A 72,089-nucleotide genomic window follows, 5' to 3' on the forward strand; every position below is an offset into this window, starting at 1 on the left:
AAAATGATACTGTCAAAGAAGTGGAAGCTATTAAAGTCCCATAACTAGTTTGAAAAGAGAGGATAATAACCCATTAGTGTCTTTGATAGTGATTTTGTTAAACATTTAAAAAGGGAAACTTGATATTAAGAAACATAATTGCCTCCATGGAATACAAGGCTTCAATTATAAGTCATATAAAGATACAAAAAGTTCTCAAGGCACCAATGATAAACTGAGAAAAGTGCTTACTAATATAGCCATCTATAGTTAATATAAGAATCAGCATTCCAGTTGGGTGTGTCATGTTTGTCTCTGATGTCTGAAAGAGAGCAAATTCTCTGTATAGATAAGTTGAAATACATTTAAAATATGTAGAGAACCTTTAGAGCAATTGAATTTGTTTTTCCTTTCATACTTGGAAACTTCCAAGTACCATATGATGAGTAGAGTACTTCTTTTAAAAATGTATTGAACTGCTTTGAGTGAAATTATTTTAATTACAAAAAATATCTTCTCTCACAACATCATAACTCACTTTACTGGGGCCAGTCTACCTTCCCATGTTCTTCTGATTCTTCTTTGGTGTGTACGTATAAAGCAAGGCTAAGCTTCCTTTATCCATGGGAAATTGCAATAAGCCACTCCACCACTGAAGTCCCAGTACTCACTAAGTCCAGACACAGAGTTGATTGCATTTGCCTATCATCACCCCTTCAGTGCTACTCCTAAAAACCCATTATATCTCTTCGAAGAAAAAGACCAACATAACGAAAATGAAAAAACTGAAAATCTAAAAATCCCTGATTCAAAATTCATCACAAATTCTCTAACTCCTATTGGAGTTTTGTTTCTGCATTTACTCCTGTTTTCTACTTCTGACTCTAAGCTTGAATTCTAAATTCAGATGGAGTACTATAATGACTTGGGAACATATTCACAATAAAGACCAATTAGCTATCATTATACTCTTATAATCTTTACTTTCTTGTCTTTTTGTGTGAGAAATTTTGATATGTTGTTTTTAATTTTGAATGGCATTATCAGACACATCTAAACTAGTCAAAGAAATAATTAATCCTAGTCAAGTATGACTTGTCATTTTATCTTGAGCCTGTTTGTCATGCTTCCAGTTTCCATTTTCAATTTCTTTTCAAATTTTGTAATAAGTCCTCCTTCTCCAAATTTCTAATCATTTAGTACACCAGGAAAATCACACCATTTATAAATATAAAAGTTAGGCCAGGAGCATCAAATGTTATGACAAGTCCTTACAACATCTATATCTTGATATTATCATAGTTCAGTGCATTATGAATCTACTTACTGCACCTCTATTATACTAGAAGAAGACATCTTCGTAACTTGAGAAACTAAGCCTTGCCCAAAATTTCATTCTCTTTTTAACAAATATTTATTGAGCACAAGTATTTACCATACAGTATTCTGAAAGCTGGAAAGCAACATTAACAGACAAATATCCCAGCAACTCCAGAATGCTTTGATTTGAGCTTTGTACACGTGGGCTATATGTTTATAATGACTTGCATTATGTTATTTTTTTTTAAATGTTTTATTTCTTTATTTGAGAGAAGGAGAGAGCATGAACAGAGGGCGGGGGAGGGGAGCAGCAGACTTCCCGCTGAGCAGGGAGCCCTATGCACACAGGGCTCCATTCCAGGACCCTGGGATCATGACCTGAGCCAAAGACAGCAGGTGCTTAACTGACTAAGCTATCCAGATGCCCAATTTTCTAAGAATGAATCTAAACAGAAATGATTTTTAGAAAAATTTCTGCAGAGAACTACAAACTTTCTAACAAATATCTAATGAATAAGAATCTGAGCAAATGTCATGAGATAGTAGCAGACAAATTATACTAAATTCAAGGCAACCCAGGTTAACCAGTAAGGAAATTTTACAATGAATTTGAAGACTCTGCTACATAATTTGGTATTAAAAATATTTTAGTGTGTTTAATTTTTCAATCAGAGTTTAAAATAACTATACATTATTTTAAAATTTCAATTAAATGTTTATGAATCCTAAAGCACTTCTAAAAAACTCTGTTATAAGTAAATATTTCTTAAACCTACTCCCTATGAAATAGAGATAGATCTCATCTTTGGTCTGGTCCAGCTGGTTCTCCAGCTCACTGGCCTCCAAAGAGGGCTTATTATGAAGTGCTTCTACATTCTCTCCACTACTGGCTGTACTAGTCTCTCCACAAAGGGCATGTTTACCCATCCTTATGCACGTCTGTGACACTTGCTCTTTAACAACAAATTATTTTTTTAAATTATTTTCCAGCTTTAGAGAGATCTTTCCAAATGATTCTAAACAGTATTATAATACTGAATTCCCTTGTTTTCCTCTTCACTTTTGCGTAAGGTCTTTGTTTTTAAAGTCCTTCCATAAATATTTGCTGTTGTTGGCTTCTAATGGTATCTATTATTTATATGCTGATTAATTCAATTCCCATTTGTTTCATCAGAAATGTCCATTTAAATTTATCATATGCCTTTGGCATCAATTAAGATAAGCATATTGATTTAATCCATTAACACAAGAAGAAACAATACCAAAGTAATAGTCTGTATGTTAAAATGTACGACAAAATACATACCAAGACACTGTAATTAATTGATAAAAGGAGATACGTAAAATCCAAAATACAATTTATCACAATTTTATAAATGAATTAAAATACCCTAGATATATTAAACTCTAATACTGGGTTAAGAAAAAGCATACAGGAGTACCTGGGTGGCTCAATCGGTTGGGTGTCTGCCTTCAGCTCAGGTCATGATCTTAGAGTCTTGGGGTCCAGCCCTGAGTCAGGCTCCCTGCTCAGTGGGGGATCTGCTTCTCCCTCTCCTTCTGCCCCCACCCCCGCCCTGCTCCTTCTCTCTCCTCTCTTTCTCAAATTTTTTAAAAAAATCTTTAAGAAAAAGTGTACAAACATATTTTTGTGTGTTTATGTGTATAATATATCTTGCTAAAAGTATATTTAAAACAAAATAATTCAGAAAAAGAAAGAAAAATTATACAGGCAAAAGACATTTCCACTTGGAATGAGAGATTAACTCATTTGCCACCAAATCCCATCATATGATTCTTTGGCTTCTGGTTAGCATTTTGGAAATTGACAATAATATCTCACAAAAAAGTCATGGTTTTTTTAAAAGCCATACCGGGTAATACTTTTTTTATTTCAAATCAATTGAAATATCATCTGTTAAAATAGATGTGATTTGCTTCCACTATTGACCCAATGCAGTTATCTTTCCATCATCAGGCGAATGAGGTTATTGAGTGACTTTTAAGGAAAGTATTATTAAAGCCCACCAACCTGAAGATCTCAACCTGAGTGAGGAATTTTTTTTAAATATAAATATTCACCATTACAAATGAATGTCCCTTTCATAAAAAGTCAAATACTATTTAAAACAAATCTTTTTTCATACATAAGGTTAGACACAAAGTTAAAAGTAAAAGCCAACATGCATTTCATTCTAAAATATAACTTCATTGATAAAATATAACTGTTCTTAAATTGATAAGAAAGCTAACTATCTAGGAAAAATCCAGCTTGTGAAGGTACAGAAACAGTAACACAAGTCTAAAATTTATAATCAATGTGATCCTATGTCCTCATTTGCCTGAAACTGACCCCTTTATGCCTGTTGTTGTAATATTCCATGTAGTTTAATATTTGTGCTAGATTTTTCCATGTTAAATGAATATTATTACTGCTAGATACATTAAGCTAAGCCGTTACTGATTGGTGAACCTGCTTTGGGTGATTGACATTTCTGCTCTAGTCTTACTTGTTTGCATATGAAACACAGAAGCAGTGGATCAAGTTCTAACTTTAATATATAGTTAAATAAAAAAGGTAACCAGATATAACTTTTTATTTCTTTTTTAATGCTTTCCAGATTGTGTGTCACTAAAACCTCTTTTTCAAGACCAGTCTATGGGATACTTGGGAAAACAGAGTGAGGACACAGTTGGTAAGGTGACATAATTTCTTTAAGGCATCAGGTATGATGGAAATAACAATAAAAGTTATTTCACCTTAGTCTCTTAATGTATATTTTTGGGAAAAAAATAAAATAAAATATTGAGAATATTTTATAAGAAGTATTTTATTGGCTCACAAATATTATAAAATATTTTCAGTCAGTAAACCAAATATACATATATCTACATATATATACACACATTATATTCATACATACACACACTTAAAATTTTTAAAAACATTATACATCTATCTAAAGTTTTAATCATTTATACTGTCCTCTTTACTTTAAAAATTTTCTGGATTTGAAAATTAATTTGGAAATCTTTATAATTGAAAATGGAATTGTATTCTGTGTGATACATACTTCACTATTTTCATATATCTAAATAAAAAACTAAAGACCACCTCAACAAGACAATAAATAACAATTAGATGGTTCATTATGCAGGAAAAAAAAGTACATATTCTGTAGGCTGATTTTAGAATTGTTGAGCCCAAAGTAATTGACAATTACTTTACATTTCCATATTTTTTAATTGAAATGGATTTTTCCCTTATTCTCTATCATTCTCATTAGTAGCAATATCAGTTTACTGAATTACAATGAGAATTTGTAAATTATTAGAACAGACTTTTGATTCTAAAAATAGAGCAAGCTAAAGGAACTTTAAACTCTCCTTATTACAAATTTCACACTATGCTGAGTTTGAGGGGAAATATTAAAAAGAGTATACTTGTTTTTAAACTAAACAAAGATAAATTTAGAGATGAAATAATGAGAGGGAAAAGTAGGTATGCAGGGAAGAAGATAGGCAGAGCCAAATCAGTGGTTCTGGGAAGTAAGACCAGAGATGAGAGTAAGAAAAAACGGTGGCTAAATCTGCTATAAAAAACAAACAAAACCCCACATCCTTACTTAACCACATGCAGGTGTTGAGTCCAAACTTATACAATACTGTAGGAATATCCAAGTAAAGAAATAATTTCCTCCCAGGCTTTGGATTCTGATGAAGCACTCTGCATATGTACATTGAAAACAACTTTGGAGTGAAGGAAAAAAAACTCCATACCCACAAATAGATAAACATTTCAATATGATCAACATAAATATACAGTATATATTCAGGCTAGGTGCCATGAGGTAGAAGAAAAAGAATTATAAACTGAAATTGAAGTATCCGAGAGAAAGGATTCAAGAGTAAAAAAAGAAAATATTACATTGGATAAATGATTTATAAAAGATTCCCCCAAGCAATGAGGATACCCATTGCCCAGATCTTAGTTTCTAATACCATTTTCCAATAAAGTGAACTAGGATACCTTGGAGAAATAACTGCTTCTAAGTTTGGGAAAGAAAATTCACAACATGACTCTGGAGCATCTTATACTGTCAGAAAAAAAGAAAGTGCAAAATAAACAAAACAAATACTGCACACACACACACACACACACACAAAGGGGGTGTGTCAAAAAGACAAGAGTCAACTGAAAGAGTTCTCAATGTCCAAAGCTGGAAAAATTTGAGCAAATAATAATAGTAATAAAAAAATAGTAATTTCATTATAATCTAGATAATATTAATACTCAGGAATCCATACTGGTAAAATAAATGATTAAATAAATAAATAAATAAATAAATAAATAAATAAGGGAGAATAAACATAATTCTCATCTCAAAGATCTCTATGTAATTTATGAAGATAATCTGCCCTGGAGGAGATGGACAAAACTCCCACTTAAAGAGTTTGAGCTTTACACAGTATGAAGGGGTGTGGGATGGATAATTTTACAATGTTATAATAGAGAAATCCGACAAATAATAACTAACCCAGGTAATCAAGGTCAACATCAAAGATGGTAAGTCATGTTGATAGTATGTATCCAGGATATGACGTGATGAGAATTGTATTTTACATCTATGGGTTTGTTTTCAAAAACACATAACCTCAGTTTAATCATGAAAAAAAATCAGACATACCCATATTAGGGGACACTGTGCAAAAATACCTGACTAGTATTCCTCAAAACTGTCAAGGTTATCAAAACAAGGAAAGTCTAAGAAAAACAAGGAAGACTGAAGACTAAAAACTAAATATAATGTGTTTCACTTGATGGGATCCTAGAACAACAACGAAAGACAGAAAGAAAGATAGAAAAACAGGAAGACGGAAAGAAAGAAAAGAACATTGGGGAAAAATCTTAGAAAATATGGATTAAAAACAGAGTTGGGTTAATAATAATGTGTTAACACTGGTTTTATTTGTATTCTTTTTTTTTTTTTTAAGATTTTATTTATTTGACAGAGATAGAGACAGCCAGCGAGAGAGGGAACACAAGCAGGGGGAGTGGGAGAGGAAGAAGCAGGCTCATAACGGAGGAGCCTGATGTGGGGCTCGATCCCATAACGCCGGGATCACGCCCTGAGCTGAAGGCAGACACTTAACCGCTGTGCCACCCAGGCGCCCCTATTTGTATTCTTATTTATCACATATATACTATACTGATGTAAGATACTAAACAGAGACTACTAGGTGTGAGATAAATGAAAACTGTGTACTATCTTTTTATATTTCTATAAACCTGAAACTATTCCTAAACTTAAAAATAAATATTAAAAATTGTTTTGAACATTATGTAGAAATACATATTTTTGCACTATTTCATATATTCATTTACTCCCCCATAACTGTATGCACATGTATATATTTTTATATGCTCTCTTTAAATGTATACATGTTTATGTATATATTTATACACATATGTAAAATCAAAAATGGAATAATAGTATATGCATAGTCCTAGGTAACATTTTATTTTTGAAACAGGCACCATTCTTTCTTATATCTCAAATCATCCTTCAGAGGTATTTTTCTTTTACTTGGAATACTGCATTTTTTATACCCAGATACAACTTTCTAATACTTAAATCATAATTAGTTTTGCAATTGTTTATATGTCACAGTTTGATAGGCAGCTTTTCTCTTTCATAATGATCATGAAATACTGGTGCATATTATAATATTAAAATTAATTAAATCTTAAGTTGAATGAAACATTGTTCCTGAATTAAGAATCTATTGATACTAAATGCTAAGGTTTGTTTTGTTTCATTTTTGTCTGATAACACTTTTTTAATTTTCTTAATTCTTAATGGATTCCTTGGGTAATTGCATAATTTTAGTTTTGGAGTAATTTTTTTCATTGCCTTGAAGATATTGTTCAATATCCTGCTCTCATAGTTGCACTTGGTATTCGGTTGTCAGACTAGTTGCTATTCCTTTAAAAGCAAATTGTACAAACTGAGGGTTAGTGGAGGGAGATGGGTAGGGAATGGGCTAGATAGCATTAAGGAGGGCATTTGTTATTATGAGCACTCGGTGTTATACGTAAGTGATGAATCACTAAATTCTACTCCCGAAACCAGTATTACACTATATGTCAACTAACTAGAAGTTAAATAAAAATTTGGAAGTAAAAAACAAAAAACAAAAAATAAATAAAAGCAAATTGTATTTACTGGCTTCCCTCGTCTTTGGTGTTTGTTTCATGACACTGTGTCTACCTATGCATTTATCCTAATTGTGGTTAGGAGTGCTACTTGAATCTGAAGATTCACATCTTCCACCAATTTTGGAAAATTTCTAGGCATTATTTGAATACCCTTGCCATCTTGTCTCTTCTAGAATTCCTATCAGATTGAGTTTAAATCTTTTCCTTTTACCCTTTATTAACATTTGACTTTTCTTTCATATTTTCTATTTGCCTGCATTCATTACCAAAATTCTTCAGTTTTCTCACCCTTTCACTAATTCTCTCCTTAGGAGCTTTTGAAACCACTGAATGTTTATTTTTTTAAAGATTTTATTCATTTATTTGAGAGACAGAGAGAACGAGTAGGGAGAGGGGCACAGGGAGAAGCAGACTCCCCACTGAGCAGGGAGCCCAATGTGGGGTTTGATCCCGAGGCTCTGGGATAGTGACCTGAGCCGAAGGCAGATGCTCAACTGACTGAGCCACCCAGGCACCCTGAAATCACTGAATGTTTAAAGTCCCAGAGTTTTCACTTCTTCATGCTTCTATAAATCTGCATGAACTTTTGTCATAACATCTTTTTTTGTCTTCAAGTTTTTAATGCACTCTCCGATTTCTTCAAACATTTGAAATATAGAAGTGTTGGGGCACCTGGGTGGCTCACTTGGTTAAGTGTCTGCCTTCGGCTCAGGTCATGATCTCAGGGTCCTGGGATTGAGTCCCCTGTCTGGCTCCTTGCTCAGCGGGGAGCCTGTTTCTCCCTCTCCCTCTGCTGCTACTCTGCCTGTGCTCTCTCTCTCAAATAAATAAATAAACTCTTTAAAAAAAAAAAAAGAAATATAGAGGTCTCATACTATCTAAATCTAATCTGCTATTGAAAATATCTTGGATGGTGAATTTCCAGAGAATGAAGGACTTCCCTTCCTTATTTTATTTTATTTATTTATTTATTAAGATTTTATTTATTTATTCAACAGAGATAGAGACAGCCAGCAAGAGAGGGAACACAGCAGGGGGAGTGGGAGATGAAGAAGCAGGCTCATAGCAGAGGAGCCTGATGTAGGGCTCGATCCCGTAATGCTGGGATCATGCCCTGAGCCAAAGGCAGACACTTAACCACTGTGCCACCCAGGCGCCCCGCCTTCCTTATTTTAAAATTTTTTAATAGGATATATTTCAGGGGCACCTGGGTGAATTAGTCAGTTAAGCATCTGCCTTCAGCTCAGGTCATGATCCTGGGGTCCTACGATTAAGCCCCAAGTCTGGCACCCTACTCAGTGGGGAGTCTGTTTCTCCCTCTTCCTCTGCCCCTCCCTCCTGCTAATGCTCTCGCTTACCTTCCCTCTGTCTCTCTCAAATGAATAAAAAATCTTAAAAAAATATATCTCAAACTACTAATAGTGGTATATATTCATTACATATTTATTTCTTGAAGTTATCATTTAACACATTCCTCTCTTTCCTGTCCTTCACAATCCATTGATCTCAGTTTTCTTGTCCTGATCAATATAGATAAGTCTTCCTGAAGTGTTTCTTCAGGGTGAGATTTTGAATTTCTAGAAGGAAGTATGTTATTTTTAGATATTTCTGGATCCTCAAGTAATTTGAATCACATACTTTTTATGCCTTTGTGAATTATTAGTAACTGTGCTTTATTAGTCATCCACAGTTAGAGAAAATACAAATTTCCTTTCAGTTTTACTAATTGTTCTCAGATCTATATACCATCCCCTCCATTTTTTTTTCCTTGCCTTTGGGACCTGAATATTTGTTGGTGATTTCTGGGTTCTTCTTCCTATAGCCCATATCATTTCTTCCCTCCCCCCCTTTTCATCCTCCCATTCAGTCCAATAGTGGTAATTCACAACTGTTCAGTAGTTGTTGGTGGCTTGGCAACAACCACACATATTTTAAAGTTCCCAGACATATCTTATTATTTTGTTGGAGATGTGATCCATGTATACTTTTGTTATCTTTCCTCATTGCTTTCTACATTGTTTAGAAGATATGATGAGAGATATCTGGGAGCCTCAGTTAAGCATCTGAGTCTTGATTTCAGCTCAGGTCATGATTTCAGGGTCATGAGATGAGCCCCACGTCAGACTCGGTGATGGGCATGGAGTCTGCTTAAGATTCTCCCTCTCCTTCTGCCCCTCCCTCCCTTTCTCTCGGAAGAAAGAAAGAAAGAAAGAAAGAAAGAAAGAAAGAAAGAAAGAAAGAAAGAAAGAAAGAGAGAAAGAGAGAAAGAAAGAAAAAGAAAGATGAAGCTCAAGATCCATACTACTGCCTAAATCCTACTAAATCTGAGCTCATCCATTATTCAAAACATGTAGTTTCAAACATATACAAAAGGGGCTAGTACTGTCAAAAAACTCCCAAATACCCTTTACCTGGATTCACCTATTGGCAACCCTATGCCACAGTTGTTTCATCATTCTATTATCTATCTATCTATCTATCTATCTATCTATCTATCTATCTATCTATCTATGTATTCCTGAGCCATTTGAGAGTATGTCACATATATCATATCCTATATGCTACATTATTCAACAGTTTTGAAGAAAATTTCAAAAACAATAAAAAAAGCTCTTATTTTTTTTCAATAAAATGCCGCATGATCAACTTTCATAATAGCATAGAGACTATTTCCACAAATGATGATTCTAAGTTGAAAAGTGATTCAGCAGATCAGACTATGAATGGGAAATCATTTTAATGATATCTTACATTGACTGTGCTTATGCTTTCGATTTATGTATGCACGAAAAAGATATAAATCAAGGTTCATCAAAAGACCTCTTTCATTAAGTATAAAATTCTCTGTGAAATGTTGCACTTAATTAGCAGCAGTTTTTTTTTATCTTACTAGTTTATAAAAATTGCTATCTTAGATTTGATAAAATACAGATACTTGTAGTATTGTCTGAGACATGCGGCTCTCTTTGAGAACTTGCCCTGTCGCTGATGGTAGCATGTGAGGTTGACTGGCCTGCTCCTACCCTCTCCAGTTCCCTACAGCTACAGAAAATTGCTTTAAGTTGTTTTTGCTTGTGCTTGTTTCTTCTTAGTCTCCCGCTTGGCTTGTGACTATCTCATCTGATCACATAAATGCTACTTGGATAATACAGTGTTCATCAGGGACTTTATCATGCAGTGCCCCAAAGCCAATAAGCAGGCTACTGCCTTGGCACTCATAACTCTATATTTTCACTTCATTTTTACTTCACATCACAAACATTGAAAAAACCATTAAAGCTTTCAGTATTCTTATAACTTTAGACTTTCCGCCCGGGGGAAATTTCATTCATTCTTCTTATTTCTGCTACTACCTCTATGATAACATGCATTAAAACTGGTATCTCAGAGTTTCTGCATTTTTAACTTTCAGGAACTCTCTTTAACCTGCTAGGCTGAACGTACCTAAAGTTTATATTGTTAGGGAACATCAAATGATGAGAAAAGATAGTGGAGTTAGATTCAAACACACTGTTCTTATTTATTGGCCCTTATTGTACCTTGCATCCAAAATTTTATTTAACGGAACTTAAATTTTCTTAAAAGAAAAGAGAAATATTGATGCTTGATTTGCTTAGTCTGCTGAAACCATCACAGTTTAAATGAGATAGCATATGTGTATTTGACCTGCAAAGTTGAAACACCTACAATTAATGGTGTTAATACCTCCTGTCACCAAGGTTGAAAGCTGATTTTGCCTCCACTTACTTCTCCTCTTTGTCTCTCTATGGAATAAACAGTATCTCTAAAACATTTCTTTAAGCTGACCTATCGATTTCTTCTGGCATTGCCCTATTGTAAGCATGTATCTCTTGCCAACACTGCATTAGTATTATTCTAATTGTGTTTCTTTGTTAAATATCACAATCCTTCTGATTTATTTTGATGCACCCACCAATTACTTCTGTCTGTATTTAATTTTTCATTCATATATGGCAATGACTCATTTCAGATTATTTTAAACGGCCTAGTCTTCAATCCTCAAGTAACATTCCAAACAACACTCTATTTGATTCAGCTTGTAGTATCTATACATTTCAAATACTTCAATGCTTTTGTTTCTCTTATTTGATCTGTCTGAAACACCTTTTTTTATTTTGAAGTTTTATGCATTTTTTAAATGATATAACATGCCACCTTCTACATAAGCATTGCCTTACAAAATCAAAATTAACCCATTATTTGTCTTTCTTATATTTGAAAATAATTTGTACATCTTTTTTTTTTAAGATTTTATTTATTTATTTATTTGACAGAGAGAGAAGCCAGCGAGAGAGGGAACACAAGCCGGGGGAGTGGGAGAGGAAGAAGCAGGCTCTCAGCAGAGGAGCCTGATGTGGGGCTCGATCCCAGAACGCCGGGATCACGCCCTAAGCCAAAGGCAGACGCTTAACGACTGAGCCACCCAGGGGCCCCAATTTGTACATCTTCTATAATACGTATCACATTTTGTTCTTGTGTTCCTATTTATTGCTGATCTTTAACCAGCAAACTGTGAAATACTTGAGGGCTTGCAATTTTATCTTGCATTTTTCCTCCACAGTCCATATCAGTAATCATTTCATGAAAAAAACATTGTTCTGTGTGACATAATATACCTATATCTTACCTACTGTACCTATTAGATATGCATCACTGTTTTTCAATCTAAGACATAAATTCTTTTAAAGCATATGTTGTGTTTCTTTCAGAATATATCCCTTGGGCTGAAACCAAACATTTTACATATTTAAGCTTACTTAAATGCTATTTTTGTATGGTCTGTGAGCTGAGAATGGTTTTTACATTTTTAAATAATTTTTAAAAATCAAAATGAGACTATTTCATGATACTAGAAAATTATATGAAATTAAAATCTCTGCATCCATAAGTAAAGTTGCATTGGAACATTGCCATGCCCGTTCATTTATGTATTGTCTATGGCTGTTTTCATGCCACAATGCAGAGCTTAGTAGTTGCCAAAGAGCTGCCTGGCAGGTGTAAAATATTTACTCTCTAGACTTTAATGGAAAGTTTGCTGACCACTATTCTAGGTGATTCACATTGCTTAATCAAATTAAATACTTATACTGAACACCATAAGAGGCCCATTTGTTGATGCGCGTGAAAGGGAAAATACAGATATGGCATAAATCAATCATCCTTACTCCTCCTCTCTACATGCATACTTGGTCCTAGCATAAAATATTTTCCCAGATCTTGTCATTTTCCTCTTTGATTAAATAGACTGATATCAGATACTGTGTTAATGGCTCCCTCTGAACCCTGGCAGGGATCTGTGGGTTTTACACACAGGACTGCAGGAAAAGCTGACAAAATAGGTATTGAGGTTCAAGATATAACAAGTTAATGAATTTATGATACTATTAGTGTCAAATGTGCTATATAACCTTGACAGAACACAGATAGTGCTTTATTTCCAAATGTTACCTATTTAACATACATAAACAATTTTTCATTAGTCTTTTTCTTTTCCAGTGATCAGAGGTAGAGGTTTATCTTTCATTATATTAATACAATGGCAAAGGGAGAGAGTCTAATTACAACGCACTCACCTAATATATCATAGAGAGACAAATATAGTAAGTCATATCATCTTCTACGTCACGTTGACTGGTTCAATTTTATCTTTCGATTCACTATATCCTTGAATGAAATTCTATATACTATATAAACCCTAAACAATGAAAGCATAATTCACTCTGAAATTTTTCAGAGGGGAGAAAACTATAGCAGCATCTAATTTAAAAAAAGAAAAGAAAAGGAAAAGTGGACGGACTATTACCAATTCTACTTTTTAAATCCTAACCTCTATAATTAGACAATGAGAAATAAAAATTAAAACATAGTTTTTGCTTTATCCTATAAGATAACCTAAATGTATTAATATAGAAAATTCTTCATTATGCCAAATGAAATAAGCCAGACTCAGAAAGATGAATAATGCACAATCTCACTTACATGTGGAATCTAAAAAGTTGAACCCATAGAACCAGACAATAAAACTATAGCTGCAAAGTTGGGAGGTGGGGGAAATGAGATGTTAATAAAATGATACAAACTTTCAGTAATAACGTGAATAAATTCTGGGAATCAAATATATACCATGGTGACTGTGCTTAATAATATGGCATCGTATGTTTGAAATTTGCTTAGACGGTAGACGTTAAGTGTTATTACCATTAAAAACATGGTAACTATGTGAGGTGATGGATGTGTTAATTAGCCTGATTGTGACAATTACTTCACAATGCATACATATATTAAAATACTACATTGTGGACTTTAAAAAATCACATTACAGAACCAACAAATACACAATGTTTATTTGTCAAACATACCTCATTAAGCTGTAAAAAATCTCTATGCTATTGTATAAAAAGTCAAGTTTCAAGACTGTATATACAATTTTTCTTTTTAAAGAAAAATAAAACAAGAAAACTACATATATGTGTATGAATATTTCATGACATAGTTTTGAATTATGACAGAAATCTTATAGATAGATAGATAGATAGATAGATAGATAGATAGATAGATAGATAATAGATGATAGGTACATATACACACACAATTTCAATCAAGCAGAAATTTTGACAAAATGGGATCATATATATATGTGTATATATATATATATATGTGTATATGTGTGTGTATATATATACGTGTGTGTGTGTGTATATATACTATAGGAACATTCATAGGCTGTAAAGTAGATTCTGTGGCTATATTTTCTCACAGAACTGACTCTGATATCTGGAAGCATACTAAGAAATTTTTGGCATTACAACCTTGAAATTGTGAAGGACTTCATATAGACCACCACTCATTAAAACTGCAATGCCTATAACATCTCAGCATAACTAAAATTTAATAATGATTTGTGGACTGGGTCAACTTGAATGGAGTACAAGTCAACAGACTTGTCTTGGAAGTGTTGGATGACCATGCGTTAAAGGATGTTAAAGAGAGGACACAGCACATATCATCTGGGAGATTGTTACAAATAAAAATTTCAGGCCTCACGTCTAACCTCCCAAATCAGAATCTGTGAGATTGGGTCCAGAAAACTGGTTAAACAAGCATATATTCATCAGAGGACAGAATTTTAAAGCCTACCATTTTGCAGAGTAAATATATTTAAACATGTTTTAAAATTCATTAAAAGGAAGTAGGAGTGGTATGCTGGAAAACTCAAATACTGTTCATAGAACTACAAATTTAATTCAGCAGTTAATTAAAAGGAGGAAGTATTCCTACCATACTAAGGTGCCATCTTTAATAGTTTCAAATTACAATGCTTTTGTTTCTCTGTATTTACCTTGAGAAAGTCTTTAAAAATCATACTCGGCGCCCCAAATTTACTAGTAGGTCAGCATCACTATGTTGAAGCCACTGTGTGACCTGCAATCACTTACAGCAAATTCTCAGTAATCAGCTGTTAGAGATTTCTAGATCCTACATGAGCAGATGAAAATTCCATGTATCACACTGAAAATATGGCCATAGCTGAAGGGAAATTCATGAACAAGAAGACTAATATTACACTGGCAACTGCTGCAAATGGAATTACACTTCACATGCAGCTGAACATTAAACATTGACTACTTAACAGAGAACTTAAAGGCACAATTAATCCTGGAACTAATGGACTAATGAGAGGTGGGCAACCACATCAGTTCATATGAGAATCATACTTAATTTTCAATCCCAACTTTGGCTTAAGTGGACTCAGGATATTTCTCCTTAAATGACAATCATTTAAAAAATATAATTCCTACGCTTTCTAATACAAATATGCACTGGACTTCCCCTGCATAATAAAAGTAAGTTATTCAAGCAGTATTTTTCCCTCTTCAGAAAAATCAATGAAAAAAATGATACTATATGATATTTCTAGTCTTTCATGATCTGTTGTATCCCCAAAATGCTTCACAGGTTAGAACTGTTTAAATATGCTAGAAAGAACACAAAGAAGGCTTGTAGTTTTTTCGGTTTTTTTTTTTTTTTTTAGCATAATGGAGAGACCACATAAAAGAAGAAAATCAGCATAGGTTTAGATTGGAGACTTTCAAAATTTACTGTGCATACAAATCATGTGGAGAGCTTGTTTAAACATTTTTCTGGACCCAACCTCACAGAGTCTGATTTGGGAGGTGAGGCGTGAGGACTGAAATTCTCATTTGTAACACTCTCCCAGATGATATTGCTGCTGGCCCATGAGAAATGCTATGAGTAGCTCTGGAGATCACTGTACTTCCACTCATGTGCTTTGTAACTCTCAGGAAGTGGCTGAACCCCCTAGAGTCTTAAAGACTTGCTCATGTATGACAAAAGAGAAGCATAAACTTCACATGGTAACTGAAATGAGGTAGGCATTTAATAACCTGGTTTTTTTCTCTCTGTCTCCCTTGCCACTTCCCTTCCTATCTACCTATATATCATCTATCTATGTGATCTCTTTTTTTTTCTTTTTTCGCTTAAAGTTCTAATCATTGTGTTAGAGAACCTATGAGAAATTTGGTATGCTTATACTATCAAGATCTGAGTGGTATCAAACCCCTGATATGAAACTCACAGACCTGGACTTCCACATTTGTGCCTCTACAACTAGACATATTCAAAAAATTAATCATAGGGGTGTCAGGGTGGCTCAGTCACTTAAGCATCTGACTCTTGATTTCAGTTCAGGTCATGATCTCAGGGTCTTGAGATAAAGTCCCACAAACGGGCTTCTCTCCCTATTCCTCTGCCCCTCTCCCCACTCACATGCAGGCACTCTCTCTCTCAAAATAAATAAATAAAGTCTTCAAAAAAATGATAATTTTCATGTGTTTTTCTCAGTCTTGATGGCCAAAATTTTGCATAATATTAAAAAATGTGTTTCTACTACTTAATAAAGAGCCAGGCACATTATAAGACAGTAAACATTAGGAAAAAGAAGAGAGGGGGAGGGATCGTACACAATCTTTTAAATGCTTTCTCAAAATAGGAAGGGTTATGCCTACTTACACAGTTTCCAGCACAAAGTAGATGTGCATATGTATTTGTAGAAACAGATTTTTTTTCTAGCAAAATTGTACATGTAATCCAGTAGGTACAATATAAGAAAGCCAAACTAATCTCTGTGCATCTGGGATAGAAGGGTTGCTGAACTCCCTATTCATCTGGGGAGCTACAGATTGAAAAGCTTTGGCTCTCTTTTGGTGTTCATGTTTTTTTCCAACTTTAACATTCTGTGGAGGTGACTAGAATCCATTTTCCTAGTATGCTAGGCATGTCCTCATCCTCAAAATAATATGAGAGGTGAAATAAATGAATGAACAAGAACAATGGGTTCCACTCTGCTATAGATTCTGGGCCAAATGCAATTGCTAGATGTAGAGGACAAAATCACCTAAGAAACCAGGCCTGGCCTGGGCAGCTTAGAGAAATCTGAAGTTTTGCCTTGGCCAATACCTTGCAAACAGTGCTGGGTCACTTCAGGCCTGAAATTCCAAAATACAAATATCTTTTCTCCCAGAGTTATTGATAACAACAGGAAAATGAGGCACAACTTAGCAATTAAATAAACAAATTTTTATGGTCAGAAAGATTTGAGTGTATATCTTCTTCGTCAATTAATATTTGCTTAGCCTTGAGTGAAATGCATAAATTTGGTTTTGATTTCATAAGCAGTAGATTGTTAACTCATCCTCTCACCTTGCATCTAAATTATATCATGGTTCAGTCTTGTTTATTTATGGTCAAAATTGCCATTTTCTACTTCAATATCCCTGTGTAAACATTCTAATATATTTAATATAATTAGTTTTAGAATAGATTTTTGTAAAATGCACATTAGAGCTCTGTATACATGTATTTTTATTTTACATGAATGATATTTGCCTAAAACCCCATTCGGTTTCTTAAAAAACAAAAATTCGCACTGCTTTTAAGTCTGTTTACAATGCTATGCACCCGACTGCTGTTTAATGTTCCATAGAGTGTACCCTCCACATTTTACTTAAGCAAGCCCTAATGATCTTCTACCAAGTGCTTCCAAATACCCATTTCTACAAACTGCGATAAACATCTTTGTACTTATTCCCTTTTGAATTCTTGTGTGGGGATAGGATTATTGGGTCAGAAGAGGACCTCTATAGTTAATTTGACCCTGGACTGTCACATTCACTGGATGTGCCAGCCTCCCACCCTGAACGAGAGCTCCTCTGTGCCCACTCCCCCACCAAGTGGTGCTATGCAACTTTGCACTCAATGCCAATATGATAGGTACAGTGCGATACTTCATTATTACTTTAATTTACTTGTCTCTAATTACTAGTGAGTTTGAACACCTCTTTGTATGCTTGAAGGCCCTTTCGGTTTTCTCTCTTTTAATCATCCATTTAGTCACAGGTCACAATGCAGAAGAACACATGGGATGGGAGATATTGTTGAGGCCATTTTTGGAAAATATTCTACTAAATTATTCACCTTTCCCCCACTGATGTCCTGTTTCCCTCTCCCTTTGTCTCTCCCTTCCTCTCTCTTTCTCTTTTCTTTCTGCTCAATTATAAGCCAAAGTGTAATACAGACACTGGTCTATTAGGTTTTCTAGTCCTTTGTATTTGTTAGGCAAATTCCCCATCCTTTTTACTAAGTTCTTCATTTTAAAAGTTGGAATGAAATGGTGATTCTTAATACTGAGTCATCCCATAAAAGTATAAAATGATTCATTTTGCTTTAGATCTGATTGTTATATTCATTATCCAATGAGGTCTTCTGTATTATTTAAAAGGCTTTATAGGTTTTGTGGCTATTACCAAAAAAATTCTTATTTTAAATTTTTTGTTGTTATAGTAATTATTTTTTATAAAAATATTTTTAACTGAAACATTACTAAACACTTTCATAAGTGCCAATGATTTATTGATTCTATTACTTTTTTTTCTAGGAGATAAGCATATTAAATGTAAAAATGGCGGGGTTTTTTCTTTTCGATTCTGACATTTCTTATTTCCTTTTCTTTTCTGACAGGATTAGATAGAACTGACCATATGTTAAGTTACAGTGGTGACAGCACCATTCTCCTGTGCTAATCTTAAGGTTTACCCTCATGTACAATATTATTTAAGTAAACAGCAGTTACCAAGTTAAGAAAATTTCCCTCAAAGTAACATCAGCAACATGGCTGAATAAGATGTCTCTCATCATACCTTCCCAACAATTTGGCATCCATCCACAGTCAAAAGTATCTTTATGGGAGCTGTGGGATCCAGAAACATATACCAACGGAGAGTCTTGCCCACCTGTGCATCAGGTAATAAGCATACAGAACTTGGTCCCAGCTGTGAACCCTTCAGTGTCCCATGAATCAGCTCTAGGTCCTCCCAGCTGCAGTCTGGGAGTCCCTGGAGAACACCATCTTAGACAATCACCCAGAAACAAGAGCCTTTGTGGAAGTACAGGTTTTCAGGAGAAAAATTCGAGCACACCACGAGAGCAAAAAAAAATATGAGTTTGGATGCACTGGAGAGGGTAAGAGGAATAATTTGACTTTACCCATATCACCCTTTACCCAAGGCAGCACAGCTCAGTGCCAAATGAGACCTTAGCCCATGCTATCTCCCACAGAGGGAAATGAGAGCATGGGAGTGAGTGTCTGACCTCCCCAGTTGTGTGGGATGTTCCAAAGAGGACTATTTCTCTCTTACCTATCCAGAGTACTAAGTTGTGAGCTTCATGACTGGGAGATGGGAAGAATCTGGCAGAGCCACAGACAGGACTCTTGGAAGCCTGAAAGTGAGATGGATCCTAGTAACTGTGCTGTGGATTCCATCAAGAAACCCACTCAGGAGCCACTAGGGATGCCTCACCTGTGGATCCCCCAAATAGCATATGGACACTTCCAATGCCCCATGTGTGTCCCCCACATACACACCCTATCTGTGTCAGCCCTCTGTGGTCAGGCCTCAGTCACGCTCTTGACAGTGATGGGTCACAACACAAGACTTGACAATTTTAAGAAAGTTGAAATCATACCAAATATCATTCCTGATCATTCAGTAGTATGAAACTAGAATTCAAACAAGAGAAAAACTGGGAAAATGCACAAGGAGTGAAAATCAAACACATTCTTGAAAAACCAGTGGATCAAAGAAAAAGTCAAAAGGGAAATCAAAAAATATATTGAAACAAGTGAAAATAATAATACAACACATAAAATATGGGATGCAACAAGAGCAGTTCTATGAGGGGAGTTAATAGGGATAACAGACATTAAGAAAAAAGAAAGATCTCAAACAATCTAACTTTATATCCCCCAAAAAAGAAGAATAAATTAAGCCCAAAGGTGGCAGAAGTAAAATAACAAAGATCAGAGCAGAAATAAATGAAGAACAATAAATAATTTTTTAAATGTCAACAAAGTATGAACTGTTTTTAAAAGATAAACAAAATTAACAAACCTTTAGCTATACTAACAAAAAAAGAGCAACTCAAATAAATAACATCAACAATGAAAGACAAGACATTACAACTGATAATACAGAAACACAAATGATCATGAGACTACTTTGAACAAGTATAAGCCAATAAATTGGATAACCTAGAAGATATGGATAAATTCTAGAAACATGCAACCATCCAGAGTGAATCATGAAAAAACAGAAAATCAGAACAGACTACTAAGGAAATTGTATCAACCAAAAACTTTCCAACAAAGAAAAGTCCAAGACCAGATGGTTTCCCTGATTAATCCTATCAAACATTTAAAGAAGTAACACAAATTCTTCTCAAACTCACAAAATATTGAATAGAAGGACACACTTCCAAACTCAATTTATGAGGTCAGCATTACCCTGATACCAAAACCAGACAATGACAATCTAGAAAACCACAGGCCAATATCCTGATAAATATAAATGTAAAAATTCTCAACAAAATATTAGCAAACCTAACATAAATGCATATTAAAAGATTCATACACCATTACCAAGTAAGATACATCCGTAGGATGTAAGCATGTTATATCCATAGAATGAAAGACAAAAATCATGTGATTCTCTCAATAGATGCAGAAAAAGCATTTGACAAAATTCACCATCCTTTCATGATAACAGTTCTGAACAAATTTGGTGTAGAAGCACTGTATTCCAACATAATAAAGGCCATATATGACAAGTCCATGACTAACATCATATGCATTGGCTACAAGTTCAAGTCTTTTACTCTAGGATCAAAAACAAGATAAGAGTGCCCACTCTTACCACTCCTATTCAACGTAGTATTGGAATACCTACACAGAGAAACCAGACAAGAAAAAGAAAAAAAAAAAAAAAGGCATCTAAATTAAAAAGGAGAAAATAAAATTGTCTTTGTTTGAGGATGGCATGTTCTTAAAATCCTAAAAAGAATTTTTTTAAAATCCTAAAAATCCTAAAAAGAATTTTTTTAAAAAAGTAAATCTTAGAGACTCCATCAAAAAACTGTTACAACTAATCAACAAATCCAGTAAACTTGCAGGCCACAAAATCAACATATAAAATTCAGTTGCATTTCTACACAGTAAAAATAAATGTGAAAAAGAAAGAAAATAATCCCATTCACAATATCATCAACAGAAACAAAATAGTTAGAAATAAATTTAACCAAGTAGGTGAAAGATCTGTATACTTAAAACTGTATAACTCTGATGAAAGAAATTGAAGAGGATACCAATAAATGGAAAGATATCCAACGTTCACTGACCAGAAAAAAATTAATATTATGAAGATGTCTGTACTACCCAAAGCCATCTACAGATTCAGTGTAATCTCTATTAAAATTCCAATGGTATTTTTCTTTGAAATAGAAAAAAAAAATCCTATAATTCATATGGAACCACCAAAGACACCAAATTGTCAAAGCAATTCTGAAGAACAACTGGAGTCATCATACTTCATAATTTTCTTTTTTTTTTTTTTAAGATTTTATTTATTTATTTCACAGAGATAGAGACAGCCAGGGAGAGAGGGAACACAAGCAGGGGGAGTGGGAGAGGAAGAACCAGGCTCCCAGCAGAGGAGCCCGATGTGGGGCTCGATCCCAGAATGCCGGGATCACGCCCTGCGCTGACGGCAGACGCTTAACGACTGAGCCACCCAGGGGCCCCCACACTTCATAATTTTCAAGTATACTATAAAGCTGTAATAAAAACAGTATGGTACTGGCATAAAAACAGACACAAAGACCAATGGAACAGAATGAAGAGACCAGAAATCAACCCTCACATATGCAGTCAATGAGTCATTCACAAGAAACCCAAGGAGAAAGGATGATCTCTTAAATAAATAACATTGGCGAAAATGGACAGTCACATGCAAAAGAATAAAATCGGGCCTGTATCTTACACCATCCACAAAAAAATAACTTAAAATGGATTAAAGACAAACATAAGAACAAACTCCTAGAATGTTAAAAAAAAGTACTCCTTTACATCGATCTTGGCAATGATTTCTTGGGTGTGCACCACAACATAAGCAACAAAAGCAAAAATTACGATGCTGCAAACTAAGATGCTTCTGCACTTCGAAAGACACAACAAAATGCAAATGCAACCTACAGAATGGGAGAAGATATTTGCAAACCATATATTTGATAAGAGGCTAATACTCAAAAGTTATAAAGAACTGACACAACTCAATAGTGACCAAACAAAAAACACAATGCAATTAAAAAACGGGCAGAGGAAGCGACATTTCTTTTTCCAAAGAATACAAATGGGCAACAGGTACCTGAAAAGATGTTCAACATCAGTAACCTTCAAGGAAACAGACATCAAAGCCACAATGAAATATCACTTCACACCTGTTAGAATGGTTATCAAAAAGACAAGAGATAACAAGTGTTGGCAAGGATGTGCAGAAAAGGTAACCCTTGTGCATTATTTACCAATAATATTAATTGGTGCAGCCACTATAGAAAACAGTATGGAGGTTCCTCGATTATTAAAAATAGAACTACCACAAGATTCAGCAATCCAACTTCTGGATATATATCCAAAGGAAATGAAATAATATCTTGAAAAGCTATCTGCATTCCCATGTTCCATTCAAATAGCCAAGATATAGTAACAACGTAAGTATCTATCTATGAAAGAATAAATAAATAAAATGCAGAATACCTATGCAATGGAATATTATAAAGCCATGAGAAACAAGAAAATCCTGGTATTTGTAACATTTTGAGTGGACCTTGTGGGCACTATGCTAAGTGAAATAAGTCAGTTAGAGGAAGACAAATAGTATGATCTCACTTATATTTGGAATCTAAAAAAGCCAAAATCATAGAAACAGACGGCAGACTGTAGGTTTCCAGGAGTGGGAGGGTGGGGAAAATGGGGAGATACTGTTCAAAGGGTGAAAATTTGCAGTAATAGGATAAATAAGTTCTGGGGATTTAATGTGCAGTATAGGGATTATAGCTGACAATACTGTATTATATACTTGAAAGTGGCTAAGAGAATAAATTTGAAATGGTAATTATATGAGGTAATGGAGGTGTTAACTAACCCTACTGTAGTATTTCATAATATATGTATACCAAATTATTACACTGTATACTGTACACCTTAAACTTATACAGTATTATATGTCAACCGTATCTCAGTAAGCTAAGAAAAAAAGAAAGTTTCCTTCTATTTCTATTCTGTCAGGATTTACTTCTTAGCCTTATCTAATTATTAAACATTATGAAAAATTTCCTACAATTATAAGGGATACCGTTTAATATATTGGGGTTATTATATTAAAAATGCTAAAAATGTAGGGTTCAGTTAATTAATATTATATTTTTGCATTATTCATAAGACTTTTATGATTTATTTGCCACATTTGCAATGCTTCAAGATCTCAATAGCACGAAATTATGTATTAAAGATTAACTGACTTTATTGTTCATTTTAATTTTGGTATAGCAATTCCATATTTGAGATCTTCCTTATTTCTCTTTTAGTCGACATCACCAGAGATTTGAACTAGTTTTATACACAGGTATCTGTATATAGTTATAAAGACTACTATTTATAAGCAAGTACCAATGAACTCACATTAATATTTTATTTTTGTTCAGATTTTTCTAATTGAAGAAATTAAAAAATGACAAACTTTAAATTCATCTTTTTCTGAGTCACAACTCTGACCTTGAACTCTCCAGACACAACAAATGCCATGAATGTGGTATAAATCATTTCAGTCTCCACTACTTTATAATTATTTTGAAACAGTTTCATCTACCCTTCCACACCCTTTTTGTTGGTTCGTTTGATATTTATAATTCAATGTTCTATAATTTTGTTGGTCACCCTAAATATACAATTTTAATATTCTTACATAAATTTAGAGACTATTCTTCTGTTTCCCCTACCTAAGCCAGCTTCATGGGAGTGCATACCTGTGCCACTGCACAGAGCCTCATGCTCAGAGGGCTTTGTGCTTGATTTAATATTGTGCTTTCACTTTCTTTAACTCAGTAATTTCACCTTACAACTTGTGTTTACAAGTGAAGTCCTATGGGACAATGTAGCATGTTTATGAGCAGAGAAAGATTATCATATGGGCCCAATCTAATCACAGGAGCTCTTTAAAAGCAAAGAATTTCTCTGGCAGGGGGGTGGGGGGTGGGGGATCGGGGGAGGGGGGAGGGTACTGAGAGATTCCAAGCATGAGAAGGATTCTATGGGCTTTTGCCTCCTTTGAAAATGGAGGAAGCACAGGAGAAGGAATGTTAGCAGTTACTGAGAGCAGAGAGTAGTCCCAGATGACAGCCTGCAGGGAAACTTGAAACAAGCCTATAAAGACCTGGATTCTTACAACATCCAAATGACCCTGGAAGCTAATTATTCCCTAGAGGCTCCACATAACAGCCCAGCTCAGCCAAGACCTTGACTTCAGGCTTTGTGAGATTAGGAGCAAACAACCCAGGAAAGCCTGCCTGGATTTCTGACCTACAGAACTGTGAAATAATAATGGGTGTCGTGGTACATTTGTGGTAATAAAAAACTAATATATAGACATCAATTAATAAGATAATATCTAACAAATCTTATATCTTAAGTTAAATCTGTTCTATGGAAAATTATTTACTTTAAATGACCATGCAGGTTTCTGCATTTTTAAGAACTCCATCTTTTTTATTTCTATTAACATTTTTTCATTGTTTGCCCTAATTTTAGAAGGAGATTAGTTTGCCTGTCATTGGGAACTGAAAGACTGAAACTTTGAGGGGGCACCGGGGTGGTTCAGTTGGTTAAGCGTCTGCCTTCGGGTCAGGTCATGATCCCGGGGTCCTGGGATCCAGTCCTGCATCAGGCTCCCTGCTCAGGGGGGAGTCTGCTTCTCCCTCTCCCTCTGCTGCTCCCCCTGCTTGTACTCTCTTTCTCTCTGTCTCTGTCAAATTAATAAATAAAATATTTTAACAATAAAAAAATTAACTTTGAGAGTTAATTTTCAGACATTTTAGCCAGAAATACATGCATACCTCCATATATCCTATTTTTATTTACAATTAAATTATGCATTTTACTAAATTTGAAGGGTAAAAAGGAATCTACACCAGATGCAAGGTTTCTCTTTTATCTTGATTGTTTAAGCCTGAAGTTAGCTGAGGAAATGCCAAATATCTAGAACCAACATGGAAATACCCTGCTTTAGCCGGCCTGCGGTACATGCTATAGGATACACCTGAGTGAGCATCAAAGTTTGTCTTTTCATTGGTTGACAATTTAAATTCACTTATGGATTTTCAGTTTGACCCTCACCTTCACCAGCACTGATTACAGCACACCTGGTTCTCTCCCTCATTCCATGCACTAATGATGTAAAGAATATTACTGTCATCCTAGAGGTCTATTTCTCTGTAGAACTGTGACATCTACAGATTAGCTAGGTTGCTCTTCTCATACTTAGATGACCTCCTTAGAATTGGTGATGTTAACGTCTCTTCTTTCCTATACTTGCGAAATTATTAGCTTGTTGGGGCATGGACTGTGCATTGCAGCCTCTTGCTCTGAAATAGTTCTGTCGATAGTTCAATATTCTGACATAGTTGAGCTTCAGTAAATGTCTCTTCAAGATCAAGAGGCATAGAGTGTTTTCCAAAGGACCTTGCAACTTCCAAAAATATATATCTGTATCTGTATACCTATATCTGTATATACCTATGTCTTTTTATTAAGGATTTAAGAAAATAAAAATAAAAAAATAATCACGACTTAGTGTGTTAAAACACTTTTTTCTGAATTAAAGTATAGATTGAAATTAAATTTGCCTGAAGCCTGCATCTTATTGATATTTCAAAATGTCATTTAATATCGGGAGAAAGTAGCAAAGATTTCTTTCAGCAAAAAAGTTACTTTGAATAAAACTGACTTTCTAAACATCAACCCAAATATTAATATCAGATTATTTGGGGGGGGAGGAGGGAAAGTAGGAAGGATCTATAAATATTTTGAACATCTATCCTGATTTTTCTTAGAAGGTCTCTATTTTTACTGCATTGTCTCCATAAATGCCTGAGTTGCCCAAATTCCAACATGGCTCTTTCCCAAAAATATATCTCCAAAATGATTTATTGCCTTCTGGTTCAAATCAAAATTGTTTCTAATATTTTACATCCTAATTTCAGAATCAGACAATACTATTGGCTTGTTTAGAACTTATGCAAGACTATAAGTCATGGAGATTTGTTTTTGGCAATGCATTTTTCCTCTCATTTTCCTAAGTATAAGGTAAGAGAAAATATGTAAATATTTGGGTGAATATCAAGGTTGGAGGGATTTCAGATACCAGTGACATCTTAGGAATTAGTTGACAAAACTTTAAAAACACAAATCAATATCACAAAAATTGATTTTAAGTAATATATCAATTTCATTTCTTCTCTGACTTAAATATTAAACAACCAAAAACTTAGTCACTTATTGATGATAAAGTAGCAAGTGAAAATATCAAAATATATAAAACTTAAATTTTTGAAAGTAATTAATTTACACCTTATGCATTTGTATCACCACTTTTCATTATTATGGACACTGTATCATCTTCAGAACACTCATCTTTTTGTATTAGAGGATAAAAAATAAATAAGAACTAATGCTGTCTTCAAGAGGCTTAACTTTAGTTGGTGACATATGGAAATGAAAATGGAATGACTAACAATATGAGAAAGCACCAGAGAAGTATCAAAGGAGTGATACTGTGAAGACTTCTTGGAGAAAATATGAGAGTGATAATCTAGAAGAGACTGTAGTTCCTGAGGACTACAGGTAAGCTATTGGTAAGCTACTTTTTGCAAGGTGAAAAGAATTGAGAGTTAAGATAAATGTGGATGACTGTGTTCCTGCAAAGAGTTTCACATATGAACATGGCCAAATGAGACTGCCCTGCTATGATTAAGAAAGAGTAATTTGAATTAAAAAAAAAAAAGGTTATCTGAAGGCTTCATAATAGGGAGAAGTGGGAAGTTTACCCGGAAAGACAGTTTAGGACCTAAGTGTAGAAAGCCTTGAGATGGAAGGTAATTTTGAATTCCATCATATGAGTAACGAAGAAACAATGGCAATCTTTATAGAGCTCACTGACAGGATGAAAGTATTTTATGATAGTATGATAAACAGAATATATATATCACAAAAATTACCTACAATATAAACTACGTGGAAGTAAGTTTTTTGGTCTCTTGGTCTACTACATCCCTTAGAAGACTACCTGGCATATAGTAGTTGCTTTTGAACACTTTGAGGGCACGAATAGGGTTTTTGTTCTTGGGCATGTGATTCAACAGGCCTGATCCAGCAACGCAAATGATTCATCACTAAATGTAAACTCAATAGTGCTCAAAGTGTTGGAATGTGAAACGAACTTCTGGGGTGTACCATGAAGAGCTGCATGGACTCACTACAAGCAAAACAAGAGAAACTTACAAGCTATAAAAACATCATTCAGAGTCTCTAGAAATCATTATTAGAGCATACAGGAAATAAATATGTATTCAAGAAAGTCTACCAAAACTCAGCAGTAATAGCTAGCATCTGTGATATTTGAGTTGCAACCCACTTATTCTCTCCCATCCCCCCAGCTCAGGTGGATAGAAGTTCAAAACTGGGTGGGTATGATGAGAAATATAGCTCCCCTCAGCTTCCAAAGGAGGGTTGCCGTATGTTTCCATGCGGGGCATACCAACATGAGCATATGAAAGTATCACATAGAGGATAGGGAAAGAAAGGAACAGAAAAATTTCAAAGAATTAATGGCTAACAACTTTCCTAATTTGATGAAAAATAAAATGTTAATCTACAAATCCAAGCTCAATGAACTCTAAGACAAATACACCCAGACACATCATAATAAAAAGGTTAAAAGGCAAAGAGAATATCTTAAAATAAACAGTGATAATAACTTTTACATACAAAGAAACCAAAATAGATCAATAGTTTGACTTCTCATCAGAAACAATGGAGGCCATAAGCAAAATGATCTTTCAAACATAAAGGCAAAAAAAATTTTTTTCCAGGTAAAAATAACTGAGAGAATCCAATGTTAGCAGAGTCACCTTATAAAAAATACTAAAGGATATTCTTAAAGCCGAAAAAAGTAAACCTACATGAAAACACAAAGAGCACCAGTAAAGATAATTATAAAAGCATACATAGCAGAAAAAATTCACAAACCATATATCTGATAAGGGACTATATTTTGTAATCTCGTGTAGCTAGAATATATAAAGAAGTATTACAACTCAATAATAAAAGTACAACCCAATTAAATAATGGGAAAATTATCTGAACACACAGTTCTCCAAAGAGGATATGCAGATGACCAGTAAGAACTTGAAAAGATGCTCAATCTCATTAGCCACCAACAGTATGTATATCAAAACATATAACAATGAGATACAACTCTACACCCACTAGGATGGCCATAATAAAAATAGACAAATAATAACAATTATCAGCAGAGATATAAAGAAACCAGAACCCTCATGCACTGCTGGTGAAATTGTAAAATGATGTACTCACTGTGAAAAACATTCAGGGAGTTCTTTAAACACTTAAACATAGAGTTACCACATAACCGAGCAATTTCATCTGTAGCTACATGCCCAGGAGAAATGAAAACATATATACGTGCAAAATCTTGTACATGAATGTTCATAGCAGCATTATTTAAAAACTGGGAACAATCCAAATGTCCACAACTGTTGAATAGATAAATAAAATGCAATATATCCATGCAATGGAATATTATTTATTTATTTATTTATTTATTTTTAAGATTTTATTTATTTATTTGATGGAGAGAGAGAGACAGGCAGCGAGAGAGGGATCACAAGTAGGGGGAGCAGGAGAGGAAGAAGCAGGCTCTCAGTGGAGGAGCCTGATGTGGGGCTCGATCCCAGAATGCTGGAATAACGCCCTGAGCTGAAGGCAGACGCTTAACGACTGAGCCACCCAGGCGCCCCCATGCAATGGAATATTATTTGACAGAAAAGAAAATGAAATATAACATGGATTCACTTTGCAAACAGTTCACAATGCTAAGTAAAAGAAGCTGGTTGCAAGGACCACATATTGTATAGTTTTATTTATATGAAATATCCAGAATAGGCAATGTATAGAAACAACAAAATTGAATAGTGGCTGCCTAGGTTTAGAGGGAGGTAGGATCTAAAGGGGTGACAGCTATGGGATGTGAGGTTTCTTTTTGTCAGTGAGGTTTCTTTTTGTCATAATGAAGATTCTTTAAAGTTTATTATGGTTGAGGATGTACAACTTTGCAAAAAGCCATTGAAGTGTAGGCTGAAATGTGTGAATTGCATGGCATATGAATTACTTTCAATAAAGCTGTTAACAAATTTTAAAAAGAGAGAGAATCTAGATTTATTCACTTAAATTCGTTATGATGAGGGATTCAACACTGGAGACAATGTGGGGTCACTTAATCAAAGCTGGAAGAGGATCAATGGAAACCAGTTTATGCTCATATAAGTTCTTTCTAGGGCTCTGCCTCCTCTTGTGCATTGATAAAGCCAAGTAAACAAAATAGATGAGAGGCTAAAAATATACTGAATAACAAAATATGAAACAAAACTAAAATAAAATAATTAAAGTATAAAAAGAGTAAAACTAAAGTAATAATATGAATTAAAAGTAAAATTGTAAAAATTATGAGAAACCAAGATAAAATAAACATGACTAAGAATATCACTTAGATGAAATAAAATATAGGTAAAATAACATTAAAATAGATGCTATAGAGGTACATTTGAAGAGTCTGAATAAAAGAAGTAAAGGATAAATCAGTTAAGCCACCTTATAGATAATAATACAAGTAAAAGGCAACAGAAAAAAAGTGAAACACTTGGATATTTAAAAAAATATGTTAAATATGACTGCTATACAAATTCCAGGACACAATAGATAGTAATAGACACAGACAATCTAAGTCAATAATAAAGATACAGAACAGATGGTTTCCCTAAACATCAAGTCCCTGGGCACAGAGTCTTAAGACTGATAGAGAAATCACCAATTTCTTGCCTTCTTACCATTTGTTTAGTGGCTGTATTTTATACTCTGTAGAATAAAAGAGGAAGGCCAAAATCAAACACATGTCATACTTACCCCACACTGACAACACTCTAAACCCCTTCCCATTAGAAACTAGCAAGCATGTATCCCCAGATACATTCTGACAAATGGAACAACTAAAAATTGATCTCAGACATCACGGCATCAGTGCTCTGATTCTGATTGTCTTATTGTGCCTTGTGACTTTATATATGACTCTTAACTTCAAAGGGTCCTGTTTCCTCATCTCTAACATACAAGGATTAGACTAGATCATAAGATTTATACCTTTTTTCTAGACACGGTCCTTTATTCAAATGAAGTTTTAGTGGAAACTCATTATCAACATAGATAGAAGAATTATCAGTGGAAACATTATTTAAGCATTAAGATCATTTACATCCATCAGATGGGCAATGGTATGTGTGAGGAGAAAGGTTTCTGAGTGCATTAATAGTGGAAATATATGTTGGTACAATCATTCTAGAGGGTGAACTATCAATATGTATCAAAGATTTTATTATATTTTTAAAGATTTTATTTTTAAGTAATGTCTACACCCAGTGTGGGGCTGGAACTCACAACCCTGAGACCCTGAGATCAAAAGCAGCATGTTCTACTGACTAAGCCAGCCAGGCACCCTTGTAGCGAAGATTTTAAATAGCCCATACTGTTTAACCCATAAAATAAACTCACAGGGATTTTCACTAAGGAAATGTTTAGATTAGTACACAAAAATATTCATAGAGCATTGCTTTTAAAAATTAATGGAAAAGGGACATATGTCAAAAAAAAGAGAGAGAGAGAGAGAAGGATTAACTCCAGCTTAAGAGGAAATCATAAAAATGAAGTTACCTTATTTTTTAAAACTAAAAACTACCATGGAGAACATTTTGTATAGTGTTAGCTAATATAATTTTAAAATAGAATGACAAGAAAATTAACTAAAAAATAAAACTAGATAATTTAAATTATTCAAAGGGTAAAAAATATTGCAAAGAACCAGGGACATGGTATAATTTAAGAAACAGCAAAGAGACATAAAAATGAAAACAGAAAAAGATAAAACCTCACAACACATGATCACTTTCAAAAGTTCTTAGTAGGGGTGCCTGGGTGGCTCAGTGGGTTAAGCGTCTGCCTTTGGCTCAGGTCATGATCCCGGAGTCCTGGAATGGAGTCTCACATCGGGCTCCTTGCTCAGTGGGGAGCCTGGTTCTCCCACTCCCTCTGTCCCTACCCCCACGCAGCTTGTGCTCTCTCTCCCTCTCACTCAGTCACTCTCGCTCTCAAATAAATAAATAAAATATTTTTTAAAAATAAAATAAAGAATACAAGTTCTTGTAAATTGTGATGAGCACTGGGTATTATATGTGTGTGATGAATCACTAAATTCTACTCCTGCAATTAATATTACACTATATACCAACTATCTAGAATTTAAATAAAAATTTGAAACAAAAGAATGCTGTATTTTCATAAATAAATAGATGGACAGATAAATAAAAGTTCTTAAAAGATAAGATATGATAAATATTGTATTTTGACTCAAAAATAAAACTCAAATCTTTACCGGTTTTTTTGAAGCTTACCTAAAATTAAACGAAAAAAAAAAAAAGACATAGGGATGAAACAAAACATAACATAATGGAGATAATATGTGCAGCAGTGCCTACATCAAACAAAACAGAACTCAAAATAATAACTCTAAATAAAAATAAAACAAATAGCAACAATAGGAATATTTCACTTGATAAATAAAAATCCACATAAAGACTGAGTCATTATCATGTGCCAATTATAACATTAGTATATATATTCACCCAAACTCTTAAACAGCAAAAAATTGGGAGAAATATAATTGTTGCTGATTTTCTATAGCAAAATGACCAAAACACCCAACAAAAGGGCTTCAAGAACGGGAAATATTTATTTTACCTAACTTAAGGTTAATGACTTCAAATGCTGCTTGATCCAAGAACCTTCCTCAGGTTAAATATCTCCTTTTGGTGCATATTGCTTACAGCAGAAGCAGCCTGTATTCTGCCAAGTTCAGTCCCTAGGTGGCAGTAGGGACATATAATGCCTCTTTTTCAACAATTCTGGGTGGGACCCTTAGTCTCAATGAACCACATGAAAAAAGCCATATTCTGTTTAATCCAGCGTAAGCCAAAGAGCTGGAGTAGAATCAGCTCTACTAAAAGCATGGTAAGAATAAGGAGATCCCCTCAAAAAAATAAAAATAGAATTACCCTATGATCCAACAATCCCGCTTTTAGTAAATATTCAAAAGAATTTAAACCAGCATATTAAGGAGATACATTCAATGCCACGTTCATTGCAGTATTACTCACAACAGCCAAGATATGGAAATCATCTAAGTTTCAACTGAAAGATAAATGAATAAAGAAAATGTGATTATATACCCATGCAATGGAATATTATTCAGCCTTAAAAAAGAAGTAAATCCTTCTTCCTTCCATATGCAAGAGGGTGGATGAACCTTGAAAATATTTTGCTAAGTAAAGTTAGTCAGTCATAGAAGAACAAATACTGCATGGTTGCACTTTCATGTGGAACCTGAAAAAGACAAACTCGCTGAAACAGAGAGTAGAATGGTGGTTGCCAAGGGCCGGGGAAGGGGAAAACAGGGAGTTGCTGTTCAGTGGGTGTAAAGTTTCAGTTATGCAAGACAAATATGTTCTAGAGATCTTCTGTACAGAATTGTGTCTATGGCTAACAATACTGTGTGTGCACTTAAAAATTAAGACAACAGATTTTATGTTGTAGTCTTACTACAATAAGAAAAATAATACTTTTATTTTTAAATAAAAGGGGAGGAATGAGAGATGAGAGATGAATAAATGACTAAAAACAAAAATAAAAGTGCATTTTAATTGATATATTTGTCAGGTTTGCAAAGTTAGACAGAAGTCTGTGGCTTACAACATTACATAATGGTAACTAAGCATCAGTTGCAGCCACTCTGATCCCTGTCTTTTTTCTAATATTCAGGCTGAGGAAGAGCCTCTATTTGAGACATGTCATTTTTGTGTAAAAGAGAAAAGAGCAAAAGAACTCATAGAGATTTACAATGTCTCTTTTTTCTTTTCTTTTTTTTTCTTTTTTGATTTGCAATGTCTCTTAAAGCTCCTGCTCACACACAGTGTGGGTGAACTCCTCACATTTCATTGGTCAAAGCAGGCAAAAAGACCTAACCCACAGTCAAAGTGGTGGAACGTCTACTTGTCTGCAATGAAGTCCCATGGCAGTGGGTAGGATGTATAATCAATCCTCTGACAGGGAAGGGGGGCGATTATTAACTGTGAACAGTAAGAAAGTCTACCCCCTTTCATATTTCTTAATATAACCCTAATTGTTGGGGTACCTGGGTGGCTCAGTCAGTTAAGCATCTGACTCTTGATCTCAGCTCAGGTCTTGATCTCAGGGTCATGAGTTCAAGCTCATCATTGCACTCCACACTGAGCATGGAGCCTACTTATAAAATAACAAAACCAAACTATATATTTCTTTGACCAATAAAATACAAAAATTAAATATAATGGTAAGTGTGAGATTTGGGCCTATATCTACTCATATCACTGTCTCTGTTTTATCTCAGTAACTTAATTGCCTAATCTCTACCATCTCCTCTTGTCTATGGTGTTCAGAATGCCCTGCAGTATTTTTTATTATTAATTAAGCTGACCTATTGTTCAAATAATTGAAATGCTATTTATGAACTCAGAAATATCTGGATATTTTAAGTGGATCAGCAAGAGAAGAACTAATTTACCATATACATAGAATGAGTGTGTGTTAGACACAGGGCAAAACACCAGAATTGGCAGGGTGACTGAATCTATTTCTTCAATGAACTGGTAAGATACTCACTAATTAGGAGAAGATAAATTACTCTTTTTCAGCCTTTGAAAATTCAAAATACATACTCACATGCAATAATATCTTCCTTCCCCACCCCTCAGGATTTTTCATACACATATACAGGATGCAAGTTGCTATGGTGATATGCTCATCTCCATGGCAATTGATTATTACTCTATGCATGTGTCCATTGTCTCTTAATGGACAAATTATAGGTTCTAAACCTAAAGATTCGAATCTTCAAAGAAAATACAAAACAAATTCACAAAAATTGAATTTCTACCCAACAAAGAATTTAAGTATTCCTAATAATACAATCAAGAGATTGGAAAAGCAAAGGTTTAGAAAATTAATAGCTAAAATGAAACTATAAAAAGTACATGCTGTTGGAAAATGAAAGCTTCCAAACAGCTGCAAATGTTCAAAAATGACTGCTCTCATAATATACATGCTACAATTTGGCTTGTGGTGGTCTCTGTGTAGTTGAAATGATCCCCAGCAGAAAATGAGGTTCAAGATTCTTATGCCCAGAAAGTCATCATGGTAAATATGCCTAGCCTCCAGAAAAAAAAAAAAAATTCTACTCATATGCACAAAGTCATAAACATTGACTAGAAATATGAATAAATTGAAAACTCCTGACCTACAGAGAAAGATATGAAACAGGAACTGCAATCTCTGGTATGATTATAAAAATTAACATTTGAATTCATATATAAAATGTATCTTTATCTGTTAACTGCAACAAAAAGATAACTTTTAAACACTGTCATTGGAGTCTAATTAATTTTGTGTTGCAAAGAAAAGCAATGTTTTGTGAGGGGCAAAGTGCTGTTTTTCAACAACAGTTTAACACTTTAGGTATAAGAACAGTATTTGCTTTAGTATGCAGCCCACATTGAAAACATTTTTAAATTCTACTTAAAAGAGTCTTTATTAATTTTAACAAATTAATTTACAAAATTATTTTGGAATTCTGTAGTCTGATTATAAATGTTATAATATTTTTATTTAACTCAGATAAAGTATTAAAAAGCATAAATATAGAAACTGGAAAATTTTGCAATGAGATTAATAGTGTTAATTCAAAGACTTTTTTTTACAAATTAAAATAAACTCATTACAGATGTCAGTAAACAAAAACAAAAATTTGAAAAATGAATACTCTTGAATCCAACCATTAGAACTCAACCATCATTTTGATAAGCATTTAAGAGCAAGAAAGTGAGAGAGCAAGAAATCCACATCCTTCACTATGTAATTCCATAACATTACCTTAATTTTAGATACTCATTTAGTCATGCCCCACACTCATTAAATCATGCTCTGTTGATGGATAATTTTATGATTATTCAGTAGTGTATTAAAAACTGAGATACGTACATTGAGATGATATTTGGATAAAATATTTGACTATGTTTTGACTAGTTTACTATTTAGATGCTAGTCTTCTCTTATTTGCCTTTAGGGAAATTTTGAATTGGAAATTAGCTAGTATTTATTTTCATCTCAAATAAAACAGTTCCTCCTTGTTTAAATATTTAGAACATCTGTATAATATATGGGCAATTAGATCTTTCTATCCTCAACAAAAAAATCCAAATAGAAATATACAGGCAAAATTCATATATTTATTTATAGGGGAAAAAAAAAAAAAAAAGCTCTGGGGTGCCTGCATGGTTCAGTTGGTTAAGCATCCAACTCTTCATTTCAGCTCAGGTCATGATCTCAGGGTTGTGGGATCAAGCCCCTTGTTGGGCTCCACACTGGGTTTGAAGCCTGCTTAGGATTCTCTGTCTTTCTTTCCTCCCCCTACCTCTCTCTCTCTCTCCCCTCTCTAAAACAAACAAACAAAAAACTCTCCAGCAAAATGTAAAATATCTAATTACCCAAAATATTATATTAAATGTGTGCCCTTATTCCTTATGGTCCCTAACAGCATCTATTACTAAAGAATGCTCAGAAGCAAAGATGTATCACATTATCTGATGGAGCTTTGTTTGGGAAGACTATGCACTGACCTGTTTGGAAACAAGCCCTCAAATTTGTGCTTAGCTCTCATTCACCTGCTTTTTGTTAATTGCATCAAAGCACAGTCAGATTTATGCATCAAGATATCATTTCCATATATGCATATCTACTTACAAAATAACATATAATACAGCTGGAAATAAACACTCATCAAAGAAGAGGTGCCTTGGTGGCTTAGTCAGTTACGTGTTTGACTCTTGATTTTGACTCAGGTCATAATGTCAGGGTAGTAAGATCAAGCCCCACATCGGGCTCCACACTGAGCATGGAGCCTGCTTCAGATTCTCTCTCTTCCTCTCCCTGTGCCTCTCCCCTCACTCACGTGCACTCAATCTCTTAAAAAAAAAAAAAAATCATCGAAGAACACTTTGAGAATAGGACCAAGAATTTAACTTATCCAATTTTTGTCTTGCTGTGGTGGGAAAGAGTCTAGGATATCATGAAATAACAGAATCCTCAATTAGTTACAGATATGTGGAGATTATATTGATTGCATGGCATTGTTTATACACTCTGAGTCAGTCAGTGACCCAGTTAATGCTTGATACCAAGAGTCATTTGCTCAAAGATGCTATGGCTTCTATATTAAAAAATATGTTTCAAGTCATCCTCATAAGAAATGGAACAAAGTGAGAGGCTTATGATTCTCTCTTTTCTGTGACCTTGTCTTATTTCTTTATAGCCCCAATAGACCATGCACATATGTCTTAATGGTCACCAGCATATATAAAAAATCCTTAACTACCTAAATTTTACAGGCTAGATAAGAAAAAATATTTATTCTTCACCTTTCTTCATCCATAACCACACACACAAGGGCTTGTAGTCTGCCTCATACAAACATATTTCAAGCTCTCCACAGAGATACCCTAAAATTCTGGGAAGAAAAGAGCACAGAATGTTCATTATTCATCAATGTAGCTATTATAACCAGCTGAATTCAGAGGACAGGAGATTCAAAATTTCTTTCCCAGATGAGCTTATTAAATACTTTTACAAATTAAGGCTCCTGATAAGAGAACCCTGTAACTTTAAATTTCTATATCCTAACTAATTAATGATTCCCCAAATTAGCTCTATTTGTTTTTCATAAAAGCTCTCATTGTCCGCCTTTTATTAGTGTGTGAAATTCACAAGAAAACCAGCCTTTTAGTCAGTTCTAGTTGTCCCACCGGCTTATGCTGTGCTTTGAGAATTCTGTGGTTCATGGTGCATAACATTAATGTCCTGGAAGCTACACAAAACTCACCACTTCTAACATCTGTAACAAAAGAAAAAGAGGGGGGGGAGATGGGACAACATCCCCAGGGCAACAGTAGAAAAACAGAAAGTATAAAGCCTGGAGCATCTCACCAAAGTCCCATAGACTTAATACAGAATAATAATTAAAGGAAATAAAGGCAGACACCAACTTGGAAATGTCAAAAATTCTGTCCCCAGTTATTTTCACTAAAGTTGATGATAAAGGGTGAGACTTTATGACATTTTTTTGAGACTCATCATGCTGTGTTTACCTGTGTGAGTATTTAAGTCTGTTAATTCTTCTCAGGATCATTCCAGTCATAGATTAATTTTGATATGTTGGGTTTTCCTTACCATTATTGTCTAGATAATTTACAATCTCTTTTCTTAAAATTTTTCCTTTTATTCAAGAGTCATTTATGAGAGATATTTAATTTTCAGTTTTCTTTCCTTCTTTCTCTTTTTCTATGTTGATATCAATATCTAATATTACTCAAAGAAAATGGTCTATGTTTGTTTTGAATCATTTAGCAATTAACTGAGTAACTATTTATGGAGATAGAAGGATTATAGAGTGTATGTGTATGTTATTTCTTGAAAACAATGAAAAGACTTTCATATGTGTCTATTTGTTCAAATGTATAAATTACATGATCACATTCCCTATTTTATCATTATATGTGATATTTGATTAGGAAGAGCTGAAAGACATGAGATTAATTTCTCTACATCTATTGTGTCTTATGACAATTCTCTTTGCTCATCCTGTATTTGTACTTTGTACATACCTTCCTCCTTTTCTTCCCTCACTTTCTTGCTTTCTTCCTTTCTGTGTGTTATAAATGTATATAATGGCTATAACCTCACTGTATATTTATCCTCTATAATTTAAAGTGCATCTTTTTCCCTTATTGAATCCTTTTAACTTGATTTCGAAACACCTAATATCAATAATACAGATTTCTTTATTTTTTGTTAGCAGCTATCTGGCATACATTTTTGCATACTTTAAGAATCTAAGTGACATTTCTGTGTCATTTTCATTTCAGATATATCTTTTCTAGTAAACTCAGTGTAGGATTCTTTGTTAGAACTTGCAATTATAGGGGCGCCTGGGTGGCTCAGTCGTTAAGCATCTGCCTTCGGCTCAGGACATGATCCCAGAGTCCTGGGATCGAGCCTCACATCAGGCTCCTCCCCTGGGAGCCTGCTTCTTCCTCTCCCACTCCCCCTGCCTGTGTTCCCTCTCTTGCTAGCTGTCTCTCTGTCAAGTAAATAAATAAAATCTTTAAAGAAAAAAAAAAGAACTTGCAATTATATTTCCTTTAATAATTAAATTGTTCCGTTTACATCAACTGATGAGAAATAGGTTTGGTCTAATTCTATTAACCACCATCTTTTTCCCCAAATACTGTCTTTCTTCTTTGTGTTTTAAAATATGAAATTGCATTTTCTTACCAACACATGGGGATTTCCATGTGTGTCTCTATATTTTACTATAGAAATGTGCACAGTTTATGGTTGGTCTCAATTACATGAACAATTTCACTTAAAAGTTTGTATACTACATTTGACCTTTTCCTTTTCCTTTAGCAATTTCAGCAACTGCCACCTCTCTGGTCTAGTCATCTTCCACCCAGATTATTGCAACAGCTTCTTCACTGGTCACTGCTAGTCCCTCCGGTCATTCCCCTCTTTTTCCTAGCCTCAACACAGCACCTGAAGGGATCCCTTAAAAAGTGTTGCTTCCCTGTTCAAGTCACACAGTGGTGTCTGACTGATCTCAGCATAAAAGTCTTGTTTAATCTTTCACGCTTTTTTTCTATTCATAAGTGATTCCTTTCAAATTCCATCCCAACAGTACAGCCTTTTTCACTGCAGACTTTATTTGTCAGCTTTCAGGAAACCATCAGTTACCAGGTTGTCCTCACCTCACATTGAGAAAAGACTTCTAAAACATCCTTCTTAACTATAGTAGGAAGTGGCTTTGCCAGAAAATAAAAGTAGAAAATATTTATTTATATTCAAAGACATTATCTCTATGTATCCTTACTCAAAAGACATTTATTGGAGTACCAGGACCCCTTCTCTTCTATTCTACTTCTACCCCCCAACTGACAGAACATCAAGTGAGGATGCTAAAAGACAATTCCAATGCTGACCATCCACCCAGAATTAGCGTCTGGCTAACTAACTACAAATTTCAATGTTCTTATTATCCCCACGGTTTTAATGAATCACTAGAACAACTCACCGAACTCACTGAAAGTGTTATACTTAAAATTATACTCTTATAAATAATATACATAAGGCAAGGTCTGGGAGCATTCCAAACACAGATCTTCTGTGTCATTCTCCTGTGGATTTGGGACATGTCACCCTTTTTGGCTCATCAGGATTTACCAACCAGGTGAATATGTTCACCAAGTAGAAAGCTCCACAAGCTTCAGTGTCCAGAGTTTTATTGGGGTTTCATTATGTAGGCAAGACTGATTAAATCATCATCCACATGAATAAACTTCTCTAGTCCCTCTCCATCCCCAGAGGTCTGGCATTCAAACGTCTAAACCTTCTAATCACAAGCTTGGTCTTTCCGGTGAGCAGCTCCTATCCAGAAATGATTCACAAACCCAGCATGAGTCACCATGATGGCATAAGAAAGAAACTCTTTTCACTCAGGAAATTCCTAGAGTTTTTGAAGCTTTGCACCAAGAACCAGGGACAAAACCCAAGTGTATTCTTTATCATACTATACCTTCCCAACATTCACGCTTGGTTTTCCTACCTCACCAAGGCCAAAATATTTGCATCAAGAGCATACATGACAATGTCAGAGAACACAGAATTAGAAGTTTCTTGACTTCTTACAAATCTGATCTGAATTTCTTAAATCCTATCTACCACCAACAACGTCATTAGCTGAAGCTATTTGTTTTCAAATAAAATAACTCCCAAACTCACTGGGACCAGATACCACATACACATTTTTAAGACAGCCACAACCAACTCTAAGGTTACTAATATCCACAGATGTATTTTGCATCAAATTTTATTCCGATTAGTTTTTTGTGCAATCCTGCCACATTATAGCAAATTAGAAACAGCAACTTGATTCATTTCCTACTTCCGGCCGTGCTCCTCCTGAGCCTCAGGCTCTTGAATATGATAAAAGAACACAGTATAACTGAGCATCAGAATTTAGAAGGATTCTATTGATCACACAGTAACTACCACATGGAAGCCAGGCATTGTCTGACTTACTTCTCTTTGAGAAGATAGATGAGAAATATGGTCCATTCCTCTATGTTTAGTGCACTGCCACAAAATCACCATGGCAACCTATAAAAGGACATAGGGAAGGTCTTTGATGCTATCACCTAGGAACCTTTTCTCATCCTTTGAAATTCCAAATAAGCCATGTATAATTTCAAATATCTTAAAGTAACTAGATAGTACATAATAAATAGAAAAAACAGCATTCTTCTTGTGTAGTAATCTATAACCTTGTGCACCTGATGGCCATCACCGGCCAAAAGCAAACATTCTCCCAGAACCAAATGGCAATATCCTCAAGTTATTAGTTTAGTATTGAACAAAATTATATAAAATCCATTTTACAAATATATGGGCTTTGAAGAAATATTCTACTTAAAGAAATAATGTCAAATAACTCTCAGCCACATAAACTTAACACGTTAATTAGCAGGACAGGCAAGAGAACACAAGCCTCTGACTGATGTGAGAGTGGGGTCCAACGTCTCCCAAAAGGAAGAGAAAAATCCTTTAAGTTTTTTATATTTTACCTTATTCTCTGGTCTATTTTTGATTGAATTGATAATGTGGTTTGTTTTATCATTTTTAAAAAGGTATTTTAAATGACTTACCATAGAACAAATTGATGCTCTGGGACAATATGCCTTGTTTTTCCTCCGCTTTCACTCACCTCACATACACACTGCCACATACACCTAAGGAGTATTGCCACTTCCATATTAGAAGCAAAGTAAAGGCTCACGTCCTATAGTAAATCCATTTATCATAATGAATGCTTATTTCTTGAACGAGGAAAATCTCATCTCACAATACGCAACTCCCTACTGATGATGATATTTCAGTTTTGTGTTAAAGGTATCTTCACAGTGTACCTGTAACCACAGAGCAGGTTAATTCGACAGAAATAATTCCTTTGAATTACTTGAATCTTTTTGAGGAAAATCTTATTCTCATTTGTCATTGTTGTGACTTCAGTAAACAATGACTTCTGAAAGTAAGCAAACTGGGATTATCTTAAATGCAAAAGAAATGACTCAGTGGTAACCTATGGAGTTTGATTTCAGGATGCTCACGTGCCTACCAGTTTCTGTCATCTCTAAGAAATATAATTTCAAATGTGAAAGCAAAAAAAAAAAAATTAGAAGAAATCTGTCACCCAGAATTCTTTGTGTGGGGAACCCACATTGCTAACAGAAACTATGGAAAAAGCAGATGGAGGGACCATGAGATAATTTAAACCCCCCCAAATTTTTTTTTATTAGCTTTAAAGGTGACAGAAAGCATACAGAAAGAACTAGGAGCATATATTAGAAGAAAGGTTTAACTCTTACAGGTGGAGTTAAAACTGAGTGGAGGAGGGGGAAAAAAAATCATCCAAAAGAGTACATAGGGACTTAACTGCTCCCAATGGCTCAGGTTAGGAGAGTGCTGGACAGGAGGGAAAGGACACACGGAGAGTATGCAGTGAGATTATGCAGAAAATATACAGGAAAAATAAGCACAGGGGAAAATGCAAGGAAGGTATGAAAGGGAATACCCAGGGGGAATATGCAGAGGAAACATGCACAGAAATTCACTAGAATCCAGAGAGATTTTACAGAGAAGAAAAAAGGGGAGGTCAGAGAAAAAAGTTTGTGCAAAGCCTTGCTGAGGAAGCCCAGATCCAAAACAATATTCAAAAGCATTCTCTGAGCAGAGAAATTGATTTTTAAGAAACGATTGGGAATTTCCCCTTGATGACAGGGGAATTACCACAATAATCATAGCAGCCAACTTGTACTGAATGATCACTATATGGTGAGCAGTGTGCTGAGGACTTGGCCTGCTTTTCATCATTTAATCTTCACAGAAAATCTATATGTTCTGAAATCTTTACTTATTTCCTAGAAGAAAGAGGCCATTGATCAGCTTCGAGTCATAAAGCTGACTTGCATGACCTCTTTAGCAAGGCCGTATTTGTGAAAGCAGAAAACAGTCCAGAGAAAAAGGATTTTCTGAAATCCATTATTATATCTTTAAGCATAAAAAGTGATAGCTCTGGATTACATGAGCATAGACTATTACGTAAGTGGGGAGGTGGGTTCTCCATAGACGGAAAGGATTTGGAGAAAGACTAGGAATTTTGGTTCCACTAGATAGTTCAACAAGGGAGATTTAGGTACATCTAGGGGGTCAGCTACACATGAGTTGTGCTCCACACTTGCCCAGCAGGAAGAACATAGGGGCAGAGGTAGTAGTAATTAGCTATTTGGGGAACCTGAGAGCATTGAGAGCTTACTGGCACACTTTCGGGCCTCTAGTGGAGGCACCACAGACTGTTAACTTTCCACAAAGGTCCAGGGTAACTGTGCAGCAGCAGCAGCAAAAATCAGCTAGATGGGTAAGCCAGAAACCAGTCTGGATTCCTATGTGCTGGGAATCTTGAGAAAAGAACCTAGAATTGTCCAGGTGACAGAAGGGTAGCAGAGAAGCCCAAGGACTAGAGAGGCAGGAGATTAAAAAGGATATGTGTGAGGTGTGAAGATTTTGAGTGCACCAGTAAATGGCCAGGATTAAGGACCCCAGCAAGGGGCTGCCAGAGCACCTCATGCTCCCCCAAAGCCAGAAATTATGATGTCTTCCTCCAGGAGCTACCAGCCGTGGAGGAGCCTAGACCAGACATCCCAGAGCAGAGTCCAGCAAGTCTGCAGAGGACACTTTGTTAATCCAAATACCTCCAGTCTTCCTTTGTTGATTCACAGTCACAAGCCCTGTCTAAAACCCTTGTCGAAACCTTGGAGAGGAGAGTTGGAGAAGAAGGGGAAGAGAGCAGAAACTCGAACACACAGCATTTTATCCAAAAGTGACTCCGTCTTTAATAAGAAGATGCTGATTACGTTCCCTGATTGATGGAGACCTATCACAATGGAAATAAAAAACAGATCTCCCAGCCACCACCAACCAAAATCAACACCCATGGGTAGGAGCACTTATACACCAAGCTGAACAAATTTTGAGCTCTGTGATATTAGATTTCGGAGTGTTGTTTGGTTGTAGGATTTTATCTCTATAATCATGTTTTCTCTTTCAAATGGCAATGTAATTTTGAAATTATCTATTATTTAAAGGTTTGAACGATCATACATGCAGAACTCAGTTGGCTATCTCTTTTTATTTAAACCTGTTTGATAATTTAAAAATCTCCAGTTATTTTCACAACTTTTGTTCAATTCTGGTAGTTAGGTCAATTTGGTATTGTACTGTTCTTATTAAAGCTATCATCTAAGTTTGGTCTCAACTATAACTTTCTTATTCCCATTAGTTTTCTTTAGCTGGCTTAGAATGTTTTTAATTTTATATTCTTGAGTTGAATAGTTAGTTAATTTATTTTCCCCACCTTTTTTTCAATATAATTTTATGTTATTAAAATAGGATTTCTTATAAAATATGATTATTAATTTTTATCAATATTACCAGAGTAAAGAAAGTATACTCTAGATTTGAAGCAAATCAAATTAAATAAGAACTCAAATATAATTTTTTAGTGGACATTTGTTGATTGCCTCTGGCATTAATCATGTCCCTTCCCCTTGTTTTCATGACAGTGTCCATGATTTTGCAACCATGTTGTTCTAAATTGGAAACAATACAGGCCATGCTGCCCAAGGATGTAGGGGCCTTCTGGGAGATGCCAACTCCTCCCTGGGAGTCCATGTTATGAGATTTGTCAGAAAGACCAGGATGGTACAGACCAAGACTTTCCCTAAAACAAAGTCTTTAAAAAAAAAAAAAAAAAGGCTCATAATCAGACACTATGTGTTTATCTTGCTAAGGGAATTGAAACAATTACTTAACATTTTTCACATAAACATCCAAAATGAATTTTTCATGTATATTTTCATTGTCCACTTGGTTACCATACCAAAGCTGAGATAAGAATTCAGAGCATCAGCAATGTGTCCAATTAGATTCTCCTCAATATCTATTTTATTTTGGGGGTAAAGAATTTAAGCCAGGTGTAACATTATGGGTAGGTATCTCAGTTTTATTAGCTACGATTTTGCCTCTGGTGAAATATATTGTGTTGAAAACCTATAATTTCGAAATAAATATTCATGCATTCTGAGAACATATCTTAACTGGTCGTTTTCTATTATTTTTTTACTAGTCTGTTGGAATATACCTGTTAATATTTTATTTACTTATTATTTGTTTGCCTTAATCACTTTTCTCTGTTTGTTGGGATAACCTGAATTTACCTGGGTCTTGACTCTTTTCTGCAGCAGGCACCATTGTCCCAACTGTAACCATGTTATAGTATGGCCACTTTATTTAGAAATCTATATCAAGCAAGGGCAATTGTATTTCCATAAAAAGGCTTTCATTTTATTTCTTAAAAGTATTTTCAGCATTGAGATTTTCACCAGCCTGACTAGCCTATGCAATATCATCTCTGCAGTCTTAGAGTCACTGATAATACAAATTTGGAAAAAAAAATAAGATTGTATTAAAAATAAAATTTTGGAAGTCCTAGCTGCATACACCTTGTAATGTATTTTTTTTTACAAGTTAAGAATCAAATCAATATCTCCCTCTATCCCTCAATTCTTTCTGTGCTATTATTCCCTGAAGAATTTTTCTTTTCTTCTCCTGTGGATGCTGACTTTTACTGTCCTCTAGTGATGATACAAATGTTTCCTAAAGATTTATATTTCTTCGATATTTAAATAAAAATTTGACCAGAATGGAAATTAAATAAATGGGTGCAAATCATGATGTTGATAGTATACAGAACTATCTTTTTTCCCCGGGAGTGCCACCATTTAAATGAAGTGAGACAAGTCAGTACTGCCCTAGGTTATTTTATGTCCATATATGTCTACACAACCTGAGAAGTGGAGCTAAGATAAACATTTCTCAAGTAAAACTACCATCTGCTTTTATTGCTCTTCGATTTTCAGTAAAGCCTGTAAGATTTAACTGTAAGAACAGACACACTGATGACTTCTCTCTCCATATAAGAAGAGGGTCATAAACAGAATGAAAATACTCCCATTTTATATCCTTTTCCCCATGATATCCTAAACAATAAAGTAATAGCAAAATAGCTAAAAGCTTGTAAATTCCCTTCTTTATAACAGCTGCAAATCAGTTCTTAACATCTATTTGACTCTGGAAAAGCAGTAGGAACTATCTTAACGATGTTGACATTGCATAACAAAGCAATTTCTCTTTTTGAAATAGCAACTTACAAATATTGCAGTGGCTAATTGAATCCTAATGATTTCAGGAAATCCAGTCAATATCGGGACTTTCCTATTATATACAGGACAATTTCTCTCTTTTTACTTCCTTCTTCAATTAAAATCAATAGGTTTGGGTATTATTTGTATTAAAATAATTTTATCTGGACATATAGATAAAATTCAGCTCAGCATGGTTTTCATATAATCCCTTGTATTAGTTTTCTATTGCTGCAAAAGTAACACAAACTTACTGGTTTAAAACAATATTTGTCATCAGCTCACAGTTTCTATAAGTCAAGTATCCAGGTACAGATTAGCTGGATCCTCTGCTCTGGGTCTAACCAGGCTGAAATTCAGCTGTCTCATCTAAGGCTCAGAGTTTATTTTAAGCTCACTAGCTTTGGGCAGAATTTAGTTCCTTGTGTCTGTAGGACTGAGGCATTCAGTGCCTACAGGCTGTCCACCATTGCCTGCCATGTCTCCCCTCCCAAAGCACAGCAGCAATTTGCTTCCATTTAAGACATCAGTAGAATGTCTCTAATCTCTTTTACTTCTGAGAAGTCATTTTAAAGAATTTATCTGGTTAGTTGGTTATCATGCCCATCCAGGATAGTCTCCTTTTTGTTTAAATCAAAGTCAACTGATTAAAGAGCTTAATTACATCTACAGAATCTCTTTTGCCATATAAGGTAACATCATCACAGAAGTAAAATCCTATCATATTCACAAATCCCACTCACACACAAGGAAAGAGGATTATTCAAGTCATGTTCACTAGCCTTGAATAACTATATATTATTTATAGTAATTATATTTTTGTATATAATATTGAATATTTTTATAATATTCAAGCCATGTTCATTCCAGAAGCAGAAATCTTGGGGCTCATCTTAAAATTCCACCGACAACAACCATCTAGCCAATCAATGACAACATAAGTTTCCACTGATTACATGAAAATCACACACAACTAAAACTTAAGAGACATAGGACTAAAGAAATAGCTACCATTTTTTTTTAAATTATTCTTACTGTATTCCAGAAACTGCTCTGTGACTAACTGAATTTGGGACTAACTGAATTTTCACAATAACCCTATTGTTTAGGTACTATTATTATTAATTATCCTTGAAGTTTAGAGAGGTTGTTAACTGGCTGTTTTGAAGTCAGACAGCATTTGAATGGTAAAACCTGGAATGAAGCCGAAACTCTCTAATGCTGGTGCCTGGCTCCTACTGGATAAGCCAGTTTTTCAACACCCCACAAGCCCTCACTCTTCGAAGATGCAAAGACAGGAGGGTAGCTATTAGAATCCTAGTGATTTAGAAGCCCTCAGCCTTGAATAGAGGTACTATGAGAGGATGAGTCTAGGGCAGAATTGACAGCTGTCTCAGTGTTCCCTTAGGGGATACTGAATATATATATCAGAATTGTGGCAGGGAGGGTATAGCTATGACAGGTGACAGTGGACTTGCCATCTCAAGGGGCTGGGATGCTTCTGATGGGCTGAACATCTACACCAAGGATCATGCTGGAACATTGAGAACCTGAGTCCCAGCAAGACCTACCACCACATTTCCGCTGAGTCTCATTACCAGCTAGAAGAGCAGGCCTTGCTTAACAAGTACTGGTAATTTCAATAGTATGGCCAACGACCAAAACAAGTCCAAACAAATGTACCGCTCTATACATACTAATAACCAAGATAGATTTACCCATCCAAATACATAGTTGTGCTAGACAAACAACATTTTGGGTAAAGTGAGACACCAGACAAATGGACCATTCTAAACCCAAAGAAATCTCTGTACACAAATTATTATAGACAATCTCCTTCATACATGTTCACTTCTCACATATCAGCAAACTCAACATAATGACAATTTAGTGCACAGTGGTGGCTTCAGACATACCAACATTTTTGGGCATCTTGATTTTCTCATCAAAATCACCCAAGCATACAATGGGAATCACATACCCACTTCAACTTAGATAGGATAAGGGAATCAGATGAAATTTCTTTGAGATCCTATCAGACCAATTTATAAAACCTTATATATCTTGGTACATGGAACACTTCAATATGCTTCTCAAGGCCAGTTGTTTTCATGTAGCTACTCACGCAATGATATATAAATAATTAGTGGCCATAAGAAAACTATCTTTTATTAATCTACAATCGTGATATTGATAGGTGACAAATACTAAGGCTTTATAGGAATTGTATGTATTTTTGAATTTTTGCTTAATTTTGCCTTTTAAAGTTATAGAATTTCTGCAAAACCTTAATTTCAGTCACCAATTTTGAATTTAATAAGGTGTATAAAGGTTTGCCAGGGAAAGCTTTTCTAAGGATCTTTTTACTTCTCAAGCCTGCGTTTAGTGATAGACATCTATAAACCACTTTCTCAAGAATTCAATTATTGGACTTCGTAATTTTTTTTCTGGGAATATGGAGTTTGCTACTGCTATTTACAATGGAATAAAAAACTGAACTGCATTAAGAACGCATTCAGTTAAAAAAAAAAAAGAAGAAGAAGAATGCATTCAGTTATTCCAGAATGAATATGTTTGCAAATTTTGCTTTTATTTCTAATAAAAGTTTTCTTTTAGTGTTCCAGACTTTATGGGTATATAGGAGCCCTGGTCTAGGATCAACATGCCTCTTTCACTTTACCATTGCGGATCCACTTCTTCAAAAATACTTGCCAGGATATAAAGCCTTCATGTTTTTATATTCTTTGTCTTCTTCTACCTTTTCTTACAATTACTGAAAACATTCTACTGAACTTAGTGAGTGGATTCTCTAAACAATACTTGGGTTCTAAGCCTACTCTTACTCTCCCTGGAGCAGCTATGAAAGCACCAATGTGCCAAACTCAAATGAAAGAATTGTTTTGTTTTGTTTTTTTAAGATTTTATTTATTTACTTGACAGAGAGAGAGACAGCCAGCGAGAGAGGGAACACAAGCAGGGGGAGTGGGAGAGGAAGAAGCAGGCTTCCAGCAGAGAAACCTGATGCGGGGCTTGATCCCACAAAGCCAGGATCACGCCCTGAGCCGAAGGCAGACGCTTAACGACCGAGCCACCCAGGCATCCCTCAAATGAAAGAATTTTTGTCATTGTCATGCTTTGCATGAAAGTTCCCCGGCTCTTATTGGAACTGTCTTAAACAATGCCTTTAGATGGGCCTTCCATAGCATTGCACCTCCCCCAATTCCACTGATTACTTTTGAGGTGAACATATGGTATAATTAGACTGAATGAGTCATAAGGAGACTTTAGTGCATGTGAAGAGAGGTATTTTCTATTACCCCTAGTTTGAAGTTGGAAAGATGGGAATCTAGGTAGGGTTGCTGGAGATTTCCATGTGAAATCCAGGAAAGAAGACAACAAACCCAAAGGCAGAGTCATACCGGAAACTTGTTTCTGAATGCAGCCATACCCAAATCAGGCCCAAACTTGGAGTTTTTTATTATAGGGGACATTAAACTATCTTTTTTTCTTATTGAGATGGTTTTCCCACTTTCAACAGGAAGTATCCTAAATAACACATCACTGTTGAAAAAGAAATGCAGTACCTGCCAAAATAGAATATGAACAAGGGCCTTAACCTGGCCTGAAGAGTCAAGGAAGGAAAGTTAACTATGAGTAGTAGTATCTAAGTCAAATGTGGAAGGTGTCTAAGAATGATCCATATCAAAGGAGAGGAGCAGGCATGGAGAATATATTTCTAAAGAATGAAAACCTTGTCTGAAGGGTCTTTTTAACATTTAGAGAACTAACAGAAGGATGAAAATAGAGAAGGAGAGCAGAAATTTGATCGAACTGGACAGGAAGACAAAGATTTCATTGGGTATGTATTGACCTACGTTACTTGCCATTGAATAGGTTTTTCCTTTTTTCCTTTTTTTTTTTTTTTTTTTAATTAAAAAGTTACTTCATGGTCAGAATTCACACAGTACAGTAGATGGTATTGATGACTTCTTCCAAATCTCTCCCCGGAAGAGACTTTCAACACCTTTGTTTTCTTTTTTCTTTTCTTTTCTTTTCTTTTCTTTGAGAAAGGATGGCTAATGTTCACACAAAAGCGTTTATACAAGTGCGTACAGTATTTTTTCAATAAATACTAAAAACTAGAAGCAACTCAAATGTCCTTCATCTGGTAATTGGGAAAACAAACTCTGGTACCTCCGTAGAGCAGAATACTACTTGGTAAATAGAAAGAATGGGGGAGGAGAAGGTATTGGTATATAAGGGAGGAACACTAAAATTAAAATACTTAATTTATTACTTACCTATATTAATATAATCTATATATTTATTATCATCATAAGTTTGAGATTTATAATAAGATACCCTTGTGAGAATTTAGGCAGGAAATTATAAGTTTTGAGCTCAGTGAAGAGGTTAGAATTTGACAGTCTTTGAGTGAATACCACATAAATAAATGCAGTTGAATCTGAATAGGTAAGCAAGATCCAAAACGTAAAAGAACATCTGACCACTTCACACTTTATGTGTCTTTTTTCATAAGAAAAAGATGTAAAATAGTATTCACAAGCTGCACTAAAAAAGAAAGATTGAGTCCCATAAAAATATTTCTCCAATCAAGATTACCTACTTTATTGATTAAAACTATGTCAATAAAAGTTGGCACTGCTTTTTATTCCAAAAATATTAATATCTGAACCTATAAGAAAAGAAGCCTTATACATATACCTTGCTAATCCTTCACTCTTACAACTGTTTGGAGGTTATTCATTTCCAGAGGGAGTTCATATATTATTGCACCTTAGAAAAACCCCCAAGGAAGAGTATTGTAACCTACCTCATTCTAGAGATAAGGAAAATGAAGTTCAGAGAAATGAAGAAGTATCTTGTTAAGTGTGTCAGTGGCCAGCAGAGACCAGAATGAATTCCATTCATTCAGTGCAAAACATGTTCAGTATCTACATAAGCCAGATAAACTGGAAAGTTCTGATGATTACAAACAGAATTAAAAAGCATCCAATTACCCTGTTCCAGGTGTTGTAGCTTCCTATATATTAGGATTGGGAAAAGCACGATCACCTGCACCCTACAGTGGCATCAGTGATGAGTACTTGGGAACTCAGGCAGCATGCCCAGCACTCCCTGCCCACCTCCTGTTCCTAGTACATTTGGAGGCTACATGTTGGTATTTAGAAACCACAGTCTACAATTGAGCCAACATTTTTAGCAACTACACAAAAGCATTGATACAGGCGTTCCACAGAAACCATGCTTTGAGAAATGCTGTCCTGGAAGCCTTTTTTTTCCCTCACTCATTTGCTTTAGAGAAGCTAAACACCTGCATTTGAAAATAAACTGGCTGCTAGTATATAAAACAGGGCTAAAGTCTTATGGTGGCCTGTCATTGACCTAATAAATAGATTTTTTTAATTTTATTTATTTATTTTAGAGAGAGAGTTTGTGTGTGTGTGTGTGTGTGTGTGTGTGTGTGTGTGTGTGTGTGTGCGCGTGCATGAGTGGGGGCAGGGGAAGGGAGAGAGAGAATCTCAAGCAGACTCCATGCTGAGTGAGGAGCCTGATGTGTCACTTGATTCCAGACTGAGGTCATGACTTGAGCCAAAATCAAGAGTTGGCTGCCCAACCAAATGAGCCACCCAGGTGCCCCTAAATAGATTATGTTTTAAATAAAACCCGTAAGCATATTAAGTGGGATATTGTGCATTTTCTCAGTCATTCATGCCTGAAATCATTTGACCTGTTGTTTCTGCATTGGCAATCTAATAACGTTGGTCTAATCATCTGGTAGCAGTTATCAAGACAACTCTTTCTGAGATATGCCCTGAAATGTCACCCATTAAAAAAACAGATTTAAGTAGGAATATCACAACCTGGTCAGCTAAAATAGCAATCTTCGAACAAGACTAATTTTGTCTCAACAAAATCCCAGCATTTTCTCTTTGAGTTTATCTTTCTGACTCTGAGTGAACACATTTCATTAAAACTTTAAAAAAAAATTAACAAATGGTACCACAAACCTGGAGCTTTGATGACACCAGTCTGCCTGTGCATTTCATAACAGTGTTCATTTTCTAAGATTGTTGGTTATATAGTTAAGAGACATAATTTAACCTTAGCCAGTAAATTGTAGAGAATTTCCATTTATTTATGATGGCACGAAAGGGCCATGATTTACCAAGAAGCTTTCAGTGTAAATTGTATGAGCCAGGACAGAAATCTAAACACTATTAAACCTTTTTGTGTGTATGCCAGTGGCACAAATTTTGATGACACATTTAAAAGCTAATGCTTAAGTGTGAATTTAGAAGTTAAAAATCCATATCTGAAAAAAAATACAATAAAAAAATACAACACAATAAATTCTAGGAAAACAGGTAAAACTGATATAGTCCCATTCAATTATATTATGTTTCTAGTCCTTTCAAGGATTAAATGGCTTTTGATTGAGTGCCACATATTTACAGAACATGCCAAAAATTTATATTACTTTGTCACTCTATCTTTGACAGGGCTACTTAAGCATTTCTCTATATATCCTCATTCACTTTTATTTGTTTAGTTTTACTTTGTAAAACCATTCAGTGGGCATAAACCACTAAAAATGCCAGAAGATAGCAGAAATAAAAATTATAATCTGTTTTTTCTCCCAAGCAGCTTTTCCGCCTTTATTGCACATTTCAGTAGTTCAAACCCTGCATTTCTCAGTTAAATTGAACGCAATAATCATTAATATTTAAGTAAAACCATAATCTAAATAGAATTTAAGCTAATCATCTATTTTTTTTCTCACTGCATGGTTAAGACTTTAAATAGGAAAGACAGAGAAGATATAAAGGAGAAATTGCATGTTGATGGCCAGTGGGATGTCACTGAACTTTCTCCCATCATTACCACTATCTACTCTCAGTTTTCATTAATCACTGTGTTGTTAGCAACGTGGTAGTTAAAAGGGACCAGGACAACTTCCTTGTTTGCCAGTATAAGGGGCAGAGATATGTTCAACAACTTGCAACATCATAGAATTCACATTCTGAAGGAATGAACTCCAATAATTGCATCATTAACTTACATCAGAAAACAAGCTCCACCAAATCAACTAATGAAACCATTCTACAAAGAAACAGGAAAAGCTTACAATTATGAAAGGCAGTGTATTCTTACTGAATAGTTGTTGTTGAATTAATGATCTGAGTTGCATCTCAGACACTGATTTGGAAATGTTCTTAGTATTTATTCTGTTAATGGCAACTTACCATGATAGGCTCCCCAGGAAACAGACTCTGAGATAGAAATTAGACAGCAGGAGGCTTATTAAAGAATGTTCTTGGGATCAACACCTGTGGGAGGGAAGAGTAGGGAAGGAAGGAAGCAAAATTAGGCCATGGGAAAAATTAAGCAGCAATGCTACCTCACTGAAATCCTCCTTAACCAATCCTGCCCAATGAGGAGCTGTGAAACAAGAAAATCCCTTCAACATTTTCCTGAGTCGGATAAATGGGGCCAGGTCTTTAAACTCCCTCCTCTCTGGATGCTGGCCACCCAGGAAGCAGGCTTGACCTTGGATAAGGCAAATCTCTTCAACTCAATTCCTGTAGGTATCTGATAGATGAAGGTTTTCTGCTGGTAAAGTTTCCAGAAGCTGGAAAAATGCAGCCTTTTACTTCTGAAGGGTAGTTTGGGTACAGCATCACAGCATCCACCACACAACCAAATTTCAAGTTATATATTTACACGTATATCCATTCAACACATAAAAACCAGTTACTATAAAAGAGGTTATACTACTGCACTATATACAGAAATGTAAATATGGATATCTTGCACTATCTTTTAAACTCAGCAGTTCACTAGTTGTATGTGCTAACGTGCTATCAGTCTTTTAGGGCCAATCATCATCTACAAAAACAAAAGTTTCAACTAGATCAGAGGCCGACAAACACTGTATATAAAAGACCAGACAGTAATTTTTTTGTTTGTTTTTGTGAGCCATATGGTCTTTGTCTCAACTACTTGACTCTGCTGCCATAGTGTGAAAGCAGCCACAGGCAACACATAAACGAGTAAGTGTATCTGTGTTCCAATAAAACTTTATTTGCAAAAGAAGTTTACAACCACAGGCTAGCGTTCACTGACCCCTGAACTAGATGATCTCTACAGTCCTTCCAATAAATGACACTCCACATCTTTATAATTCCTTCTCAGAATTAGCTAATAATATCTCCTTAAAATTATGTACTATAACTCCTTCTTAGAAATAGATAATAGTGGAAAAAAATAAGATTTAAAAAATATTAAATGCCTTAATATTTTCCTTTCCAATTTTGGTAACTAGAAATATTTATGGGTAAGTTTTAGTCATACATAATACTTACAAGATTTATCCAGTAGGAAAACTGAATTTTAAAAATTATTATGTTGGCTTTTTCTAAAGTGCAGCCAAGTTTTTTTGAAAACATTCCCTGGAAAAGAGGGTGATTGAGAAAGGCTAAATATTTATTCCGGGTGAGGGAAAGGAATAATTATGTAGCCCAAATAGCAAATATCTTGAGTACTAGATGAAAATGTGTGTGTCTAAGTAGAGAATTGAGACTTAAAGTTGGTATTTTGGAGTATACAGTAATAACAAAGATTCATATTTTTAATAATAGAATTTTTAAAAAGGTAAGGTTATTTTTCCTCCAGCCCACATCTTTCTTTCATTTCCCTCAGAGAAAAACAAAAACAAAAAACAAAAACCTTAAAATTCTCTGATAATGTGCTAAAGTTATCCTTCAAAGAGATCAGAAAATGATTTTAAATTCTATTTTCTCTTCATTTTTTTCCTATGAAATAACATAAGGAAAAAGTCAAATAAGTGTCAAAATATGTAAAAGCATTAGGAGGCACCAAATAAATGAGATTTGAATGAATTATATCCACTTAATATACTCATATTTTTTTTTACAAAATGACAAAATAAACACCATTCATCTCGCCTGCATTTTGTCATAACAAGGAACATCAAATGGATTCCTGAAAATCAACCAATTTCCATACTGATGACTAAAAGAGTCCTAGATGTTGGAATATGTCATTCTAAGCTAACTTAGTAATCCTATTTGACTAACTGGAAATGCAGAGGAATCATGTAGATAAATAGCAAGCATAGCACAGGAAAACAGAACATACTAGAAAGAAGATTATGATAGCTGCCTGAACATTAAGACAAGTATGTACAAACAACAGGGAGAGAAGATATGTAACGATTACTTGTTTAAAGCCACACTCTAGTATATGTATAAATACTATTAAAATAGCCAGCTCAAGACTAAGATCTTGTTTTTTTATTTCAAACTGCCTGTGTGTTTAGCTAATAAGCAGACAGTAAGTTTTGCTTTCTTTATATTGTTTCACAAGAACAGAGCACATACATCTAAATTGAATTTAACGGTATGGAGGTTCCCCAAAAAGTTGAAAATAGAGCTACCCTATGACCCGGCAATTGCACCACTAGGTATTTAGGCTGAAGATACAAATGTAGTGATCTGAAAGGGCCCCTGCACCCCAATGTTTATAGCAGTGTCCATCGACAGATGAATGGATAAAGAATACGTGTGTGTGTGTGTGTGTGTGTGTGTGTGTGTGTGTGTGTGTATACACACACTGGACTAATACTCAGCCATCAAAAAATGAAATTTTGCCATTTGCAACGACGTGGGTGGAACTAGAGGGTATTATGCCAAGCGAAATAAGCCAACCAGAGAAAGACAATTATCATGATTTCACTCATATACGAAATTTCAGAAACAAAACAGAGGAGCATACAGGAAGGGAGGGAAAAATAAAACAAGACGAAATTAGAGAGGGAGACGAACCATAAGAGAATCTTAATCACAGGGAAAAAAAACTGAGGGTTTCTGGAAGGGAGGCAGTTGGGGGGATGGGGTAATTGGGTGATGGACATTAAGGAGGCTACAAGATGTAATGAGAACTGAGTGTTATTTAAGACTGATGAATCACTGAACTCTCCCTCTGAAAGTAATATACTATATGTTAATTAATTGAATTTAAATGTAAAAAGTCTTAAAAAAAACAAAATAAAAAAAATAAACTGAATTTAAGACTAAAGTAGAAAAAATAGCAGAGAAAAGTTGTGATGAGAAGCCTATGAAACTCTCCTCAATGACAAAACTTAGATTCAAACCTGCTTTTGAAAATGAGTTATGTCATGACCCTAGAGTGGTTAGCACTCTGCAGTGTAATGATGGGTCTTATGTCAGTTATTTTAGCATAAATTTAAAGTCACTTTCATATCTCCTAGGACTGTTCTCCTTGTTTCTAATCATGTAATAAAAAGTGTTGTCTTCTTTAAAATGAAGTATAGTCAAATTGTTTAACACTACCATTTGCAGCAGTAGGGAAGAGAAGCTGATTTTTTTTTTTTTTTTTTTTTTTTTTTTTTTAATGAACAACAGATCTGTAACTGCTTCCATTAAAATCACACATAACTATTTCTCTGTCTGGGTTTGAGGTCAATGCTGCTTGTCTAATTTTAATGACTAAGTCATATTTATTTCCACTCAATAATACACTCAGTTCTAAATGACTTGGGGAACTACAAAATCTGAAAATAACATGCTTTAATCATTTGAGGAAGATATAAAACCCATAAAAGCAATTTATAGCTATTACTATTATAATATTTTTTCACTAGTTCTACCTCCATTTCAACAAATCATGATTTCATAACTTAGAAAATAGGTAGGTAAACCCGAACTTTCATGTACTTAGTAATCAATTAAATTATTTTTATATTTTACCTTTCCACCTCTCTTTCAAACTTTATAAATAATTGTTCAAAATATCAAGTATGAAGTGTGTCTACCCCTAGGAAATGACCGACAATAATGCATTAATTACTTAATCACATCATCAGAGTGATAGCTATGCATGATTTTTTGGTGTGTCATTGGATAACCAGACTAATAATGGTCAGTTATAAGTATAATACACTAGATTGTTTCAGAATGAAATGGTTAATAAATTCAAGAAAATAGATGATGAGATTAAACATTTCACTGAAGAACTAGAACTAATTTTGAAGAAGATAAGCTAACTGAAATTCTAGAAAGAAAAAATACTGAATTGAAGAACTCAACATGTGTGTTCATCAGCCAACTGGACATTGCTGAGGAACGTTTTAGTGAACTGAAAAATAATGCTGTAGGATATAGTCAAACTAAAACATGAGGGAAAAAATAGATGAAAGCAAAGTAAAACAAAAGAGTACAAGTTGTATGTATATACATACATATATATGTATACATATATATGTCATACATTGCCAGTTTTACATAGAAAATTGTATATATGTCACTTTTACACATAAAATTATATACTTATCACTTTTATATAGGTATGTACATAAAATTGGGGACTCAGAAGGAGAAAGGAAAGAGAACTGGACAGAAAGGAAAGAGAACGTATTTGAAAAGAAAAAGGCTAACATTTTCTTGAAGTTGATGAAAGACATGAAGTATAAGTCCCAAGTAACATAAATAAGTTTAAAATATCACAAAGCACATTACAGAAAAACTACTAAAAATCATAGACAAAGAAAACCTTAATGTAGCCATAGAAAGAGAAAGATACTATCTTTAATTATGCAACAATAAGGATGACACCTGACTTTTCAAAAGAACAAAAATCAATGAAACATTATAATAGAAATCAAATATATAATAACCAAATGTTTTTTAAAGAAAGACTAAGATGTGGGGAGCCTGGGTGGCTCAGTCATTAAGTGTCTGCCTTCAGCGTAGGTCACGATCCCAGGGTCCTGGGATCGAGCCCCGCACTGGGCTTGCTGCCGGGCTGGAAGCCTGCTTCTTCCTCTCCCACTCCCCCTGCTTGTGTTCCCTCTCTCTCTGGCTGTCTCTCTTCTGTCAAATAAATAAATAAAATCAGAAAGAAAGAAAGAAAGAAAGAAAGAAAGAAAGAAAGAAAGAAAGGAAGGAAGGAAGGAAGGAAGGAAGGAAGGAAGGAAGGAAGGAAGGGAGAAAGAAAGAAAGAAAGAAAGAAAGAAAGAAAGAAAGAAAGAAAGAAAGAAAGAAAGAAAGGAAGAAACTGAAATGGGACACCTGTATAGTCTAATTAAAAATAAATAATGTATAACTTATTGATACTAAGAATTACAGAAACAAGATCACCACAGACTTTAAGGACATTATAGTTAAATTCATCCCAACTGATTCAAAATGAAATGGACAATTTCACTAGTCTTATATTTAATTTAAAAAATTAAATCTAAACTAAAACTCTTTCCGCAAAGAATCTTTAGTTCAGATATGCTTAACTGGTGAATCTTCTGGAACATTTAAGGAAGAAATAATACCAATTTTACACATATTTTCTAGAGAATGGAAAAAAGAGGAAATATTTCCAACTCATTCTATGATATAACTATGCTATCAAAAACGTGAAAGAACACTAAAAGAAAAAAATACATATTGGCAATCTCATCATCAACATAGATGCAAAATATGCAATAGAAGATAGCAAATAAAAAAATAAAGCATTACATACATGATAACAAAATTAGATTCAATCCAAGAATATAAGAGTGATTTAAATTTAAAAATTCACCAGTGTAATTTTCCAAATTCTCAACAAAGGAAAAAATGATATATTTGATGGATGAAGACTAAGTGGAGTTTATATAATTTAATGTTCATATGAAAAAAAAAGTAAACAAAGAAAGAAATATTACTTAAGCTGAATATTTGCAGCAAACAACATACTTACCACTGGAAGAGTGAAAGCTTTCCTCTCAAAATTGGAATGAGGAAAATTTCATATCACTAGTTCTAGTTATAAATTTCTAACAAAACATACTGAAAGAAAAGTGAAATGTACAATAATCATATAGAGGAAATAAAACTGAAGAAAATGTAGAAGAATCTACAGGAAACCTATTAAAATTGAATTAGGAAGATTGCTGGACTTAAGGTCAGTACAGCTAAAAAAATGTGTTGCTGTATCCCAGCAACAAATAATTAGAATAAATATTAAATAAAAATGATACCATTTTCAATAGCATCAAAAATCATTACATAGCAAACAATAAATGAAAGATGTGAAAAACCTCAACACTAATAAAATGGAAAAGAACAGCGGGGGGCACCTGGGTGGCTCAGTTGGTTAAGCATATGCCTTTGGCTCAGCTCATGATCTCAGGGTCCTGGGTCTGGCCCCCTGCTCAGCTGGGGGTCTGCTTCTCCCTCTGCCCCTCCCCCTGCTTGTGCAGTCTCTCTCGTTCTCTCTCAAATAAATAAAAAATGTTAAAAAAAGAAAAGAAAAGAAAAGAGACCAAAAATAAATCTGCACATCCATTCACACTGAATTTATGACAAATTGGCACTGCCATGCAAGGGGGAAATGATGGACTTCCTAATAAATAGTTTTGGGTCACTGGATTTCCATACAGAAAAAACATGATTCTGACTCATCTCACACCATCCACAAAAGTATAATATTTAAATGATAGGTCTAAATATGAAAGATCAGACAATCAAGTTTATTGAAAATAAAAAGGATAATATATTCATGAGCTTAAGAAAGGCATGTAATTTTTTAAACAGGGTCTCTGAAAGAACTAATCACAAATAAATGATGAATGTAGAAGAAATTAGGGAGATAGAAAATCCCCTTAGAAGACCACAATAACAATTTTTGCAGGCAAGATCCAGGAACAGATGCTAAAATGAGGTGTGAAAACCCAGCATGTTTATATCATCTTAAAGTATCTTCTCCAAAATAGTTATTAAATACAAATGGAAAAATACTAACTATATCATGAAGAGAGTCTAAGCAGTTTTCCACTTTTTCTTTTTCCTTCATGACTTTGACACTTTTGAAGAGTACTCATAAATTACTTGGCATAATGCCCCTCAATTTGTGCTCACTCTATATTTTATTATTCTCTTAATCAACTTGTATTATATATATTTCTTCAAAATACCAAAGAAGGATATTTCCAACTCAGTGAGTTTTACTAGGGGGCACCTGTTGTTAATATGTCTTATGACTGATGTTAATCGGTATCATTTGGTTTAGGTGATTTCTGCAGGCTCTCTTCACTCTAAAGTTATTTCAAAATAAAAAGGTTTTTTTTTTAAATGGTGATTTGGACTTCCATTAAAATGGTGATAACACTTAAAGAAGGAAAGGGTAAGACACTGAAAGAAGATAGGTACAATATATGTATCTGACAAGGGGTTCATAAGCCTGTTATATTTAAAATTCCAATAAATTAATAAATAATAAAAATGTAATCCAGTGGAAAAATACACAGACTGGAACAGATCATTTCACAAAATCACATATTCAAATAGCCTATACATATATTAAAAATTGCTCAGCAGCATTGAATCACGAGGAAATTTAAATTAAAACCACCACGACATGGCACTACACATGCAATATAATGGCTATGATTTAAATTTAAAAAACAAAGAAGGAAACAGATAACATAAAGTACTGGCAAGGAAATGACCCAAATGAAATACGTACTGTTGGCGGCAATATAAACTGATTTAACGACTTTGCAAAATCCTTTGGCAATTTCTATTAAAGCCTAGTGTGTTTTTAGCCTTATGGTCAAGCAATTCTATTTCTAAACAACCAAAATATACATTAAGAAAATGGAAAACTGCATTATGAATGGACGTGATGTTTCACAACCTCAAGAGCTTCCCGGGTGAAATTCAAAACTGGCTGTGCACACAGCTGGCAAGGAGAGGCTGAAGAAAGAAGCAAGCCGCTCCAGACTGGGAGGTGGCATGCTTGATAAGCAAGGGAACTCACCAGTGAGGCTTGTCCTGAGTGGCGGCAAGTAGAGTGGGGCTCTGCATTCGCCCGCCATATTGTTAAAAGTTTATACAGAGGCTTCAAGGATTCAGTCAGCTACACAGCCCAGATTGTCTCATCAGCACATTGAGCTCTCCAGGTTGTGTCCTTAAAAGCGGCTCGGGTGGCGGGGGAATGGTGGGCGGAACCAACGTTCCACGCACAGGGGCGAGAACGGGGGTCCTCGAATTGCCAGGGTCCAGTTTCCGGTCAACCGGTGGTGCAGGAGGTCAATCTTAGCAGCACGTTACTCTCTCGAGGCGATGTCCTTGAAACAGCTCCAGTGTGGGAACAATAGCCTAAAGGTGCATTCCAAGGACAGGGCAGAAGGTGAGAACCCTCCTATTGCTAGTCCAGCTTCCAGGGTCAACCGGCGGTCACGTCCTCTCATTGACCTCCTCCAACCGTAAGTTTGTTTCTATGTTCCTATGTTGTATATGCAACACTTTACAAGCAGCAGAAACAAAATTATTGCTATAGGCGACAACCGTATGGCTGAGTCTCAAACATAATATTGAACCAAAGGATCCAGACACAAAGTAATTCCATTTAAATAAATACAAAAATAGGCAAAGTTATTCTGTGGTGGCAGAAATATGAATAGTGCTTACCGTTGGCAAAGAAGGATGTAGTGACAAGAAAGGGAGCACAGTGGTTACTTGTGATACGGGTGGCATTCTGTTTCCTCATTTGGGTGGTGGTGACACAGGCGTGTGTACACTTCATGAAAATTCTGAAACACTTACATAAAGGCTATTCACAGAAATTTTTTCAATGTGCCAGTTTTAAATATCGTGAATGCCCAACAAGGATATTTTTATTTTTTATGCAAACCTTTATTCTATGATCACTAAAAATCGTATTTGCAAAAAATACATATAAATTAAATACAAACATTTAAATATTGAGGAAATGATCATCATATATAATCCAATTGTATACCTCAAAGGGGGAAAAATGACTAAAAAGACATATTGAATTCAGATGTGTTATCTTCAACTTATATGTGTTACTTTTAAATTAGTGGAATATTTTAAATGGAGTATAAACCAGTTATTTTAATTAATTCCTTGTTTAACCAGCTAAACCCAGTATGTTGTGGAAGTAAAAAAATAAAGGTTTTTATTAACTGTGTATTTCTAAACTCCTTCATATCATGGGGTAGCTTTCTGTTGTTGGTTTTGTTCTTTTTGTTTTGTTTGGGTTGGGTTTTTTGTTTATTTTAGTAAAAATTAAATATATTCCATTATTATTAATAATATTATTATTATTTCTATTATTATTATTGTCCTGTTTTCCTAAAGAAAATAGTAAAAGAACACGTATAAGGGGGCGCCTGGGTGGCACAGTGGTTAAGTGTCTGCCTTCGGCTCAGGGCGTGATCCCAGCATGATGGGATCGAGCCCCACATCAGGCTCCTCTGCTATGAGCCTGCTTCTTCCTCTCCCACTCCCCCTGCTTGTGTTCCCTCTCTCGCTGGCTGTCTCTATCAAATAAATAAATAAAATCTTTAAAAAAAAAAAAAAAGCACGTATAAGGCTCTGTTTTATAAGGGTTTCAGTGCTCTGCTTCATTGAATTGAAGGCTTCAGGACTTTTATTCATGTATTTATTGATTCAGTCATGTTTTTGTTTGTCCACTGTGGATTTATTAGGAAACTGCTCTATGATCGGGTTTGCATAATATACAAAGGTTTCTATTTTCCAGAAAATGAATCAGACAGTTGGTAATTGGCAATTGCCTTACATGTGTGTATCCTCATACTTACCAACTTAAATGAAATTTAGGAGTTCTTTGGCCATGGCTACCAAAGACTTAAAACAGTTACACACTTTTGTTATTTAAGTTTTAATGGTTTGTTTGCTCAAAACTCTTACATTTTTATTTTTTTCTAATTTCAAATCAAATCAATTTTGTTTCTGTAGGATATGAACTGTAGTTACTTTATCTTTAGCAGTAGCATATTTAATTCATTTGCTCACAGAAATATCTCTAATTTACAGATGGTTTTTATGTTCATCCAGACATTCTAATTCTACCCCAAGACTTTGGGTATCTTTTCCCACTATTGTGGCTATCAAGACGTTACTGAATTCTATAATTTGCTGACATGTACTATGAAAGTGTTCTCCTAATAGAACAATCCTGATCCATTTCCAAACCAGAACCTTCCTTAGCTCACATGGAGAATTTGCTGTTCCTTCACTGCTACCTCCTGGCTAAGAAAAACATGCAAATATCAAGAAAACAGCTTTAAAGAAAGATGCACATACACATTAGTTTGCAACACTTTTTTTTCTTGAAAAAGTTAGAACATATTTTTTTATTTAAATCTCTAAAGCATTGATTCTCAATTAATTTTAGAAGGATTGGGCTTAATCCATTGTACAATTACTATAGAAGGAAGATGACTTCTAGTTTAAAGAGTATTAGTCACGATCCTGGAGTCCTGGGATGGAGTCCTGCATCAGGCTCCCTGCTCAGTGGGGAGTCTGCCTCTCCCTTTCCCTCTGCCCCTCCCCCTGCTTGTGCCCGCACCCAAGCTCGCTCTCTCCCTCTCTCTCTCTCTGTCAAATAAATAAATAAAATCTTTAAAAAAATTAATTTAATATATGGAAGCTGGCAAAAAATTGTACGGAGTCAATCTGAATACCACCTATTTTTCCTTCAGTTTAAATTGGATCTCACCATCTTCACAATGTTTAAGGAAACAAAATTAATGCACTTGTAATAGTCTGCATGTTTTCTTTTTTTAAAGGTATGTTTCCCACACTTTTTGCAAAAGAAAAAGATTTTAATTTAAAAATGGAGCCTTAGAATCATAGAAAATAAATGTCTATCATACTTTCTGCTGGTATCAAGCTACTTTAATTGTATTTGGCTCATTTTAAGAATTTTCAACCAAAACTTTCATTCAGGAGGTGCCTGGATGGCTCATTCAGTTAAGTGGCTGCCTTCAGCTCAGGTCATGATCCCAGGTCTAGCCTGCTTCTCCCTTTCTGTCTGCTGTTCCCCCTGCTTGCATTCGTTCTCTCTCTCTCTCTCTCTCTCTCTCTCAAATAAATAAAATCTTTTTTAAAAAATTCATTCAGACTTTCTGAAGTATATTTCCAGGAAAAAAAAAACAGATTTCTTATACTTGCATAATAGTATTTAATATATCAAAGTGACATTTGAAAATGTCAAGAAGCAAGTCTGAGTGTGTGTGTGTGTGTGTGTGTGTGTGTGCATGCGTGCACACATGTATGTACCTAATACATATATACAGATATCAAAGCCTTGAATCTTTGAACTCCTCAAAAGACTTAATCTTTTTAGAAGTTATTACTAGTAAGCTTCAATAACTTGAAAGGAGTTTAAATAAGTAGCACAAAAGATTCACTAATAATTTAAAAGCCTAGCTCATTTAGTGATGGTAAAGGTGACTTAAAAAAAAAGTGCTCTGTTTCATCTTTTATTTCAAGAAACTAAAAAGAGAGAGATCAAAATAGAAACCAGAAAGTCTGGTTTCTAGTCTCTACTTATTTTTAGTTTAAGTAAATATACATTATAGTTCATTTATTCATTATTCACATTTTTAAAACAGTTACAGTATCCCCAGCACTGTGTAGGACATAAAGGTGGTACAATGGAGTAGAACATAATTTACCTAATGAATAGAAACATTGTGACTATTCACTAAAGGTATCATAGAACAATTAATCCTTTGAGAACAGCATCTCCTCTTCTCATCAACTACTGTGGATACGGTGATTATTGGCCCATCCTTAAATGGGCTCCTCTAAGTTTTTGCATATCTGTAGTGTTATAAGTAACAGTGTAACAATAATTATTATAGTTAATTTCTGGGTGATGCTGACATTTACTATAATAAAAACTGTAAGTTTTACTGAACTAAAATGTTTACAAACATTAAAATATTGTTATTATTTCAATTTTGTGGACGTAAAACTAAAGGATATGGGCTACAACATTTGAGCCTCTTCCTAATCTGAAAAAAAAAGAAAAAAAAAGTCATCCATCTCTTTCAGAGTTTTAACTTATTGACTAGCATGAGCACCTACACAATTGGCAAAGCAGAAGCTGGAAAAACATCCCTGATCTTTATATCTGTTAATTTTGAAATTTGTACTTTCCCATGGAGGATAATTGGTTAGATTTCTGCTTTAATTTTATCTTGGGAGGCAGTAAAATGCAATGGTTAGCAGCACAAGCTGTGAGCCAAACCCCCCAGTGACATAGCCCCTCTTCTCCACTTTTAGCTGTCTGACTTTAGGCAAGTTACATCATCTCTCTGGGATTCAGTTTCATCATCTATAAGAATGGAATGAAAACAATTTTATCTATCTCACTTTGGATTTAATGACTTAATACATATAAATGGGCTTGTACTTGGTACCCAATAGCTACCACTATCTGCTCTCTTGGGCTTCTGTTTTCTTAGCTTTGCTATTTCTACCAATTTTATCCTATTTTCTATTGTTCAGTAACTATTTAATTTTTAACCTTCTTTGTAAGATGGCATGCTTTCTTATTTCCAGCAATAATATAGTTTCTTTCATCATACTTGGGCATATGTTCTCAGTATGCCATTTTGAACTAGATATCTGTTCTGGAAAGTCTTACAATTTTTTGTATTTCTTTTATATGTGTTCATATCACTTTGTGTATGATTTTTCTCCCTAAATTTACCACTATCACATGGCAGGAACCATGCTTGTCCTCTTCTCCAGCCCCAGTGTCTAAGAACGAATCTGGTATATAATAGACATTCAACTTAGATAATGGGTTAAATTAATAAATTAATTAATATACTGAAGAATAAATGTGTACAAAGATATATATACCTCATGCTTAATCAGCAAAACAGTCTGAGGGAATGACAGTCCACCACCATCTTTCTGTGTTGGTGGATATTAGACACCTTTAAGTGGAGATAAGAATGGAACAAACATTTAGGAACTTATATTTATCGCTTTATTTATTTTACTCAATTGACTTATAAGATAGGTTTCTTTATCTTGCTTTCTTCAGATGAGGCATTTATGGCTCAAAGAAATTGTGCCACATAATTGTGCTACATTGTGATGCACAGGAAGGTGGTGGGTGATGAAGCCTAAATGGCACTCAGTCCTCATATAACCCACTCATGTCTGCTGCCCACAGTGATGATCCCAGTCCAAGGGATCTTTCTGGGTTTTCAAGGCATCTCCAAACAGCCTCATCCCTGCCCTATCAGAAAAGGACTATCTTCAAGCTTCGTTTCTTATCTCAGAATGTGTTACAATATAGTTTTAACTGTGGAAATAAATGAAGACCACCCAAATAAGAACAATTAAAGGCAGATTATCCAAAGCTTGCAATACCACAGAAACAGGCTCCACCACACTTGTATTTGGCAGAGACTCAAAGGCAGTCAGAAGAGTGGGACAGCTTTATAGTTGAAAAGGAAATTCTTTAGGTATGCCTTGATTGGAGGCTGTTGGCATGGGGATGCTGTTGGCACGGGATGCTGTAGTGGGCTAAATAAAAGTGGGGCATCTTACGCAATAGGTTACAAGTTCATTGTTTGCCTTTCTCCAGTTGGTCCTAAGAAATGGTGAAAAAATGAGACAGACTATCAGTTATTAATTAAGTCCTAGTCTCTTGGGACCTATTTCTACAAACGTTATTTGACTTTCTGAAATGGTTGAAACAGATAATAGATTGGCTTCCTGATTGCTGATTGCTGTAGGTTGTGAGGCAGACTTCTATTTTCATGTATTGTCTAATCATTGTCCATTTGTATATCCAGTCTCTCGTTATACTTATCAGGAAAAAGCAAAGGATAAGTAAGAATGATCAGAACATGGCACTGGACTTTTCAAGTAATATGAAGAATGGAGAGAAAGATAATAATCATCCACAGGGACGATCTAAAATGACCTATTAGTATGATGATCAAAAGGGTTTGGCTCTATATTATAAAGTAAATAAGTTTATGTCCCAAGAGGTTAAAAAAAAAAGTGGCTCATAGTCATTAAAATTACAGAACTTAGAAAGGTAGACTACCATGAGGAAAGCAAATCCAATTACATCATTAAGCAGGAGCAAGAACAAAATCATGGCCTTGATGGATTGATACCCACATATAGGGGTTTGGGATAGTAGGGAATAAAGAATCTATTATCCTAACAAGTAGGTTCAGAAGGACTGAAAAGTGGTTATTACATGGTGATGATATGTGAAACTGAGGTGAGATAATTAGGGGCAACAAAGGGGATCAGCGGTTAGAGATGAAGAACAGCAATCCAGGAAGTCTATACAGTGAATGACAGAAAGTGACTTTTTATCAGTGACAGGGATGGTGATTTGTATTAAATACCAATAGCGGAGAGGCAGGGGCTGCTGAAATACTGCAAAGTCATACTTTGGAAAGCCTAGCCTATGTGTTGAGAAATCAGTGGTAGCTCAGCTTTAGAAAGTTCTGGCAGTTCTGCCAAGGGTGAGGTAGGGCAATAAAACTGTGGTTGAAAATCCAATATAGTAATCTCAGGAGCAGCAGCTTCCAATAATGATAGAGGGTAAAAGTATTAGCCCCATTTTTTATATATCAAAATGGTGGCAATTTCCCTATCTGAAATGGCAGCATCTCCTTGGCTCCATGCTTGCTCACAGTTCTCAGAGGCTTTCAGAATTTTCACAATTTCTGTCAACCTCTGTAACAGTCTCAACTCCCATGTTATCTCAGAGTAATTTTCTCACAGTTGACCAATCAAGCAGAGTTTGGTTGCCAAAGGATTTTAGAGATCTGTTAGGAAATGTATTCAATGTATTCCTGGACTTACAGTGTGGAGTCATCCTTGGTCACATGGCCAGGATTTCTGGACTGCAGTGTAGGATAATATTAATGAGTCTATAAGGAAAATGAGTAAGAATTTGTTAAATTGACATTATAAATAATATCCAGAGATACTGACAGATTCATATTTCTCAGCAACATCAATAGCCTTAGGTATTTAAAAGTATGTGAATTTGATTTGATGCTTCAAATATTTGAGGAACAGCTATATGGGAAGCACGGTGATAGCCATAAAGGGCATGATGTTGAAAAAAGAAATGTAGCTTATTTCCTCCTGGAACTAACATCCCATAGGAAGTGCCATTATATTTCTTAATGCAAGAACAATTCAGACTAAATATAGAAAAAGTAAAAATTAAAAGTTAAGTTTAAAAAGCATGCAAACATGACCCAGCTATATAAATTGTACAACTGAAATTTAATTCCGTAAGGTACTTATCATCGAACATATAGTGAGAAAAAATATATCTGTATCAATATGTATTCATCTGTGATACAGCCTGTAACTGTGTGTTTATCCAGCTTATAACAATTTAAAAAATTTATACAAAATAGAATTTATAGTTTTAAATGTTTCCATTGTTACAAAGAATGAATGCTCAATAAATATTAAACAGGTTAGACAATTACAAACAAAATAAATAAAGGTGAGGAAGAAAAATTTAATAAGGAGAAAATCAAAAATTATATTTAAAACAGAAAAGTGAAGCATAAAGAAAGCAAAGAGCAGGCATCATAACACAATGCTAATCAAATAGAATTTTTTAAAAAAATATATAATCTACTGTAGCTGATCATGAGAATAAGGGGAAAATTATGAATAAACCAGATAAATTAAATGGATTTATGTTAACATCTAAAATTTTGATAAAATGTACCTCTAAAATTAACTCAGAATTTATTTTAAAACTCTAATGACAAATATTCCTAGGAATAAGTCTTAAAGCAACCTTAAGAGTGGTAGTTCTGTTCGGAAGATTTTATAAGTAAGTATTAATATAACATCAAGAAACAGATACTATCTGTGGTTCTTAATGTGTTTTACTGCATAGAGTAAAGAAGAAACATCTCCATTTATTTTATAAGCTAGATTAACCTTGATATCAAAACCTAGCAAATAAGAGCATTTTTAAGGAGATTACAACCCAAGAAAGTTGAATTGCTTCCCTCCCATGGCCATTTCTACATTCCAGTTATTATCATAGTACTATAACCAGTTTCCCCCACATGTTAATTCTTGAGTTTCTTGTGTTGTAACACAAAATCTGACAAAAGCTCCAATTGGGTAAGAATGATTTTAAATATACTCTTGCCAAATATGTGACAATTCGCCTATTCATTACCAATATGGGAAAGGTAATATTTTACGGTGAAAATAACTCTGAATTGTAAAAGCTGGCTTAGCCACCAACTAGCTATTTGCCTTTGAGCAAGTTACTATTCTTCTGCCTCCTGGTAAAATAAGAAGCTATATAACACCATCTCCATGATTCCATGATTCCACAGAACAGCCACAGTTACTCTTAGGTCTTTATTTATATGAGTGAAAAATGTGGGCATTATCCAGGGGAACAAACAAAAAGAAATCACAGATATTATTTTAAAAATCAGAAAGTCAGAGGATGCCAGAACTCATAGGATCCTATGGGACTAAAGAACTTATCAGTGTGAAAAAAAAGGCTCAACACGATATTATACTCAAAGATAATATGTTAGCAAAATAAGTTTGTGTGACCACATCCTCATTACTCTTTCTCCTTTTATTCTAGCTAGAAACCAATACTTCATAACCATGGTAAATACAAGCAGTGCATATAACTGAGAATGGCTATGTGCAGCATTGAGGGGAACAGCAGACAAAATTATTTCCAAGCAGTTATTGTCAGGGCAGAATTTTAAGTCAACATTCGCATAAATTCTATAACTCTAAGCAAGTGTTTTGTGCATAATGTGGAACTTGAGGAAAATAAGAAAGACATCTTTTTCTTAAGTATAGGAATGATATTTTCTGTGAATGCTTGATTTCCAAAGGGACTCTGAGAACAGAATAGTTCATTTTATGATCTCTTCTTTTTTCATGGAACCACACTAAATAAACATATATCAGTCTGAATAAGAACAGTAAATAGCAATTGTTTCCATATCTTTCCCCTGAGGCCAACATAGAAAATAGAATAAATTGTCTAGCAATCAACAAATCATAACTAGGTCTTAAATTTTTATATTGCTTTTGGGAAATGATAAACTTTGCCTTTGTGTTGTTAATGACATGGAATTATTCCTTAATGATGAATTCATAAATCAAATCTTTGGAAGATTTTTTTAAGCCATTGTTAATAGCTGTTTAGTAGTAAAATTGTTGTAATGGCACAGGGTTGAAATCCAAATTAATTTGGCCCAGGAACTGAAAAACCAATTAATAAAACATAGCAGTATTTCCTATTATCTTAAATTCACTGGAAAAGTTACAATTTTTTGAGGGCATTCATTGTAAGTAGTACAGTGTCCATAACATAAAACATGCTAAATTTGTATCCATACATACGCATACATCTTATGTACATACGTATATACATAAAGTATACCTAGGCATATAAGTATACATGTTTGTATATAGAATGAAGAATACTAGCTATTATTAAATGTTAAGTAATTTGATCAAAATCAAAGAATTACAATCATTTTATTTTTGCCTTTTTCAACAAAATATACAAAAGAAATCTGTAGAATAGTCCAGGTTTCATAATTATGTATTAAGGCGTAAAAAACTCCATGGGTACCTGGGTGGCTCAGTCAGTTAAGCATCCGACTCTTGGTTTCAACTCAGGTCATGATCTCAGGGTCATGAACCCCTGAGATTGAATTCCACTTAAGATTCTCTCTTTCCCTCTCCCTGTGCCCCTCTCTCTCTCAAAAATAAATAAATAAAATCTTTTAAAAAGAAGTATGGAAAGTATATTTTAAAACAGATTAAAGAACAATAAATCAAAGAAAATGAAAATTGTTTTTATAATGCAAGAGTGGGGTAGGCTATAATTATGAAACCAATGTAAAAACATGAAATGGTTACTATTAAATATTAAATGAAATTATATTATACAGAAAGCTCTAGAATGGCACTAGAATTGTTTCCATTAGAAAGGGGCTCTTTGGTTTTTCTGATTTCAAGGCCGAACCATTGTTAACCATAGTCCTCCCAGCTGATCCTCCTCAGAGAATATTGTGAGAACAAAGAATAGTGTGAATATTTGGTGCTTTGAGTATGAAAAGTAAATTAGCTGATACTGTGGAGAAGGGAACCAAAATTATAGGTTCCACAGAACCTATTCTTAAGTGCAATCACTGGGAAATGAGAACACTTAGAAAATGGGAAGGACCACTTCAGTGAGCCTTGCAAAATTCTGTCTTGGTTAGACAGAGGTGGGGAGGCACAGAAAGAGATACAGTATCTAGAAGCAAGGCAGTGATGTCCAGGGCCTTTCCTGATCAAGAGTGGAACTCCTTCCAGAACAAGTTGCTCTCTCTGTGGTTCTGGGAATATTCAAGATGGGAAGAGAGCCCAGAGTGACTGACAATGGACTACTTTCCCAATCTAGACATTTATATATGGTTTGAGACAGACTGAATTTGATTTAAGCAAATCAAATTCAATTTGAACAACTCAATTACAGAGAATTTCATGCCTATTACTCTAGGAAGATGGAATTTTGACAGAAAATTTTCCTCTACTTATCAAGCTTTTATATAGTATAAAATTTTGGTAGTATAATTGCTCTAATTTACTGAGTGCCTCCTCTGTGTCAGATGATACACACATACCTGCACCTCTCATCCTCCCTGCGATATAGGAATATCTTTGTTTTACTGAGGTCCAGAGAGTGCTACATGACAAGTCACCCCAAAACTTAGTGGTTTAAAAAAACAATAGTCACTTTATTCTCTCTATTGAATTCTGTGATTCAGAAATTCAGCGAGAGCTCATCCAGACAATTACAACTTGGGTCTCTCATCCAATTGCAGCTGAAGCATGGCTAGATCTAGAAGTAGAGTATACCAGCCCAGCAGAGCTGTCCAGCGGCCTCTTTCTCCTTATGAAGTCTTAGAATCTCTCTACCTGCGATTCTTCAGTGTTGTCTCTTAAGGCAAATATTTCCACTTCTCCACAATGTGTCAGCATGACCGTGCAGTCTAACTGCATACAAGGCACCCAAACCCTTCAAGAGTGAGTATTTAAGCAAAACAACAAAGAAACTGTGTTGCCTGTTGCGCAAAACCATCACAAAGCCTTGCCTATTTTCAAGGGAGGGGATATAAATCCTTCTTGATAGGAGGAGTGCAAAAGAATTTGTGGATATATAGTTTTAAAGCGACACAGAGAGTACACATAACACATAGAGAACAAGTGGTAGACCCCCGGTCTTTAAGAATCCAGGGCTCTTCTAAGCCAAGCATTTCTCCGTTTCAAAGTGACCAAGTCAGATACGAGATAAAATGAAAACTCTAAATAAGAACATAACTTCTTAGCAATAAGTACAATTGGAACATTTT

The sequence above is a fragment of the Ursus americanus genome, chromosome 7 (genome assembly GCF_024610735.1).
Source record: "Ursus americanus isolate L20-20 chromosome 7, mUrsAme1.1.p, whole genome shotgun sequence".
Classification (NCBI taxonomy): domain Eukaryota; kingdom Metazoa; phylum Chordata; class Mammalia; order Carnivora; family Ursidae; genus Ursus; species Ursus americanus.